The sequence below is a fragment of the Seriola lalandi genome, unplaced genomic scaffold (genome assembly GCF_002814215.2).
Source record: "Seriola lalandi dorsalis isolate HSWRI2012SDOR001 ecotype SW California unplaced genomic scaffold, Sedor1 jcf7180002052086, whole genome shotgun sequence".
Lineage (NCBI taxonomy): Eukaryota > Metazoa > Chordata > Actinopteri > Carangiformes > Carangidae > Seriola > Seriola lalandi.
The window spans coordinates 541,071-613,159 of record NW_019522639.1 but is presented as its reverse complement, the minus strand read 5'-3'; the positions used below and the strand labels follow the sequence as shown (position 1 = coordinate 613,159).

The following is a 72,089-nucleotide window of genomic DNA, read 5'->3' as shown; positions in this document are numbered from 1 at the left end:
TTCATTAATTTTACCATTTCTCTGTTCCCCCCTGTTATGTAACTGGGAAATTGCACTGCAGCCTCGAATCCAGCATGAGAGAGAACTGACGAGAGAATGTGAGAGGGTCAGAGAGGATGAAAAAAAAAAAAAAGACCTGGAGTCTGATTTAACTTTCCCTGGTAATTTGTCTCAGATTAACATTGTAATTTCCAGGCTACAAATTAAAGCCATCCATTAGCCATTAAGTTTAAAGACTAATAGACCAATAAACCTCTGGATGTCTGGAGGACATGATAAATCCACTTTAAAGTTTATTTATACTATCCTGTGTTGGTCAGTGAGGTTTACAGCAACATGTAATGATTTCCTTCGACAGTGGATTAACAGAGTCTTAAGTCCTGAGGTTAGAAGGCTTTAGTGCATCAATCGTAGCAGTCACCTTTGTTCATGCAGCAATGGTGAATGGAGTAATTTCACCAGATTACAGGAGACATTGAGGTGTGATTCTTGAGAAATCTGCACCACGGGGTGCAGTGCATCTGAAACCGCTGAGAGGCAGTGGGAAAACGGGCAGCTTGAAATGTTCAGGTTGGTGTAGCTCAGAGCTAATGTGATCTCTCTGAGGAATGAGACAGCGGGAGGTGTGCAGTCATATGGTGCTGGACAGATCAGCTTAATTGGAGAAAGTGAGACAGACTGTTGCAGAGCTCACGAAGCAGCCCCTGGCTTCCTTTAGTAAGGAACACGGAGCGCAACTGTGAGTCTGGCCTGAACTGGCAGTTCAGATGTCTACAATTCCTGTACATCAATTTCCTTACTGGCCTGGTCAGCTGTCTGAAAGTTGTGTGCACTAAACCCAACATAAAAAACAGAGTAAACATCAGTGCAGTCATGTGCAGCAATATTCAGGGGAAATCTTCCAAATTTCAAAACATGCTTGTACTTTGTAGCGATATAGAATCAGAAATTGTTTGTTCTTTCAATACAATAATACAGTTCTACTCAATTGATCGGCATCCAAATGGCGCCGCTACTGACAGCTATGGTGCCAGTTTATTTTCATTGACTGCACAACAATACCTATAGCAAACAGTGACTCTGGTTGCCCAAGGTATTCAAGAAGAGCGAGCTATCTGCTGATAACTGCCGCCGTTTGAAAAACACTAAGTTGGCATTGTCTGACCTGGGTTGGGATTGTGGACAGGGAGTGGGCAATGGTAAAACAAATGAATTCATTTTGAACCATACAGATAGAGCAGACTGCTTGTCAAGGAAAGCAACAACCAATGATAAATTCTTAAAGTTTCAGGGCCAGAAACCTAAATCCTGCAACGCACAGCATCTTTCCATCAGATGCCGAATTGACAATTGCAAGAAATTGCTGACGGAGCATGATGCAGCGGGAGTGTGGGCAAGACTCTGGTTGTCACTGCCTATGTCAAACCCTCCGCCCCCTTCCACCAGACAAGCTACCGCACCGGCAATTTTCCTCCCCTAAGACTCAGCATGACCAGTGGAAATCTCAGCATGACCAACAGGGAGCTGAGGCAGAACAAAGACTCCAGAACTATGTGCGAGTGCAACAAAGGTCAGTTCATACAAAGCATAGAATACCAGAAGTAATCTGACTGCATGGTCAGATGTTATTATGCAAAGGCAGCGCAGTGTCTGATCTGAGGAGTGATACTGATCTATAACTTTGCTTCCTTACTCGCATAAAACCGTAGTCACTATTCCCCTGATCCATTTAGCTTTTCAAATGATGGTGCTGTGCTCTCTGAGGCAAGGTAAGCAGTAAGCCAGATCTCTGTTTAATGAATCAAGTGGAAACTCACTATCTGATCAACAGTGCCAGGTAAGACGGCACAACCAAAGTGGAGTGGTGTGCAACAGTATTTGTTTGCAATACACAACACATGCAGAAAAAAGAAGAAATCCACCCACCAGCACATGATGTATGATGTCGCTGCACCATATGCATAATATGTGATATAATCTGCTATTGATGGTGCAGAAATGAAAAGAAAAATTCAATCACACTCAGACTTTTTCCCAGTTGGAAGCCTTTTAGTGATGGAGCAGCCGCTGTGTGTGGTGTATGCACAGAGGATGACTGCCAAGTGTTGAATAGGGCACCAGGAGTGCGCAACTCACTCTCCAGTGATAGCCGCTTAATTAAATAACATAACGACATTGAATTAGAGCGGGATATGTTTATGCGTCCAGGATGAGCAGAACGCACGAGCGTCTGTAGGCGAAAGGAAACAAAGAACATACTGTGCACCACAAAGCACCTGAACTTCAAATGTCATCTGGCAGCAGTTTCATTGCTTCATTAATACACTACCACAGAGTCCATTCCGAAGCTGATTACCTGACATGCATAATGCAAAAGATTGAGATCATATGGCTATCTTTGCTGACAACAAAGAACTGCAGCAGCTGAACCATATAACACATTATATCAGGAGGTGATAAATTATTTGCAATACACTACACACACTACACAACAGCGTCTTAATATGTCAGGTCTGAAACTGGCATCTCAGTTCTGTGCAACTCTGCCTCCATCTCCAGCCTATCTACAAAACCTATATAACACTGTCAATCAATAATTCAGTCAGCACAGCACTGCTCCTTACATACAAATAAAACAGTATAAATTACAGTTGAAGATTGACGCCCACAGTCCACAGTACAAATGGTGTGTTATAATACCGAAAGGCGTGAACAATATTTAAGGCTTATGGCTGCTATCTTAATTTAGAGATGATTCTTAAGCAAAGAAATAATAAAACAGAAAGAAAAGGTAGGTTAATCCCACAAGTGAACATCCTTCCTTTTAATAAGAGTGTACTGTGAACAAAGCAGCTCTAAGTCAGCACAGAAGGATTCATACTCAACATTTAGGATGAGTCAGAAAAGCAATATTTTTTAAATCAATGGACAGTAAGAGAAGTTGACGAGGGACACTTGATCAGTTGGCCCTGGGAAAAGTCAGATCTAGAGCGTGCAGATTTTCTTTTTGTCATTTAAACATCAGGCACTTCACTGGAAACTATAAGTTGTTTGATAATTCTGCAAAAGCAAGTATTAACAGGCTGTATCGTCACTGAGCAGATGCAGCAGCTGAATCCATACACCTGGCATATGTAACGTGACTCAGTAAAGCAAAGAGAAACTACTCTGGTTTTCCAATATTATGTCATATGAAGATGCATTAAAATGGAAGTCAACCTACAGAACATAAGAGGGTCGCCATCTGGCAACCGAGGACAGAGCAGAGATTCAAAAGGCTTGCAGGCTTTAGGGCTAACGGTGAAAAGGTCACTTCGAAATTGCCGTGAACCTCTTTACCATGAATTAGCAGGGATAGAAGAAGCCGGCCCTGAACGAAACGCTTAGCAGAGTGTAGCTTTGAAGCTCAGTGCTTTTGAGTCTGCCAATTATACTTGTGCACAGTGTGGGAATGAAGTGGGTACCTCTGTGGTTTAGGCAGGAAGGAGAGCAGAGCCAACCACACTCACCTTCTCAGTGACAAACAGACAGAGACGGAAAGAGAAAAGGTGAAAATAAGAAAAAGGGCTCTTGGCTGCATCAGAGGAAATAAAAATGCAAACAGGGACTGAGAAGAACTGTCAATAAAGACTGTGGGCGCCTGTATCAAAGACAGATATCGTGCCACAAAGACATGTAATCCTACAGAGCCCAGCAGGTATTAAAGGTAACACATTTAATCATTTGTGCCCACAAATTATCAATCGCTCCCTTGAATAACTTGTGCTCTTGTAAGACTTAATTTACTCCCTGTAATTAATAATTCATGCCCTAAAATTACTAGATTGTGCCTTCAAATTACTCAATTAATTTCCTCAAATTAGTAGCAAGCCAGTTCAATATACTGTAGCAGCAGGAATGGAAGTTACATGTTGTTGTGGTTAGTCCAGTCAGGAAGGAAAAAGCACCCAGACTCTGTATTAGTATATACTGCAGATGCCCTCAAACTACTGGATTGATTTCATTAAATTAGTAGCGTTAAAGTTAAATCACTCATTCTATGTGCCCTTGTTTGCAGCACTATCCTTATATAATTGTGAAGCACTGGATGTTGTTTCAGCACTGTTTGCTCAGTCAGTTTTGGCTACATGGAGCACAAATGGTGATGTGTAATGCACTGAAAAATATACTCAGAAATTTGTCAGATAAATAACAATCTAAATAGAGCACTTTTATATTTTATATAATTCATGTTTGGCACAACACTGTTATCTTTGACCCGAAAAACTGCGGAACAACACACTGTTTCTGCAGATTCATACTCTATAATTCTCAATTTGCAGATACTCATTCCTTTCTACAAACAATGAAGTCTGACAAACAAAGCAATTCTGATCATTTTTCATAACTTTTCAAAAAACATTATCCTAAACTATTCCCAAATAAGAAACCCTACAAATATTAAATTGTAGCCTATTGCATGTACAAATTGCAAGCTTTGAAATCATTTTCATTACTTCAGTCTATGGCCTGTGGTCAATCTCATAATTAATTGTAGCTCTAATAACCATAACTTTGATTTAATGCTACCATTAATGCTACCATACTACTGTACTTTAAAGAGTTGTTGACCGTCATCATCTGCTGCAGAGATATACTTTTACATTGCATCGACAAACAGGAGAGATATTAGATTAAAGTGAGTAAAAGGGGTTGCCAGGGAAACAGTGCTGTAGATTCTCAGTCTAAATCTTTCATCCATCAAAATATTGGCTTAAAAATTAGTCGCCAGCAGCATGTCACGTTCTGCAATGACTCGATCCAAGGTTGGAAATCTGAGCAGAAGCCTTATCATACATAGTCCACTGTCACATGCCTAAAAACTAATACATTAGCAGACTGTGGTGAAACACAAACAACAGGAGTGTGATAGTGCATCAGACAGCTGTTCACTGCAATAACATGTATGGCTGTCTGCACAGAGGATCCCATCAATGACAGTTATCTCGGGATCCTCATTATCAAGATAGACAGGTTGTATACTAAACAAGGCAACAACACACCCAAAACCTGGATCCATCCAGCCATGGCTGTCAGGGTTATCAAAGTCCATCAAGCTCTGACAGAAAATAGCCCATAGCAGTGTTTCAGAGACCTTGGCGACAGCAATGTGAGACTGAGTGACAAGCAAACGTTAATCCTGCTGTTGGCTCAACAGATTTTTGATGAGAATTGTAGAAAGTGTTGGCAGCAGCAGGTGATCAAAATGCACCGCTGCTCAGGCAGCACTCTGGCTAAGTCCCTGATTAATTAGTAAGGTTAGGGTTGAGGCGTGGGAGGCTGTAGTGGGTGAGCTGATGAATGTATGTATGCATGTAAGGATGACCAGATGGGAGTAGGCGGTGGATGATGGGAGTAGGCGGCGGATGATGTGGTGGGGGTGTACGGGCATTTTCTAAAGGATGTCCCTGCACTGGTTTTCCAGTGGTAGTGGTTGGGTGTGTGGTGAGCCATCAATGTAGCAGCCGATCAATGACATAGAGAGAGGCCGCCAGGGACCTGGATCACGGCTGGCAAATGACTACAGTGATTTGGAGCTGGAGTGGGGGAGGTGCATGAGTCAGGGGCAGAGAAAAATCAGTCAATGTAATAAAAGTGCATCAAGAGTTAGGATGAAAAACAAGCACCTGTCAATCCATCAAAAACTGTCTCACAGTCCACTAATAGGATGTCTCTGCAGATTTACCATCCTCACACAACTACAGCAAATTATAGACCTTAAGACACTCAACGACATGTGTGGCTTTTGTTTTATACAGCAATGTAAGACCCAAATGTTCTGGAAAAAGTAGTAGGAGTATGGATGCTTTATCACGTTAATTCTTTCTATCTCTGCACTTTCCAAATCTACACAATCATAAATCATGATAAACACAAACTGCTGAAAACTAACGATCCATCAATCCTACAATTCTGACCTTATTGAGCAGATCTGGCATCAGCCATGATGTGACTAATCAATTTTAAATAAAGTTTCTTTATTAATGCCAATTTAAGATTCAGTGTTTCAGTTATTAATTACATTTACTGTCATGTCAGACAGCTAAATCAGTTTTCAGCGCCACAGCCATCCCTGGCCTCATGTTACCTTACATAATAATGGCTGCAGTCAGTGAGGTGTACAGATTTTAGATTTGGCAAAAAGAGAGTGCTGGTATCAACTGGATACTCTGTAATGGAAGAGCCCTGAACTGAGGTATTGACGGCAATACGGGGAGAGAAACTGTCGTCATTTCTGACATTCAGTTTTTGTCTTTATAATTTCGACAAATTTCTGTATGTTGTCACATCAAAATCAAACTGTTTATGCAGCTCTAGAAGATAATCTAGTCAATCACAGTTGTTGCAAATAGAACTGCAATTTTGCTTCACGGAAACAGAAGTGCAAGGAAACAATAGCAAGAAGTGTGAGTGTGACTTTCAGGTCTGCTTTTCCTAAAAAGTATGACGCCTAGTCTTTGGCTATTGATGTTTTTCCAATGCCTGATCCTACACTATGGATACTGTATGCACTTTTTCAGTGCAGCTAAAGGGATGACAGAAGGTCAGAGAGACCTGAAGTGTAATATAACAGTAAACTCAAGATGCCAACACTGGAGTCAGTTAGACAAGTCAGTTACAGCTACTCGGAAGCTATGATGAACGACTGGACTGAACATAGTTAAAGTGAATAATCACAGGCCATTACGAGTTTGGGCAGCACTGTGTGTAAGGTGTTAAGGGCCAACAGGCCGGCACAAAAAAAACATCTCAGCCTCAATGTAAAACACCTCGCAGATTTCCAGGTTTGCGGAGACGTTAACACTCTCTGGCATTTCCTCTGAAAGCCACTCTGACAGGCCCTGAAGAAGACATTCCCTGCTAGCTTTGCCGTGCTGAGGCCTGCCCCCCTCCTCCCTCTCCACAATGCCGTGACACAGGATTAGCTTTCATTAGAGAAGGCGCTGTAATCAGCTTTAGAGCATAGCAGAGACGGAACAATGGAGGAGGCTGAAAGGATCTGGAAGACAGGGTGCTACGGGTGCATGCTCGGCTGTATGCAAGCTATTCCCACAAATGGAACCTGTGGCACATAACAGCCAGACAGCTTCATAGCAACACTTACCTGCCTATTCCCCAGGGTTAAGTACTACACCTTTAAGCCTGCTTTCATGACAAATACAACATAAATACAACATGCTGTTTTCTTCACTTGTCATTTTAGGGCCGCCACACAACAAACAGACAGTCAGCTAAAGTCTCCAAGCAAGACATAGGTGTCAGCTTGCTGAAAGTAAGGCAACGTATATAAGTGCAGAACATGTATGTTCGAGGTCAACTGGCTGTTGGCTTTATTCTATGAGCTGTCATCAAGTGCAAGATGACGTGACGCTAAATATTTAACTGGTTGGGCAGGGAGCTGAGGAGAAATTGGTGGGTGTGTTTGGATTCCAATCTGGGCAAAAACCTGGCCCTGCACATGCAAAGGACCACCTTTGTGCGAGTCCGCCGCCACTCTCCATCATGCTGTCAACTGGCGCTTGCATTGGGAAGGACTGACAACACAGGTCTATCGAGAACATATGTCCCCACTAACCCTGAAGAGCTCCACCGGCGCCCAGGCAGCCACTTTACAAAGCGTTCTTGTTGGTGGCTTGCTCCATGAGTGTGCAGTGACATGCATATGGGCGGCTGGACATGATACAGATCTGCTGTGTGCAGTTCAGCTGGGGTGGCAGTTGTGACAAAACCAGAGGTTTGACTTCAAAAGCTTTACTACTAAGTTAAACATGCGAAACCCAATACCATAATGATACAATGACAGACAAGTAAAAATATAACACAGCATGCTTCAACTATTACACTGGACAACTTTGTAGCAACTTTTGCAGAAGTGCTTTAAAATGTTGGTTGCTCAGACAACGTCAGATCTGTAAGCAAATTACTTCTATATTTTGCACCTGAAATAATTTTTTTCAATGTTGCTACAGTCAACTGTTAATAGCCATATTGTAGCTTTTCCTTTTCTTTTTAAGTATTTCAATTCATAAAACCTCTAAGGAGAACAATTCAGCTTGCAGAACACATGCAATGCAAGACCACATAGCATTACCTTGAATATTGTGAATATGGCAGGCTGATTAGGGGATCCCGCAACCTATTTGGATATAATATCATCTAATACGTTACAATATGGTATGTAAATCAATAGAAATATGTTGTTTCGTTCCAGAAACTCCGACTGACTTCAGTGTTTTCTGTACTCATTCACAGCTTGCCTCTGAGATAATATGCCTCAACAGGCGTGATCGCACCTCCCAAGGAGGGCTCGTTGGCAGCTGAGATGTTGGCATTTCTAGAATGCAATTACTAGACGCGTACAGAGGGGATGAGGCCAGTCTGTATTTGCACCCACACTTGGTAAACGGAGCATACCAGACCTGAGGCTGACCCAAATAAAACACAGACTGAACTGTAGATAACATTCCTCATCATTAATTAACCCCCATCCCCTTCCCATACTACTCTGCACTGAGAAGGTTACCTGCTCAACTTGAAAGTGAATACCACACAGCCACTATCGCAATCATCTGTGGAGTGGGGTAAACCCTCCCAATCATACAAGAATAGCCTCATCACATATGTGAAATGGCATTCCTCCATGCCATGTCAAAAGGACAAGGCAGGGTCAGAAATGGCAAGCAAACTTTAATATATTTTCTGGATAAATAAATACATAAATAGAGCTAAAATATTTCATCCCAAAAAGTACTGAAGGATTCTGATTGAAGTATAAAAAGACACATCTAATATTGTAACAAGCATCTTTCGGGTATCAAGTGTTTGTGTCCAAGAGATCCATGGTTGAGTTTTCATTTCTGGCAGACTGACTGTGATTTTTCAGAGGACAGGTGGTGAGGCAATGGGATGGCGCAGCCAGCCACCTCCTCCTCCCTCTTGCCAAGACAACAAGGCCCCTAAGAGTCCCCTTCCTTTGCCATTGCTTCCTTTTTCCCCCTGCCCACGCCCACCTCTCAAGCCCATCTCTGTATCTAGGCCACGGCTGCGCGGGTGTGGTGGGTTCTCCTGCCAGCAGGGGTACCTGACTGCCAAGAAAGAAAAGCAAAAAAACTGCACGGGCTGGGATAGGAGGGAGGGAGGGCAAGAAAAGAATTACTTCTCTATAGACCAAAGGAATTCTGAGTCAGCAAGGGATATAACTCTACACCAACCACACACACACACACACACACACACACACACACACACACACACACACACACACACACACACATCTTGTCTCGCCATTCCCAGCCCCCCCGAAGGAGCTCTATATATCAGGAGGAGCCCCTGAAGTAGCTGCTATTATGCAACCCTTCTGAGCTAAAAGTGACTGTAAAGTAAATCATCCTTCTCTGCTGCCAGCCTGACCTCTATATTGCACAGAAAGCACTTTCAAAATTCACTAGCGGAGTATTATGCTGAAGGCACCATCTGTGCAGGCTTTACTAGCCGCCGTGAGATTAAAGGCAGTTAAAGCATCACATTCAAAAGCCATCTCTGCAGTCAGTGTCCAGTCAAAGGGGGAGCCTAGGGCTACAACCACACTAACATGTTATAGTTTTAAAGTGCATCACTTTTGCTACGTTTAGGTCTGTCATCCATACTACGCCAGAGTTTTTAAGCCCCTAAAACAGAGACTTCTGCTGCTTTGAAAACTCCAGCGTCGCATTTTAGTCTAGACAGGCAGAAACAGAGACTTTTGGAAACCATGATGCAAAACACCCACGTTCACTTCCTGATTACGTCTCATCAGTCATATCGTATCCTTCCTTGATTTGTCACGCTCCTGTCAAGTGACACCTGTGAGGGAGAAACGGCATCAAACTGAATGGTCATGTGATATGTGTTTTCAGGAGTGTTAATATGGACAGAGATTATTTGTGATACAGAGCCAAAATGCTCGTCTGAACGGAGTTCGTTTTAAATTGAAAAGATATTAGTGTGGCTGTAGCCTGTGTAAGGACCAGAGCCTTTACTAAACTCTAGGTGCTACTGGGTAGTGTGGGTCAAGCAGTAGCAGGCTGCCTAGGTCATGCCCCTGATCCTCAAGTGCCAAACCGGCCTGCTCCAGGGGTCATGTGTCCTTGAGGATCAGGTCAGTGAGTAAAATCAGGACTCAGAAAGGGACACTTGACAGCTTGACTGACTGAAGGGAGTCTGGACTCCCAGACTCTTCTCGTGCACTTCCTCAGCTGTATTTTTTCACATTTTCAAACCAGATACAGTGGGTAAGTTTTTCTCAAATTCTCTACTTTGGGAAACTTTCATAAACATTTCCACTCGGTATGTTCCTCAGCAGAGCATTCCTGCAACATAAAGGTTCGATAATTGCAATGCTTTGACACCAGCAGCAAATACACAGGACTGAAGAAATTTTTAAAGGAACCATTTTCTTCACCTAAGGCACACAAAGACGCACAAAATCAAACACTGCCATATACCCTGGCAGTGGTTACAAAGAGCATTAAAGTTAGCTGGCCGTCAAACACACACTATATTTACTTTCAGCAGCAGTACTGCACAGCCTAATACTGTGGAACTGCATAGCTCTGCACTGTATACACCATCTGTTAGGTTGAAAAGAAGTCCCTGCCCTCTTAACTGCCAGCTACAAAACAGACAGTCCTCAAAGAATGTTTAATGCAGCTTACAGCCATTGTCTGACAACGTTACTGTCATGCAGCTTTTGAGAAAATAACCATGGATCTTGCCTGGTGGAGGAAAAAGCTAAATTGCTGCTGGAGTGCTGGCTTAAAATCACTTGGAGATACACTATCTGCCGGCCGACCGGCTGATTTGTACCTCGATTTGGCCGTCCCCAAGGCTTGCCACATTCCTCCAGGGGGATCGGATTACGGTCTATACAGGGAGATGGGCCTGAAGCATTATGGGGGTTTTGGTCTTACAACATGGGCCTGACACAGTTGAGCAGCAGCGTGAGCAAGCGAATGTGCAAAAGAGAATGAAAGAAGGACTGAATGAACGGCAGATGGTGGCCTAGTGGAAGCATTGTAGTTATGGTTGAAAGCAGGGATGGCACAACCACAGTGAAAAAATTAAGAAAGGAAAAAGACAAGAAATATGCTGTTGGAGGGTGGCTGGAATACATGACAAAGAGACAGAAAATAGTTGAGCCAGTGAAAAACAAAAAATCGGTCTCGTACAGTATGTCTCACTTTTTTTACAGGACAGAAAAAAATACAGTGCTGTCTGACATAACTGTTGAGTTTTGCTAGAAAAGCTGTCAGAGACATTGTACTCTTTAGTATTCTTGAGACTGTGTGTCACAGACATGGACATACCCAAACTTGTGTTCACAGCAGTAACTGTGCACCAGTGGGCTTCTGTGTCACTCAACAACCTTGCCAGTTTCTGTGAGAGCTGAGCCACCATTAAAGGCTTGCATGATATAGCAAAACAACGAACAAGCTGCCAAAGAACATGACAGACAGCTAGTGAGCATGTGTGTGTAGGACTGGGGTGTGACAACGGCATTAATTACCAACAATGGATCACATCTCGGCCTCAGGAGTTCACACAGAGTCGAGATTATCTTGTTGAAACAACATGTCTCCCACGGTTTTGTGATTCCGTTTTCAGTAAGTTTAACACAAACAAAAACTAAAACCAGGAATGGGAGGCTCCTACTACTTCCTTCAGTTTGACACTCTTTAGAGTCCTCACCGCACAAATATGAAAACACGTATGCATGTATGAACATGCACAACAATGACAGCTGACTAGTGCATCAGCCACAGTCTACTGAGAAACAGGATCTCTCTGCATGCAATCAATAAAGCAAAATGCAACCATTCATAAGCAGCAGGCCCACTTGACAGCAAAAAGATACAGAGGTTCATATGCCCTCCCTCTACTCCTAATGGTCCGATAGGGAGCGGTGCGGCATTAAAGCTTAAATGATTGGTCATCGTAATGTATGGCTCCCCGGCGGTGTTTGGACAGACACAAAATCAATCTGACCAATGGGACACACTAACCTCTCCACAATCTGGCTAACGGAGGCACACTGTGAGCTCAGACTGACGAGATATCAGCTTGCACTATGATCACGCTCGTCTAGGCCTGGCAACGGTGAAGGCCAACTCCAAGTCGGCTTTACTTCCAGGGGGTCATGACTGTCTGTTCTGCATTGTGTTGCTGGCAAGCTACAGTCTATTGTGGACATACTCTAGTGAAAATTAAATCTAACTTTAAACAAGATAAATTGACCTTGAAATTACTAGCAGAATATTCCCACAGAAAATTGATTGCTAAGAGCCAGCAGCTAGTAATGAAATTTCACCTAATGGTCCTTTTTGAGTTGACCCTGGAGCACAATTCAACCGACAAAAACAGCAAGGGCAGGGTAACAAATACATGCCACCACTACAGTATGTCTACCCCCTACCCCCCTACTAACACACACACATCTCACTCACGACTCTGGATCTGGTCAGCCTCTGCAGAGTGTGTTTTGAGTAAGTGGGCCAGGCAGCGGTCCTCCTCCCTCTCCTCTCCACGTGGGCGGGAGTGACTGAGTGGCCTGCCATCATTAGCTGTGGGGTAAACTTAACCCCTCTTTGCCTGGTTGTCTCATTGGACATTTTTGGAGACTCATAAGCAGTTTATATCCACTGGCCAAAATAAAACAGCAGTAAACAATAAATTCATATAAAATCAGCTTATAAGCTTGATAGCTTTCAAGTATTCATTTTTAAATGAAGTTCTGACATCAAAATGAATGAAAAACAAAGAATAAATAATAAATATGTGGATGAGAAGCATGTCAGCCATCATCAGGACATACTGTCATGTCCTGTCACACAAATGCCAATCTCACAAAACAACATCCTGTCAGGTCAATTATAGAACAAGCTGACATCCAATGAAAGGTTTTTTTTCCCTATGGCAGAGTAAGATAAGCAGACACCACCACATGGAATAAGAGGGTTAATTTTCAGCCAGGTGGTCTATAATTAACGCGTGCGAATCAGTGTAAATAAACCTTGGGGCCTCGCCTCACCTCCAGCTGTATTTGTATAGCTGGAGTTTCTCTCTCGTCCACACTGGGTACTTCAGCTAGTTAGCTAACAACACCTGAAAGAAAGGAAAAGTCCCCCAGGGGTTGTGATTTCACGCTGCAGACTCAACAGTGAATGAACAGAGGAAAAACAACACGGCATATAACGCGCTTATTTACCCATCTGTAATTAGGGCTTTATCTCCATTAAGCAAATTTTTGTTCATTTGCTTAATGGAGCTGAGAAATAAAATAAAAAAGTCCTTACTTTAAAAAGCTCCATGCAAACCCTGAGTCTTTGCTTTGCACCAGAGACTGAAAATTTATTTATGTGTTTATTTTCTAAATGTCCTAAAAGAACTAAATCACTTTACCCAACACAGCCATAATAAAAAAAGTAAAAGTGGCTCAATTATTATTCTTGTCCCCACTATTAGTCAAGGCTTTAATGAAGTTTATCCATAACACATGATTAAGAGTATTGATTGGTCTGTTAATTAAAAGGAACTGTGTATACGACAGTCTCTCTTTTTTCATCTGATAAAACCTGTGCAGCAGTAGATTCATTTCTCCAGCTGCAGCTGAAATGATGAAGTGGTAAATAAAAAGGTGAGGGAGTGGGGGTAAATACTACACCACACTGTTTCATAGCGCAGCAAACAACTGGTACACATGACATTCAATATGCGCCCCACACATTCTTCACTTCCAGGGTCCCCTAGTTCATAGTGAACAGTGCTGAAAATGCCCTGAAATATGTCAAACTGCAAGTTAAGGCCTGAAGTCTGTCACTGGCCAGGAACCAGTGGGCAACTTGTGTGAATGCACAGTGCTGATGCCATGTTGGCTGATGCCGTTCCTGGTGCCTATGCTTCAGTGATTGGCCAAACCAAAGTCCCTCCAAAATAAAACTGCAGTGGAATGCAGCGCTACACCCTGAAGACAGATCGGAGAAATCCTGTTGTGCACTTGATTTGCTTTATCAAACAAACCCTGGGGGGGGGGGGAATACAAGTCTACAGTCATGACTGGACCACATAGAGAAGATTAGGCCTCACTAACTGTCATGCCCAGGATTCGCTACAATAGATGCAATAGTTTAAAAGCCCATTTGCATTCTGGAGTCATTCGGTAAACCTCAGTCACTATCCCTGTTTGAGGTGTGCTAATATAAAAAGCTACAGTGAGAACATCATAACAACAAGTTTTAATGTCAGATAAAGTTGTTGTATATAGGTTGTATATTGCTTGTATTTTTTGCATGTTCCCTAACATACATGCCCATGTGCTGGAGATGAAATTAGCATATTCATCAGTTCTTCATAGGAAGCAAGCTGCATTTGCATCAGCTGCAATGTGTGTGTGTGTGTGTGTGTGTGTATGTGTCAACAAGTACCCATGCCTACATGATAGCACAGAAGAGGCAATCTTGACTAGACTGTTACCATTACCACATCCCCCCCTCCTCCCCTCCAAACATGCACTGAGTGGATGAGCCGACCCAAGATTTACAACACCCCTCCCCCTGCACTGACTTTTCTCTGCTTACTAATCTACCATTTACAGGCAGCCCGCAGATGGCTTTACTCCTTTCACCCATATTTAAGTACAAACGACCGCCTGGCACAACACAGGAGTGCGCGTCTGTGTTTGCATCTGTCACACAGCAGCATGCAGAGGCTTGTCCCACTTCATGAAGACAAGTCTCCCATTTAGCATGCAGGTATGTTTTGACTACAAGGAACCTCCCCCTTCTAATAAAGGCAAGTACAACAGGGTGTGAGGAAAACTGAGGCCAAAATACTGCCGGTTCACACAGAGGAGGTTTGTCCTAGATAAACACATTACTGTGGAGATCTTTAATTCTGAGACACAAAACATTATTCAGTGTTACTAAAATGGTTTCTGATTGGGATCGTGGCAGTCGAGGTCGCTGTATGTGCAAACCTGTGGGCTGGGGTTAAATAAATATTCAGGTAAATCGAAATGTAAAGAGACTGCAATACTTTTGCTAATGACAAAGGGGTGCAAGGATTCATTTTTTACATTGAAGCATTTATGAGAAATTATGCAGATTCAACTGCATCAATCTGCTAGAGGAAAAAAAAGAATTAATCGTTGTGACTTCAGCAATCATACATATGAAATAAATCAACACAAAGTCACAAACAGCATGTGCCTGTGACAACATCAGCCTAATTAATGCAACTGAGCAATCAGCTGGCATATCTGGTATTTATTAGCTGTCATTTCCTTGTTGCCTTTGCCTGCTCCTGATGATGGTTTTGAAGTAAAAAGAAAAACTGCCATTATATCTTTTACAAAATTTATTTCCATGGACGTATGCCCTTGCATCGTAGTCAAAACTGTGGGATCCAGTGAAATAATACAGCCTATCTGAAGAGGTAGTCTGTCTAAAACCTGCTTTCATGCCCACATGCTCATCCATGGCTCCCCTCAGCCACTTTCATTCGCTTTCACTCACCAACCTGCCTACTCCCACACACACTACCTCCCCTGACAAGTATTAAGAAGTTGATATCTGTACTGTCACTACCACTGCTAATGTTACTATTACCGCATTATTAGTCCTGTTGAGACTGAAGTGAGATGGTTTGAATCAACTTCATAAAAGTATTTAGTAATTGGTAGAAAATTAATTTGTTCACTTTTTTTATTTAGATCAAACTACATGAAGATACATATAAAAGGTGTGTTTCAGCACAACACAGTTTTAAGGGGAAAACTGTTGGAGCCTTGTGGACTGTTAACCAATTTGTGGCTAAATGAGACATGTTTTCTCTTGCAGTATAATATGAGTCTTTTTAATTTCGCTTGTTTTACTGTGCATATTTGTTTAACAGATTCAAAATTTTAGCTCAGAGTTTTTAAATCAGACTGTAATTTACAAAGTGAAATCATGTAAAACAAAAAAAAACCCCACACACAAATCACTCCTGACTCAAATAATAATCTGAGTTGTTAATTGAATTGAGTCTCTGTTAAGCCAGTGATTCACAGCCCTTGACAAAGCATTTGCTCTCCATTTTGCTGAACAGCATTAAGCAACAACCTGGGCCCATGACAGATGGTTTTCCATCTCTGAATTCTGAGGAAAATCTGCTTTCTCAATTAACTAAAGTTGACCCATGTTGTAGCTAATGTGCATGTATGTGCATGAGGGTGTACATAAGTACACTCTTAATGTCCCCCCACAAAGTCCCATTTCTTCACTGCCTGTCTATGCTCTGCCCTCTGAGTGGGAGCTGAGGAAAGAAAGCAGATTTACTACTCTACCGGCCTCTAATATAACCCAGCAATCCAGTTGCTCCCAGTTCAGTAGGTGAGCCTCTCCTCCCCCCACACTCACCATACTGGGTCCGCAATGTGTAGCTACATGTGTTGTAGACACTGTATTGATTGATTTGTGACTGTGCTGCAACCAGATCCAAAGAGGGATCTAATGACACACGACTCTAGTCTCTGCTCCAAATGGCTTTTGTTAGCCTCTGTAGCTCTCAAAAGCACCATGTGTTGGTGTCTGCCAGACATGAAATGAGAAATGCTGAGGATTTGTTTATATGGAGGCTGATTTTTACCAAATGCAATCGTGCAACATTATGATCTCTGGCTCATGGATGCCACTGTGGGTAGAGGCAATCAAGAGTGGAATTTTTTTCTGTTTAGTTCTTTGCAAAATGGTATTTTGGTGGTTGAAGATGTGGTGCATGTAAGGCACCTTATGAAGAGCCATAACAGTATGAAGCCACAGAAAAACGCCTGCCATCAACATATAGACTACAAAACTACTGACTCAAATGTATCAACACTGTGAGTTCAAAGGCCTGCAAATCCCCCAACTGTACTCATAGGTTTAGCAACAATCTATAAATGCCAAGGTAGGTAAACAGTTTTTCTCCCCAATTGCTTTATCAAGACCCAACATCCATTTGTTCACATGAATTAGCAAGGGCAGCAGCTAATGCATGGAGTCAGATTACAACCTCTGAGCAGAGCCGCCTTTATCCCCCTATATGGAGCTTAATCTGTCCAAATCCACCGCTTTGCTGTGCCCTAAATCCACAACAGAGCCTAATTCCTCTTTAATTAGAGGTAAAGGTGCACATACTCAGGTTCAGAATACCACAGACTGTGTATCTGAGCATCACAACACAGATAGCTCAGGTTTTCCTTATTATGTCATGATGAAATACATTGTTATCAAAAACCACCATAACAAGTCACAAGTCACAGAAGACTAGCCAAGCAGCTGCAGGACAGGCTTTGATCGCTTGTTTGGTTATCTTCTTGTCACTCATCATTTGTGCTGTACATGACATTTCGAGGTTGACCTGTGTGAGTGGATGACTCCGCCCCCCACCCCGAGACTCATCTTCACCTGTAGTGTAACTGCATATTTAAAACAAGGACCCCATTTATTTCAACCCTAATAATGATAAACGAAAGTGGCTGTACTCAGTGCCTCACTTTTCCATCTGCAGAGTAAGTAAGAAATGCTGAGTATCTGCAAGGAATGGATCAAATTCTCACTCAACTCTTCCAGAGATCAATTCTATCCATTAGAAGAAAAACACCCTCATTGACTGAATAAATAGCTTTGTTCAGTATTTTCATATCCTCAGAAAAATGTTAACATTTTGAGGCAGCTGGCCAATGTACATCACAGCCACCCAAGAAAACTGTAAACCTAAATGCATAAAGACAGTTTGACGTCATCTAGTTTGCCACTATCTATCCCACAGAGCGGCAAACCTACATCACTATTCACTCTTTATTAGAATTGACTGTCTAGCAGAAGAAGAAATTACAGTATGTGCCAAAAACAAACTCAGGATGAAGTTATTGACAATTTGATTTCCGCAGTTTTACTAACACCAAGGGACTTCTGACTTCAGAAAGATATGGCAGACTTTTTCTACTGAAATTTAGTTTAGTTTTTTAAATCACAAATTACAGACCCTGCAGACTGCCGAAGGAACTAAAATCTCAAAAGGCCTCAGCAGTTACTTTGAGTCACTTGACTTTCCCATTGCAATCTTATTCCCAGGCAAATAAAGCTAATGACAAAGTTTATAAATGCCATAGAGGAAAATAAATATTACTCTGAATGACATCATCTTGACGAAAAAGGGTAATTTTATATCTGTGTATTACACGATGTTTACACCTGATAAGACAAAAAAACCACGATGGCACACATGTCGGCTTGTGAACATGAAGCTGAACCATATGCAGGTGATCACACGTAAGGCGAAGATCAAGTATGTGGCATTACTTAATGTTCTGTTCTATAAATGACTCGGCTATCCAGCTGGGATCAGTGGCTGGCATTGCGCCGCTGTCACCACCACCATGTCTCCAACCCACGCATGTCTGAGCATTGGGGCCTCTCCTAAAAAGTCAAATGTCAGATGTTATCCATCCCTACTCAAAGAGAAGGACCCAGCACACCATCGGGGGTTAGGAGGCCCTGCTTCTCACATGGTGATGGAAAAACACCATTACTGAGCTCGTTTTGCTTTGGAGAGCAGTGGTTGTCATGAGTGCACCATAACAACCATATTACTAACAATTTATTTTATATTTAACTGAGCGTAGCACTAGTATTAACTATCATACAACATAACTGTAGAAGAAGATTTTGTTTCCAGTCAATATACTGTTTAGTGGCTATATTTATATATTCAAAACTCTGCAGTATACAAACCAATAAATGTGACAAAATCATGGCTAATCTGAGCTACAAAATCATTAGCTCATGAGTCGATTAGTCTGTCAACAGAAAATGAATTAGCAACTCGCTGGTTGAGTAAAAAAAATAAAAAATAAATAAATTCTACAGATTTTAGGTTCTGTAAAGTAAATATTTTCTGGTTTCCTTCATGGGCTGTGGGAAATTTTTATATCAATTAGATCAATGAGATCAATCGACAGTTTAATGGAAATAATGAAAATAGCCATGAGCTACAGCAAAATGGCTAATAATTGTAGCAAAAACCCATGACCTCAAACTCTAACAAAATAATCAGGATTATCATGAGTCACAACATAATCCTTATTTAACTGCTACTTAACCAGGTAAGCCTTTAAAAACTTAATGTAAAACATCTGCAATGGTCAATAACATCAACATCAAACAACTATCAATTGACCAACATACAGGTGATGGAGGTCATTACATTTAATGGTTATTGATCAGAAACTCATACGTTTCAGTTCATTTATGACATGACGAAAATTATGCAACTTTTCGTGCCTCAGCAGATTAAACTCTTATGAGTGATTAATATGGGGCAGTGGCTTGCAGGAGCATTATGATAATGCATTTTGAAAACAGGTGGATGCAAAGTGCTTATGATAAGTTGGCCTGACACCTTGTAGCAGGGCAAACTAGGCAGCTGAAAACAAATTACTTCACACATATAGCCAGCAGTGCTTTGTACACAGCCAGCGTCTGTGTTGCCATAATACTGATGCATTACCAAAACACAGACTTCTCCAAACTTGATTAATGAATAATAAGTTAAATAACTTTGTTGATCTCAGCATCAGGTTTAGAAGCGAGCCCCAGAAACTGGCCTCTCAGATTCCCTGGCAGCCTGACTAAAGACTAATCAATACATTTTAACCTGATTAAGACCATAGCAGGCCTTCACCGAGCAGAGCAGGGAGGGACTGAAAGTACAGTATTGAGATGTGCAATGCGGTGGCATCTCCTCAGCGTAAAACAGCCATGTGCCAAATGGAAAAGTAGCTTCAGATCCATATAACATGACCGACCAAGTCTCTCCATGATATTGTGAGATCTCTTCAAAACCCATACTTGTCATATCTATTTTTCATTACCCTTCAAGTTAGTGGAGACTGTAGGGGGATGATCTCTTGAAATATTCATTACAAAAGCACCCAAGACATGCTGTGACTCTCTTTCAACACTCAACCCCATTTTCTGAGCAAAATGTAGCCATATAGCCACAACACAACTGGTTAGCTCTGTACTTGTGGTGGAAAATAAATTGTGAGAAATCATTTTTATTAAACATTTTTCCATTTCAAATGGCAGTAGCTGAGCCTAAGAAAGCAATGAAGTGGAACTATATTTGCGATACAGCTTAGCGAGGCAGAGATCAGGCTTGCCTTTAATACAGTGTATAGTCAATGATTCCAGTCATGGTCTTTTGAACACTGCAGCGTTGCCTTTCCTGCTTCCTAAACAAAATCCTAATGTTTAATGGTCACCGATGATCTAATCATTTCAACCGGTTGAACCCTAGCAACTAAGCCTGAATAAAATTACTCAACAATTCCCTCCTGTGCTTGTGCACACTGTGATCACTGCACATGCCTGTTGTGATGTAGTGGAGCTGGAGAGGATAATGGTTGCAACTAGTGCTGGATCAAAATCAGCCAGCACAAATAAACCACATTCTGTCATTTTACTTCTTATCCTACTTTGCATTTGTCTTCCAACATGAGAGATTTCACTAAAGTACTCATATTCAAAAACAGAAATAGGCTTAATACCGCAACCTAAGTGCAGAACTGCCTTTGTAAGTCAACATAAGATGTCAACTGGGCAGGCTACATTGCCCCTATTCCGTGTTCATGGGTAGGTCGACTCGATTATGATCTTTATTGCATTCTTATGGTAGACTGCAAAGGTGGAATGTCAGACCTGTAAACACAGAAAACACTGAGAACCAGCCCATATGCCATGAACACTAAAAGCACACGATGAACACCCCCAAATATGAGATTACAAAACATAGGCGACATCAAGTAGTATTATGCAATGCTGAAAAAAATAGAAGCCTTAGGAAAACCATGCTTGGTGATGCATGCAAAATGAGGGAAATTCGCCCTTGGGTTGAATGCAACGGTTGTGCAATATCTGCATGCATACTGTAAAAGCTGTGCACTGTATATATGAATCGAAATGACCATGCATCTGTCACACTGCTGGGTGTATTCGTAGCTAAGGAAGAGAGTGTATACAGACAAGCGGCTATATCATGCCTCGCAGGCGGAATGTGACACATTTCTAGCTAAATTCTCGCTCTGGTTCACAAACTGGAGTTACCCTCACTTCCTAGTTTACTGCTGCTGTCATAGCTCGGCTAACACCCTTCTTCCTCCATAGCCAGCAAACAATTTTCGACTACATTTGCTGCTGCTGCTGCTGCTGCTGCTGCTGCTGCTGCTGCTGCTGCTGCTGCTGCTGCTGCTGCTGTTGTTGCTGCTGCTGCTGCTACTGCTGCTACTGCTGCTGTGGCTTGCTGCTACGACCGTGAATTCTTCAAGTCTGCTTCTGCTGGTGAGAGCTGTGGTAGCGTCTCATTTTAGTGTGCCATGAAAAATTACACTTACATTTCACCACCCTGTCCGTCGTAGATAACTTCGGTTCATCATTCGGCTTGTTTTCGGACATTTCCAGTGTGATATAATATTGAGATATAGCAGAAATGAGACTGAAAACGCTCCCTGCGTTGCTCTTGCCGAACAACTCTTGAGTCTATCCGAGAAAATAGACCGCAGTGATCTCACTCGGTCCTATCAGCGGCCAAAAATACTTGCAACAGGGTTACAATTTCACTGCTGGTGCTGTATGAGCTGCTCTGTCTGATTTACTGTTACTCTGTATCAAGTTGTGTGAGCGCAGTGTGCAGTCAAACATGCTAACCCTAAGAACCCGCCCCCCAGATCACACCTATTGGTTGAGAGCGGCAGGCTGCCACTTTGACTGTACGATCCCCTTTATCAAAGGAGTGTTCTTGTGTCAGTTAGGACTGGTGTGAATAATTGTATGAATTACTTATAATAAACTAATAATACATCTGTAGCTGGGTATGCACACCAAAAAAAAAATTAACAGATATTAAAAAAAAACACAAAGAATATATGATATATATATATATATAGTATATATATTGTTATACTATATATATATATATTGAATCTAGCACAAAAATGATCGCTGCACACAATTAGCTTTGACTGAAAATACATTTGGACCAAGGAATAACACTCCACACTGAGAGTGTATAGCCTATTATCTGCCAAAAAATGTATTATAACAATAATATAAAGATTTGAAAAAAAAATTAATTAAACAAAAGATAAATATGTTAATGGAAAGTCTTAATCTAATTTCTTTATTTATATGGACAGTGCACCCTAATCAGCATTTCTGTAAATGTGCCAGTATTAGCTAGCTGGCTAATTTTCAACTGCATTCCTTTGGCAAGATGTTCTAAAACCAATTAAAGTGAACAGTCTTCCTTACTATGAGATAAACGATTAAAATGATTAGATAGTAAGACAACAATTATGAGATAAATTGTCAATATTTTCGATAGAAGGCTACGAAGTAAATTTTGAGTTGGAAAATCTAAATTATAAGAGTAAATCAAAATTACTAGAAAAAAGTAAGAATTATTAATATATCAAAAGTATGATCAAAATTGGAAAAGTCCAAATTATGAGATATCAAGTCATAATTATGAGATAAAAAGTAAAAAATTATGAGATCAATCTAAATTACAACATAAGATGTCATAAATCTGACTAATCGTGAGTATTGTTATTTTATCATAACTAACCTCTTTCTTTATTTGACCTGCAGAAATTAATTTCCATATGCCAGGGCCAAACTAATGTGATCTGCATTATTTTTAATTCCCCTCACTTTATAGTGAACAGCAGTAACAGTGAAAATATATATCTCCAATTCTAACTAAAGGCCACATTTCCATGAAATCTGTTTTGGGTGTTCGTAGTTCCCTCAGGATGAATCCTGATAGTTTTAGTGACCTCTTGACCTGACCTCATTTTGCATTTTCCAAGAGCTCTCCTCTAGCGCCACCCTCAGGCCAGCATTGCACACATGATCTTACACAATTTAACAGGCATATCTCCATATAATTTGCAGAGAATATTCATGCTCCCATGGAGATAAACCAGTTCACTTCCAATGGTCAATGTCCTTTCCTCCAGCACCACCCTCAGGGCAAGATTTGTAGTTTCAGTCTTTTTTGTTTACACCGGAGATCCCATTATCAGTGTTTCATTTGAGGTCATGGTTAACCTGCCACTTTATTTGTTTCCATGTCACTAGTTATGGAAAAGTAGCTGGTTTTGATCACTTTACTGTCTGCTATAGAGGACTTGGTTTGTTCCTTGGAACTCACAGTGGATCCAGGAGAGGATTTCATGTCCTGTCTTTGTGGTTAGATCAGAGTAGTCATACAGTAAATGTGAGTGTGTGAAAGTGTGTGGATCTGCATGCATGGGAACAGCCTGATCTGTCGCTGGTGAGTCACCAGGTACACGACACTGACAATTTGCATGAAGGAGACCACAGCTGTCACCCACTCATTTTCTCCACAGTTGTGTATTTCGGTTACCCCACTGCTGCTGAAAGGAAATTAATGAATAAATGGTGGCAAACTGCTATTGGTGAGACATTAGTGTGGTATGAGTCAGTTGTTTGGCAGGTGGAGGCAGTTAATGAAGCCCTGAGTTTTATATTTCTGTCAATGTGTGTGTGTGTGTGTGTCTGATCATCTCATAGCTTTCTCATCTCTGCCTATAGTGGAGACATTCACACCACATCATTAGTTTCTTGCTCCAGCCACAGGTTCCAGTCCTCTGCTTTGCACTGGCTGCTCTGTAGACTTAATTAAACTCTGGACAAATCTGTGACTCAAATTTTTCACTTTCCATTCACCTCTTGTCTGCTTGACAGTGACCTTTGTGTTGCTGTTGCTGTTTGGTTTTGTTTGTTTGCTTGCTTACACATAGATCAAGTGTCTTATTTATGGGACATTATAAGCATGGCTATGAGAGTAATACTTCCTATACTGCAGCTTTGGTAGATTTTATTCCATAAAAATATATATAATATGAGAAAATATGGAAACACTCAAAAACATCTCTCAAAGTGAATTTTTCAAACTGGAAAACCTTATAATTATCCACACAGTGACTTTGTTCATCTTACTGTGCCACCCTCTTTGCTGAGTAAACATTATCTAGACATCAGCTTTTTATAACTTCATGTTTTATGACGACGTGTTTATAACTACCAACTATAGTGATATATTGCCAGCAAACTAAACTTGGATGACAAACTTTTGATGTCGAAACCACATTGTCAGTTTTGTAAAATTTCCGTCTAAATTATTTGGAATATCTGCCATTAAACTAGTGTTATAGTAAAGTTTTTTTTCTTTCTCTGAATAATAAAAAGCTCATATTCAATCTTGTTCCTTGTCACCAGGACAGAGAGCAGGCTTTCTGTTCCATTAAAAAAACGGTCTCATTTCTTTATTCATTTCGGTGTAGCAGGAAACGCCCTCTTATCTGAGCTCCTCCTGACAAAAGCAGGGCTGTTTTCTATGTCACTCTGAAGTACGACCTGCAGATAAACAGCACTGTAACCATGAGCCAGACAGGTAAGCTGTCTGTTTGCTTTACTTATTCTGCAATTTATTATTACATACATTTTTAAAGGGATAGTGAAAGTGATTAATTGCTTTAATATACCAGTTTTGATTATTTATGATGGCTTGCAATGCTGAGAGCAATATTTTGTGGATAATATTAGTGCAATATATTTAGAAATGTCAAGGTTTCCTTTAATTTCATGTTTTGCTTGTTTTTGTATTAATGTATTTTAATTATTTTTGTAATTTATTTAATGATAAAACACAACTCAACATCTGGCAGTCATTTCTCTTCATCTTCTACATACAGAATGTTACATTTTAATGTGCTGCACTGACAATGACATTATATTAATTTCCACTGTGTGGGTCAGTTGCAGAAAAGTCCATAAACTTTTTATACTAAATAGGTGTTAAACAGCCGACATATGTTCAAACGAAATAGAGGGAATGTGAGGTTTTTTCCATAGAATACTAAAAACTGCAAACACAGATCTTTATTGTGCATGTTTTGCAAATTTTTGAACAAAATATGCCTTTTTCTTGTAGCTGAGGAGCTGCTAATCATCTATGAGACTGAGGCAGAGCAATGGGCAACCTACCTGAAGACAGTCTTCACTGGCCCCATCTCAGAGGCCGGGATCTGCTGCTATGACATCGCTACAGTGTCCAGCCGGCGGGACGACTTCCTCAGGCTGGCCCAGTATAACTGCAAGCTCCTAATCCTTTCCAAAGGCATGCTGGAGGGTCTTTGCCAGATGTGGCGCTTCTTCCTGGCCCGTGTGTTGAGTCCAGCAGCTAATGTGGTGGTGCTGCTGTGTGGGGTGGAGAGTCTGACCCCACTTCTGGAGAGGGTGCCCCTAAACGGCGACGAATGCCTGGTGATCTCCAGTGAACAGGATGCTCACGTGTACTTGTCAACTGTGACTGATATTGTGAAAAAAGGTATGGCAATGGCTCCAAAGTGTTTGTTTGATCATCCACCACCCATTCGTATAATTTTGTCTTGAGCCCCATGTGAGATTATTTGAGCCTTAGATATGATTTAGTACTGACTGTACTATAGAAACGAAGGTAAAAGGCAAAATAAATCCTGTCATGCATTATCCCACCTTTAATTAAATTGAAATTTAAATTAGTATGTATTTACTGGGGACCTGCTCCGATGCACACAAAGACCCCTGGAGCTCTCCAACCTTATTTCAGGAACCAGTGAGGCATGAAATTCCACCTTAGTTTCCATGCTACTTTAATATTTGATATTTCTGGACTTACATTCAATGTTTTTAAATCTGAGAAGTGTTATTCCTAACCAAACACTGCTCAGTATCATTTTCATCTTGTTTATAACATGAATTAAACATATAGACAGAAACAATGTATAACACTATAAAACCCATTGTAAGAAATTATGAATATTGAATTGTGAATTGAGTGTCAAGCAACTTGCATCAATCAATCATTGAGGAGTTGGATGACAGTGACTGACTGATAGCTCAGCTTTGAATCAGTCTCCGCCTATTTAACACAATTGACAAGCCCTCTAATAGATGAAGAATAAAACAGACTGATATTTAGACACAGTGTGCATCCCAGGCATGAAAACCCAGAGCACAATCACCCTCTTCAATAAACCCTTCCTTCAGGAAAAATTTCACATGGCATTAGTGTTCCTCTGCCATAAATGTGAGGGGTAAGAATGCTCATTATCTGTGTGAACGTCTGAGCAGCAGCTTGGAAACCTGTTTACTGACTGTTTACGTGAGAATTGTGGGTGCTGAAGATTGACATCCAGTATTTTTTAGCAGCAGCTGCAGAGAAATCTTTGGTAGCACTGTGCATCTCTGACATATCCTCATCTGCCATGCCAATTATCATCTGCCTCCTTCCCTGTTTTTCCTAATTGCACTATTTGTATAAAATCATAAAGCGGAGGAGGGGGCTTGTATTTAAACAGGTTTGTGCGCAGGAGGAACATCTGATGCAAATAGCTAGTCTTTCCTCTTTGGCCGCCTCTGATTACTGATCGTGAGCCATGCAAATTCAAGTGCACTCTGCATCACTTCATTGCACTGATACAGTGAAGTGGCTCAGGCCTGGATCCCACGAACAGTTATATTTTAACCCAGAAGTGCCTTCCTTCACTGTTCAAACATAATGATGATGTTTGTTTGTTAGCACATGCAGCAGACATGTACGTAGGTGTTTGATGAGTTTGAGTGTACAACACAGGAAAAGAAAGTAGGCCTACCGGCTTCTATGATAACTGCCATGAAAACTAAATCAACCCTGAGCTACTGCTCCTGTAAATGAAAATTACAAGAGATTATACATTTCTCTTTCTAATTGAATCACTGAAAATGCCAGTAACAACAAAAAAATAAGACACAAATTCTGCACAGTCATGCTAGAGCCTCTGAGGCTACAGCAGTGTTTTGAGCTACAGCATTCTTTATCTTTGCCACCATTCTACTTCAGTGTGTTTGCATGCTAAAATTTGCTAATTAGCATTAAAGACTGATGAGTATTGCAAGTGTTTAGTCATGAGGATGACCAAGTGATTACAGTTTAGTTTCATCCTGACAGAGACTTAAATGGTTGTACCAAATTTCACTCAAAAACATAAATGAGAACCTCAAGGTGGCATGAGAGAAAAGGTCAGCAGGATTCATCCTCTGGGGCCCATGAATGCCTGTAGGAATTTTCTACGCAATGCATCTAATAGTTTGTGATGGATCAACATTGCTATCACTGATGCCATGCCGCTAGCATTACTGAAAATGCATCTAGTTAGCTTATGCTATCTGAAAACCATTTTGTAGACATAACTGGTGCACAATTCGGTATATTCAATGTCTCATCTTTTATAGGCGGATCAACCACAGCAGCAAATGTCAACCCCCTGACATGTAATCTATCAGGATCAGAGCAAAAGGCGGAACAAATGCAGTCAACTGGAGCTCACAGTGTCAGATGCAGAGCTGTAGTCGTTCCTTCCAGAGTTCCCTGCGGGGTGAGACATTCATCTAGTCAGTCAGTAGTAAGCCATTTCGTTTTTCCATAAAGCACCACGTACATTGGCCACACTGCTGTTCACTGTACTGTCTCTTTGGCAGACCTCTATGGACGTGTTCATTCTTTTGAAAAATGAGGCTTCTGGCAGCGACGCTGAGGTTGAGTTTACTGCTGAAAATCAAATGCTAAGACTGAAGCCTGTCCATTGGAATGACCAAATCCTGTGTGTCAAAGCACCAGGTGAGCATGTATGATTAAAGAAATACTAATCAAGATGATATTGTCTCTAAAAACCCCCAAAAAATCTGTTTTGTTTCAGCCTGTTTCTGTATTTTTTCTACTGCAGATTTTCCAGCAGGCAACGTAAGAGTGACCGTATATAGTGATGGAGCGCCGCTGAGCATGGCACAGCTGCAGTACTACAGCAGCATGGAGGAGATCTCCTGCCTTCTGTCGAGGGTAGCAGACCCTGTAGATTTCATGTGTCAGGTACAGCTGTTAAATGGCTGTTTGACTTTCACGTCAATGAACATCCACTTTTTATTTCTGGTACCTTATCTTGAGTTTTATGATTGAAGGGGAATCCCACCATGTTTATACTTAAGGGTCAGTGGTTACTAGTTACGGGGAGTTCAACAGTTCAACAAAGTGAAAACAGTTCAATGATGTTTTCTGTGGATCTGTAGGGGTTTGACATGTCTGAGAAAATAAATATATTGATTTTGTCATCAGGGTTATTTAGGTTTGGGCTTTGAGACTACAATTGTTTTACACAAAGACAACATTACAAAGTGGGGTTGTAAAGTTTTAAAGATGTGGGCATTTACAAGGGAGGGAGTGTCTATCAAGAAGATGCTATTGATTGCATTATGGGAAATGTGGGATCCATTGTTTTTGGAGCTTGACTTCTACTAGGGATCAAAGTCAAAATGTCTTCCGCTGCACTGATTTGGAGTCCCCCAGGTTTATTAAATTGCAATACTACATTTCTTGATTAACCCTTTAGTAGTTCATTAGGTATGAAATTGTCTGAGGTTCTTCTACAATTTAGTATTGCACTCCCTTAAAGTCAAAATTGGAACATCAGAGATGGAATCATCCTGATTTTTAGTTTCTAATATTAGAGTATTGAGTTAATGGGGCTATTTGTAAGTGACGTGTTCTGTGTCGCCGAATGTGGTTTCTTGCCCGGAGCGGCTGGTGGTGATTGTTGGCCATCGTGTTTACAATACAAGAGGATAATACTCCCTCTGAGCAGCGCTACTTCTTCAGGGCAGACTGGAGGCTACAGTGAGTCAGTATTGGAAAATGACGAGACAGGCCTGGGCTAATTAATTAGCATGCTAACTTCAGTAGAAGAAAAGATGTAATAGAGACAAGAATTAACACTGAAGTTGCTTTCCACCACTGGAGACAGCTCTTGGTGCGTAAAGGAATGAAAATTTGATGCTGCACTCGCAACATTGCTCCTAGACTGGTAAGTTAGCAACTGTTAATGCTAACGCTGGCTATTTAGCAATAGCAAAATTTACAAATAGTTCCTTTAAGCTCCTGAAACACTGGGTCCTGCTGATGATGTCATCCAGGTTATTTTTCTAAACTTCAGACAGCTCCCTCTAGAGTCACAGAAAACATTAGACAGCTGCTTGCACGGGCTGAGCTGTACTGAACTGAACTTCATGCATGAAATCAGCTGAGTGCCCCTTTAATGAATGCATTTGTCCATGGGAGAAGTTGCATATTTGCAATTGTCAGGACCGTGTTGTAACTTTTCAAAAATAGCGCAGATACATTCTATTATACATGCAGATTAATGTTTCTAAACATTTTTTTTTTTGTTGATGGGAATTAAGCTGTAACAGTGAAAGTGAATGGAACATTACACAGTATTCAATTGTTTGAGGGGAACAAGCACAAACTTTAAACTTATAACACTTTTGAATATATTCAAATAATTCTAGTCAATCATTGCTTTAACAATGTAGGAAACCTATTTGAATATTGCTGTTCTACTTGCTTGCTCCTCAGAAAAAGTAACTCTTGTGAGGCACTTTGAATGTGTTATGCTGCGTAGTGACTCATTGTTATGTAACTCAGTTACAGAAATTAGTCAATCGCCGCCCCAGAACACTGCTTATAATTGATCCACTTCAAGCCATTAGAAAGACACAGAAAAACAGAAGATAAATTGAATCAACAATTTCTGCTGATGTTTTTGTGCGCAACTGTGTACTGTCTCCTTTCTGAAATTGAAGAGACGGCAGATTCAGCCTTCTTTCAGTCATGAACACTTGATTTGATTAGGTCTCTTTTGCTGAAGAGGCAAACTTGAGCAATGCCAAAAGAAGAATTTGCCAAGAGAATTTCAAACTAAAAGTCTGGACTGGCCAGGCAGGACTTTGATGTGTGTGTTGTTATATTCAAACTGACATTTTTATTGTGTTGTTTTATTTTGTTTGTTCATCAAATTCAAATCTGTTAGTAATCTGCTTGTGTGTGTGGTGAGAAAGGGGTTTATTCATTTTTCTTTGCAGTCTTGTCTTAACAAATTAGACATGTGGCCTACCTGCGAACTGTCTGTCTCTCTGGTTTTCAGGCTCTTCAGGTTTCCTCTGTGGACAAGTTGGATGAGAAGTTGTCCTCCATGCTGCTGGAGGGAATGCCCACTGGAGGCTTTCAGGCACTGCAGTGTGAGAACACACCTGACAGAGGTACAGCACTGTTGGATCGCTTACTCTGGACTTTACAATGAAAAACATCTGCTGACTTGTCACAATGAGGGCAAAACCAAACCTGGTGCAACTTTCTTTAAATTCTATTTAGACTTATGCAAAGATACTGCCATAAACTATATGCTGACTTCATTTTTTTATCTCTAATTTGTTGTACTGGACAGGAAATCTGTAAAACATTTAATGGTGGTTTGAATGGATGCAAGGTATATCCAAAAACAATATTTGTACTTCTATTGGTGTTTTTTTAATGTGGCAGTAACATGTCATTGTTACATGTTGGAACAGGTGAAGATTAATGGAAATGTTGCCTTGTTTTAAATACAACCCATTGTAGTATTTAGTATTTATTCACAACAGAATGTGCATTTAATTCATTCCTTTCCCTCTCACCATGTATTTATGCAACAACGTGGACTGAGCATACTGCTAACAACTGGAATGCATTCCTGTTGCATGATGCACATTATCTGCTATGAAAAAAAATGCCTTCCATTATTTCTTGTCTCATTATGTGGCAGATTGATGGCTTCATCGGCTACTGAGATTGATCCTTAACTCTGCTAAAAAGGGCACAGGGAAATGTTTCCATGACAAACAGGTCAATAAGTGCCTCCAAGCTGTCTTTCTTCGACTCTCCTGGATGTGTTAAATTGCTTACATTGCATCGGGTCACCTTTATGTTATCACCTGGAAAAGGAGTGATATAATTGATGTAATCTTTCCTGTCAAGAAATATTATGTGTACAAATACGCACCTGCTCATTTTCAGGCCTAACGGGACTTTGTTTGTTCTGACAGTTTCTGAAAATCCCTTGTCCTGCCTAATCACATGTTTATATCAGAGATCCACCCTGCGGATGTACCATCACTCCTCCACTTTGCTGCCCAGTATGGATTCAAGAGTGTGTCCAGCCTGCTACTGCAGTGTCCAGGTGCTGAGCGAGCACTGCACACAGCCAATCGGCACGGTCAGACTCCCACAGAGATTGCCAAGAGTCACGGCCACACAGAGCTTCACACCCTATTGAAGGAAACACTGGTAAATACTTTCTCTTCAGGTATTTGTAAATCCCATCTCCCATTCTTTTTCTTTTCTTTTTCTTTTTGACTCTCGATCATTTTCACCATCCTCCAGTTGGAGCTCATCCTCGTATCATGCCAGATGATATTGTTTTCAATCTTCCATACAGTGAAGACATTTCTCAAAAATAGTTTTCAGTTACCTGCTGACATCTGAAGAAAACAACATAATTCACCTTAGGACTTGAGAGGTCTTGAGATTTCACAGCCAGGGGATGCGGTGCAGCACTCAGGAATGCTCTTACTAACACCAACAAAGCATCAGGACTATGAGTGAGTGGTGCTTTATCAATAATGAACAGAATGGAGAGGATAGTAACAAGCATGGAGAGTAACCTGTGTGTCAGGAGCAACTTCATTCCCTCCAAACCAATGTCTTTACATCCAGCTCATGGCTCAGTTAGTGGATGGATGATAACTCTCCCTTCTCTGACCCTGAATATGTTTGGCCTGCGAGGTTCCTAATGGAACACCCCCACAGAGACTAGAAAGGCTGTGTTTGTTCATGCATGCACAATGGCTCACAGTGCAGGTCGTCTGCATACATTCAGGCAATTAATGCAGCCACTAATGTTGAAATTTCCTTGCGTAACGGCAGCCATTTTCTCATGTTAATATGGAGAGTCTCTTCCTGCTCAACCTCCCATTTCACTGGGTAGATACAGTAACACAAGAGCAGCATGTTTTCCACTCACTTGCTAATGAGTGGCAATCCAAATTTAATATATCCCATGCATGCATGCACACCCCTTTATCTGATAAACCTGGAGGACACTAGCATCATAATGTTCTTTCCAATGCTAATTTCATTATACAGTGAGGACATTATCATTAAAAAAAAAACATGATGCACCAAGTGGTATAGCCGAGTTTGAAAATCACATCATTACTGTTGTGTTCTGGAAAACAGAACACTGATTATACCTGAGATATATATATATATATATATATATACACACACACACAGTGTTCTGTCACTGGACCTCATATTTTCAGATATTTCAGCTCTCATATATCTTTATATATTTTATAAGCTAATCATATATTTTGTATAAACAATCTTATTCTGCTGTAAAAGGTAGTAGAAGTACAAAATATTATATAATGGAAATACTCAAGTACAAGTTCCACAAAATTGTACTTAGATACAGAACTTCAGTAAATTTACTTTGTTATTTTTCAACACTGGACCAAGAAAGGCTGCAGTTGAATTTTTTTAATGTAATTTCTCACAATTGTGAACACAAACAAAACTCCATTCAGCTTCACAGTATTCAAGTGAAAGCAGAAAATTCAGATAGATAAATAAAACCTGGACCATTAAAACCCAAACTGTCAAGTAAGCAATTATTATCATTATTTTGTAATTTGAGTGAACTGATCCTTTAAAGCTCTTATCAGCTGTTGAATTCCTCAGTTTGTAACAGACAACAGCATAATGCTCATTCATTCATATGAAAATGTCTGCTCTCATTGCTTGTTCTTCCCTTATAATACTGACAACTTTGAACTTTCTCTGCTGCCTCAGATCAACCTATAGAGAATTCTCTCTCGAGGGAAATTTAGACACTCCAACAGCTGTTGCAAATGTATTTATCCTCCTAGCAACACTGCTAATTGAGAGTGACTGCAGATGGAGCAAGGTTTGATCAGATTGCTCCAGTGAGTCGAAGTGCTCCCTGTGAACCTTCAGAGAGTCGGCTGAGCTGACAGGGAGCAGTGGAGTCAAACAGAGGTCTCCCCATAGGGACTTCAGTGAGCCTATAGATGTAACATAACAGACACATTTGACATGTGCACACAATTGGCATTTCTTTGCAGTTATCCTGGAGGGTAATTAAAATTCATCGTGACAGCTGAAAACTATATACATACTGCGCTTGTGTGTAAGAGGAAATGTGTATACGAGTCATCATTACAGGGTGCGGTTTTGTTCTTGCTCCCCTTTTGCATGACAGTTTCATTAACTCATCTGCAGTGTTTCCCCCACCTCCAATTAATCAACCCATGATGCATCAGTGATTTGGGCGTCAGTAGCAGCACTCTGTCAATAAATCCTAGATAGATCGGTCCCTTGCTTCATACACAGGCTGAATCACTCACAGGGCCTGCGTCAGATCCACCATTCTGCCCTGGCACCACACTTCTTTGTTAATTAGCTGTGAACTGCTCCAGAGGGGAAAGCTGAATTATTCAGAAAGAGCATAACTAGAATACAAATATAGAAAATACTCAGCTGTTATCTACAATGTTTATGTCTTCAGACTGCAATATTGTGCTTGCTCACAGTAATTACTAACACAAACACACATTGTCCTTATTTAATATTTTAGTACTGGGTCACTAATTTGGCTGAGTGTCACTTGGCATTTAGATGGACTCCTCTCTCCCACCAAGATGTTCTCAAATGTAGAGCAGAGCTCAATAAATACAAATTAGCTTGCAACTGTATGGCCCATCAGAGACTACAAAGAGCTATTTATGTGTTGCATGCTGTGTTTGTGTACAGCACACTCTTGTCCAAATACAGGGGAGCCAACTTAGGTGACATACTATCCTCTTGTCCAGAGATTTGTTGATTCCCCTGATCATGTTTTGCATGTTTGTTTGGTTAGTAACTGTGCCATCATTATCGGCAGACTCCGGAGATTTGTTTATCATTTGAATGTTACGGTCATGCTCGCACTGAAAATGCAACTCTTGGCACTGTGCAGATTGTATGTTGCATGTGAATAGCAGAACTGCTGAAAATGTTTACATTTAACCAAACACTTAGCCCAGTTTTTAGGCACGTTAGCAAAGTTGCTGCAGGGATGTCAGCGTACCGACTACAGCGAGGCCCTGACATCTCATCTGGGGTCACCAGCTGAGCAAATGTTTCATTTATTTCCAGTGAAATATCTCAACATCTAGTTGCTGGATTGTCACAAAATATATATATACAGGTGTTCATGGTACCTAGATGACGAATCCTACTGACTTTGGGTCAGTGGGATTTGGTGATCCCTTGACTTTTCCTCTCGTACCACCAGGAGTTTGAGATTTGTGGTTCAGTAGTACTAGCAAATGTTAGCATGCTACCATGCTAATCTATCAGTCAACATGTTAAACATTATACCTGCTAAACATCAGCATGTCAGCATTTCCACTGTGAGCACCATCGTGTTTAAGTACATTTAGTAGTAGTAGGACTAGTACTTCGTACACGAACGTCTCTGTGCTTCACTGAAGCTTAGTTGCTTTGGATTAAAGCGTCTGCTAAATTAGTGAATGTAAATGTACATCCTCACAGATCATGGCTGCAGTCTAATATAATACATGTTCAGTGTTAAAAGATAACACTTTGCTGAGTAAATATAGTTGTAAGTGTGAAATATTTCTTTGCCTGCTGAGCTGACCAAGTCTTATTTTCCCATCCCAAAAAGTAAGTTGGACAGATTTTAACTGCACAACACTTAAGTGATGGGTTCGTGTTACACTCTGCAATCCGCCGTGTATCCTGAAACCACTGGTTGGTGCTAAGAGCTGAGACTAGCCAGCCAGTGAATTGATCATCTCAGCTGCTGAAAACAGATTTACACTCCTTATCCCGTACTAGATTCACTGGAGATTTGTTCTCCCTCTAACAAAATCATGCCTGCTGTTTTGTCTGAAGCCCTGCTGCTTGGATTGCAGCGGTGAGACTGAAATGTTTCTGGAATGCCCGGGGCTCCTGTAGTTTCAGACATCTGTAAAATGATTTAGCATTTGCGGTTAGTAAATAAATACCCTTTCCTTATCCAGAAACTACCTCTGAAAATACCACACTGTGCTTTAGCACAGCATCCAACTATTATAATTCCATGTTCAAGCTGCGGCGGTGATTAACCCATCCCTTCTACCTGTTGGGCCTGTTATGAACCTCTTCTGTTAAGTAATGCATTCATGGCAGCCAGTAAGTAATTTACAGTATTAGGAACAGTGTAATATTGTAATTGAGTCATGAGTGGCTGTGTTGCTTGGAAACTGCACAGAACGTGGCAGGTTGTATGGGGGATATTTTGATCGAAGTGAGCTCTCTCTCATATGTTCTGCAAAGGTTTATAATGTTGATTGGGATTTTTCATACTGAATTCATAATATATCCTCTTAAATTCATATTGGAATCTAATGTAATCCCAAAGCATTATCATCTGGATTGTGAAAGTGTCTTCCATTGCTAGAATCTGTTTGGATGTAGCAGCTACAATACAGCTCAGCAGCTGTATGTGTTCATACATTGTAAACAAAAAAAAAACTTTATTTGTTATAAACGCATACATGTACTCATATAAACTCATAATGTTTAATACATTATTTTTATTTTACTTTTTTGCTTTTTCCTTTTGTGTTTTTCTGTTAGAATAAATACTTTTACAGAGTAGCTTTAACTGTATGTCATTTCACAATTAATGACAACTCTTTAGTTCTTCAAATCTTCATTAGTAGTAGAAATGTGGCAGCAAATTAATATCTGTATTTCATTCTAATTATAGATGCAGTCTAAATATCAAGCCAAGGGTCTTGAATTGCTCACTAAATGATATGTTTGGACTGAAAGGGGAAGATTGTCTGATTTCATAATTACCCTGATCATACCCCTGTCTGTCCCTCAGCATGCTATTAGCAAATAGGCCGACTCGGCAGCAGCTTTGCTGTCAGAGGGAAAACTGCTTCTTTTTTTTTTAGCCAGCAGGCAGGGTTACAGCTCACCTCTCTAATTCCTGTTATAGCCCTGAAATTGCTTTTCCACAAGTGAAGTCCTAACACATGTGGTGAGAAACCTCATTTAATAATCTGGAGGTTTGTCACACCTGACATGAGAACACTGAATATTAAAAGGTATCAGCCTATAGTGTGAAAGAGCTTAGAGTGGATAGTAGACAGTCACCTCTGCTTTTATGTTTCATTTTTAAACCTTAGAAAAGAGGATACAGGTGAGGAAATGAGCCGACCGGACGGACACAGTGAGCCCACAGAGAGATCCACATTCTTACCTAAATTACAAACCTGCATTATATCAAGATTTGTCGAATGCATAAATACAGATATAAAAAATATTCTGTTATGTTATTATGTTATATTGCAAATGCTCAGCTTCAGCAAAACAGATTAGACATTGCTTTCCTCGAATTCTAAATTGCCTCTATTGAGCTGTTTGTGATTTGGATGAGGCATAAAACACATCTCCTCATGCTCTGTTGTTGCAGAATATGCTCAACCCCGATGAGGACAATGGTGATGCCAGTGTGTACGAAGTGATGTGCACTGCAGGTGAGTGTGGGGCTGATGGGAAGTGGAAGGAGGACAAAGGAAAGCCGGATGTATAATGGAATTGTTTTTTTTGTTTTTTTTCCAGTTTATCATTATGCCGGATTGCTTGTTCATTTCCTACCACTGAATATTTTCCCTGTGCTGACGGGCACACCCTGCAGTGTTGCTTCCGATTAGCTGTGAAATAACAGTAGCAAAAACAGCATGCAGAACTTCATCATGACATTCAAGCAGTAAACACTTTGTGCATTAGGGAATCCTTCCACCACAGACGTACAGCAGGAGCAACAAGGAGGGGATGAAGGGGAGGAGGTGGAGGATCTCTATGCTCCACTGGGGGTGAATGATGAATATGACACCATCCTGAACTCAACAAAAGCAGTGTTTATTGCCAATCGCCCACCAGCACCCACACCTCGGCCTGAGAGCACCCAGGTGAAGGAAGACAAAACCCCTTACATTGCTCAAGGTAACTTATGATTCTTTTGTTCCCCCCTTTTCTTCCAAATTACAGATATAATAGAGCTGATTTGGAGTAAAAACAACACTGAGCTATGCACAGTATGTGAAGGGGAGTTTGGGACATGATGTGGGAGGGAGGAAGTGCCTGGAATGTGCATTGCCGTTGTCAGTGGAGTACTGCTGAATAGAGTGAAGAGGCTTCTTTCTTTTTTTTTTTTTTTTTTTTGTGATGCAGTTTGTTTTGATTCCATAAACCACAAGAACATAGTCGCTCCCCACTGCAAAACAAACAAAAGCGAGAACAGAGAAAGAGCCATTTGCCTGCATCAAGAGCCGACAGTCCCTAACTGTTCAATTTCAGCACTGTGAATATTTCATGAAGATGAAACATCCAAAAGTGACTGGTATTATTAAGCCTTATGAATCATTAAAACGGCTCTGACTTCTCCTTTTCATCTCACAAATGCAAACATGAACACATGCATCCACAATTAATTGTTATTCCCACAGACAATATTACTCCAGTCCCTCACTAACTATCACTTGTGCATTCAAAACACACACAAAAAAAAAAAAGATTATAATTGCACAAGAGCCCCATTATGCAGCTTTTTATTGAGCTTGTTTGTATCCAGTGAGCCAGCTCTCTTCCCAATGGGACTTACAAAGCAAAAAAGGAATTGAGTGCACCACTGAACTCTCTGCATCTCAACCATCCCCTCAGTAACACAGAGGGAACTACTGGGCTGCCATCTGCAACCAATCTTGGCCAGACCATGGCCAAGTCAGCCAAAATAAGTCATTACACATGTTTTCCATCGTCCTTGTCCCCAGAGTGCACGAGAGAAAGGAGAGGGATTTTGAGGTTTCCATCTATTGAGACAGTGGAGCTTCAAACCACACAAGGATCACATTTTGCTCCTCATTCCCACTGCCGCAGTGAAAGATGTGAGAGGAGAGATGAGGCTTGGTGGAGGATTAGGCGAGGAGCCAGTTATTGGAGAACACTGCACAAGTGGAAATAATGAGGAGTTTTCTTTTGTTAGCGGCAATGTCCTCAGCTCAATGAGACTGAAATACTGGAATGTGAATGAAATTCAGTCTTACAGGGAGGAATTACTGGGCATGTAAACTACATGGAGTGCAATGCACACACTCTAAGGCAAGGTAAAGTAATAGCTACAGTCATGTGACAGATCCACAGCAGTGCTCCACACAATTTCATTCTGAATTCAGCCATAAAGGCAGATTTGTGTTATGAACCAGGTAGAGAAAAGAAGCTGTGTTTGAACATGAAGTGGAAAAGAGAGATGCTGTCATGGAGGAAGTAGTCAAAGGCAGGATTATCTTGCAGGGTGTGGATGTTGAATTTTAATCCAGCGTTGGTCACACAGCCGCAGCTCCACTGCCTCTGACAGCTAAAGAGTGTAGCCTTTCATTCTGAATGCTCACTACCAAACCAAAAGCGTCATTCAGGGCGTCTAATTCGATCCACAGCTGAATCTGTGTGAGTCTTTCTCTGAGAGGAACCGAGATCTTAGCTCTGGGGAAAATCACACTAAAAACCTGCTATTTCAGATATTCAGATTCCATTATATTTATAAATTCTGTGTGAGTAGTGGTAGGTTTTTATCTATTGGCTATTCACACTTAGCTTTGTACACTCCACTGAGGTTAATGCTTTTAGATTTAGAGTATGGCTCCATCTAGTGGAGAACTACTTGAAGTACAGGAGCACAGACCATTTTTAGAAATCTGTAGCATCAACTCAGCCTTGTAATGTTTTCAGTGAAGATAAACTCACGAAATTTGTCAAAAAGTTGTACATTTATTTTAAATAAATGAATATTCTATGTTATATTATTATATATAATAGTTGCTGTACGCCGTGCTGTGTTTACAGTGTTCCAGAAGAAGAAGACACCACAGGGTGAGGCTGATCTCTATTCACTGCCCACTAAACAAGGTGAGACTGAGGTAGTATCCTGACATTTAGTCCCCCAAAATGGATGAAGCTTCAAAATCAGTCATAACCCTGACCTGTAAACACACAAGTCTTTCCAACTCCACATCTCCAGGTTTTCTGTTATACACCTGCAGTGTATGAGAGTCAAATCAAACCTGGAATTTTTGCTTCAAGCAGATCCAAGTGGAAATATTGTCCATTTAAATAAATTAGTAGTTTGGAATTAATGTGCAGGTGTACACTTTTCATCAACAGCTTTTTACCTGAATGTTATGTGCATATAATTATTTTATTTTTTTTGCAGTACTCATAAAATCCACAGAGATTACCCTATTGATATCATACTAAGCCTTTTAAAGATACTTTTGCCATTTATACCTACAATAAACACCTTCATTATATAGGGTACAGAAGGTAAGCAGGTGGGAGATAGAGTGACCTGTAACAAAGGCCCCAGTTGCAAACGAACTTGGGACATTGCTGTAATATTGTGTTAACCTTAATCACTTGCTCACCATGCTCTTAGTTTCCATCTGAATATTAATGCCCAGGTGTTTTAATCATCACTCTCAGCTCTAGTTGAATCTGGTTTTATCATCCACTCACAAAAACACAGTTGCAGTCATCGGTTTTGGAGCATGTGTCAAAATTAACAAACTGTGAGATACACTTTGCCCCCCACCACTGCACACTATAGTCTGCTTGCACTGTCTCCGAAGATGCGCTTGAATTTCCCCTTTCTGAACAGGAACAGTATTATCACTTTGAGATCTGCCCATTGGAATTTTACTGAGCCCATGATTTTTGCTGACTGATTCCTTGTTGAAATTACCTGCTGGATGATATCAATTAATACTGATAATGTAATTGTAATGTTTTGTTAAATCAATTAAGATTGTAGTGATCACCACAGAGAAATGAGTCATTAAAGCAGCAAAGGAATGGGCACACAAATAGTAAAAAAAAAAAAAATGATGAAAAAGAGCAGGTAGACACATGTGGGAGCAAATATTAAAATATTAAAATAAAAAAATAAAGAAAACCATGTGAAAGAGAGGAAGAGCTGCTATGCTGAGCACCTACACAGATACAAAGCCATTTGTCTGCTTTGCTGTACTGTTGATGACACTGAGTGACAGGTCCATAGATCATCAGAGTCACCCAGTAAATGACTTACCATCCGCACTAGTATTACAGATGTGACAGGAAAAAACACATTACCAGCCAATCTCCTCTGTGAACGCCATCTGGAATGGCTTTATACTCTGTCTTTTCTAATTTCTGTCTCATCGTTTAATTCGTGGTACTATATATGAAATCCAGCTTGTTAACTTGTTTGATGATTTTTTTTTTTGCTGCCTGGATCTAAAAATGTCAAATTTTCTGGTTGCTCAAAGCGGCAGATGTTTTTATAGACTTGTTGCTCTTTGCAGCACGCGGGCGAGAAGACAGCATCTCTTCCACCTATGACACCTTCGTGCCAAACCAGATAGACGGGCTTCAGCAGCTCATTGAGCTCCAGCAGAGGGTGAAGGCAGGTTCGCTCACTGTGGATGAAGCCCTGGAGCGTTTCAGTGACTGGCAGAGGGTTCAGAAGGGCATGGATGCCATCCAGCAAGTAGGACTATCACACACTGTGATCACACTCACACACACACACACACTAGACTTGGAATGGATAAGCATGCAGGACCAAACCCTCATAAAACTATTACCATCTGTTGCTCATGCTATGCCAACCTCCAAAACAATCCCACAACAGAGAACAATCTCACAATAGAGCATGCGGATATAGGAAGCCATTTACCTCAGAGTAAAGAAAATGACTTTTCATTATACTTTTGTCTGACTCAACAGAGAGCAGAGACAGTGATGAAGAGTCAATGTTTGTGTTGCCTTGCCTGCAAATCAGGCCGGCGGCACACATTACATTCACACTAAGGGAAAATGTGGTTGCAGTTGTGGCGCTACAAGCTTCTGTTTAGCAGCCAGAAAGAAAAGAAAAAAACAACATATTAATATTGGGATTAACAGAGGTCTTTTTGGCAGCTATGACTAAAAGGTGATTTACTTGATCCTTGTTTTAAAAAAAAAAAAAGCTCAAACTTTAGTTCTACTCAGGGTAACAGGGGACAGGTGTGCAGGCTGTTGATTATCAGGTGACTCTGGAGAGCTGAGGACACCTGCTGGAGAGGGCAGGAACGACAGGAGATATTAGAATTAGACAGGTATGGCAAATGCCTGAAAAAGTGACAGTAGCTACGCTTTCTTACATGACTGTTAGTTTGCACTGCATCCTGGGCCAACAGTCATACCAGGCCTTTTTTCACAGACAACATTTTAACATTTCACAGTATGAAAAGCACAAATGAATGATGCCTGAATTCCATTGAGCTGCTTCACTTTCAGGTTTCTGGTGTTGTGCATGCTGACTCACTGTTAATAGTTATTGGGGCACTTGAATAGAACTAAGAATGTAACACCTTTGATTTTCCTACAGTGATGATCAAATTGTGAATCAGTGGTATATCTTATTTTGTTCTAAATTAAAAAAAGTACAAATACAACAATGTAAAAATACATCATCATTAGACATAGTCTTGTATTCAGGCTTCTTCTACTAAGTAAAAAGTATTTAAGCATTATCACCAAAATGTACTTAAAATATAAAAGGTAAAAGTATTCCTGCCTGTGATTGATATATTACTGTGTATGATATTATTAGGTTTTCAATACTGATGCATCAGTGTGTTAGCAGTCAGGCCCCTCCAAAAGGTCACAAGATAAATTCTGCTACACAAATTGGTATTGCTCTTGTGGACCTTTTCTCTTATCATTGCATTTATTTTTTTGTGCATTTTTGATCCTTTTAACTCTTTGGATCAGGATTTATTTATTTTATTAACACGTCACAAGCCAAAAACTACTGGTTTAATCTGTAGCAATGTGATACATAACCTAAACTTGCTTTTATAAAAATAAAACCTGAATCTGAAAATTACTTAGAAACTATTGCTGCCAGACAAAAGAAGCGTAGAAAGAAGAGATAAGAGTAAAAACTACAATATTTTCTTCTAAAATGTAGTGGAGTATTAGTATAAAGTTGTATATAATGGAACTCAAAATTGCATTAAGTAAATGTACTTAGTCACTTTTCATCGCTGATCTCATATTTATTAGTATAATGACTAAAACTTACCTTCCCTCTTTTATTCTGCTCTGGTTGTTTAAAGTATGCATGTATTTGAACATTATTTGCAGACAGTCAGCTTTCTACTAGACCTCCATGAAGACATCAAAAGATTTACTACCCAGCTGCACAGCCGATCTAATTGTTCTCTCAGCATGTGCAAATATAAAACAGATCATTTATGGAAATCTCATGTGTAAGCAATCGGATGCTCGTATGTTGGTCTAATATTAAAACACTGATGTTTGGCTCTGCAGGAGAAGTTGAGTCAGCTGAGAGCAAGTATCATCAACAACAGAGAGGACGATGACAGTGTCTATGGTAAATACTCCTCCATCCTGGATATGTGGGCTAAGCTTTGCTGTCATCACAGAGAGGCTCCACAGAGCTCAGATTTCCTGGAACTTTAACATAAAAATAAATACTATGCAGTGCAGCAGAAGTTAAACAGAAACAAGCAGCCACCTTACAAATGACTGTATTAAACTGCGTACTGTAAATGGCTTAGAAAGTCTTCTCTCTCCCCAGATAAAATCAACATCGTTCATCACACGCCAAGTGAGTCTTTAAAAACTCATCTCAGTGTGCACAGAGAAAACCTGTGCTTGCATGCCTTTGTAGTCTCTGCAGTCCCAGTTGCACTGGTGGGAAATTAATCCTCAGGGAAGTGTTATTTAATCAAATCCCCAGTGCCGTGTTTTGATGAGTGAGTTTCACTTGCACTAAATGGGAGTCTTTTATTTTCCTTTACTTTACATTTCTCTGTTCGGCTGTGCATATTAGATCATTTCCCCCCAGGTGTTGCCGTGAATGAGAGTCGGAGAGGAAGCCAACCAGTGGAGTCTGATTTTTACAGCAAGCCACTCAAAGGACAGCACGTAAGTTTACTTCACTTGCCAAAGGAAAGCTTGGAAGAAGTTAGCGTGAATGACTTAGTGCAAAGTTTGGTTGGAATAGACATACACACACTGAAGTTATGGACAAATGACAAATATCCCTCTGAATTATTTTGCAGTCAAATTTCTTTTGGAGAGCTGACAAACGGTGAAGGTAAGACTGAAGGCAATTGATGAATTTGAAGTTTTGTTAACAGAATATGAAGTCAGCTTTCTGTTTATAAATTCTACAGAAATAAACTTATTATTTTTAGGTTCATTAAAGCTCTTTAATTGTGTCACATCTTCTATATTTACAGGCTCCATCACTCCCCCAAAGATTCAGTTCTTCCAGTGATTATACGGGTTTAATCTGTTGATAAATGTAGGCTTTTCAATTGTTTTGTATTTTAAAGTAAAAAGACAGATTTTTGATATACTGCCTCCTGCTTTTTCAGCTCTAACCTTCTCATTTAAATGATTATGGAAGTAAATTCTGGTTTAAGGAAAGAATCTGATAAAGTACAAAATGTGTAACCTCACCTGTGTCAGTATCATTGTCATTAAAGTTTTCCATATCAACAAATACTTGAGAATAAACTACCAAAATTATTTCTTACTTCTTATTTTTTACTATGCACTGAACTTAACTTGTAAATCATATTGTTGATGAAACTTTCACTTGGTAAAAGTAAATCACCATCTGAAAACGATGAGTGGAATAAACACTGTGTTTTTTTAATGACAAGATGTTTGACTTTCATGAGGCTGTGTTCCAGGGAAAGTCTTGGCCTGAAAAACCTCTTCCCATCCTTGCCTCTAGAGGGCGATGCACCTCTAAATATATCCATCACACTTCACTGTTTGAGTCAACCAAAGACATCTGGGGAGCACAGAAGCACCTGCTGACCTCCTAATGGCTGGGAGGAAAGCTATGGAAAACATGTATCCATACATGTTCATGAATGTGAATGGCGAGTAAAAAAACTCATGCGGCAGGTGAGAGCATCAATGGAGAGGCTCTCACTGTGCCGAGTTACAAACAGGAAACGTGTCTAATCTTGGTTTGCATCAGCCAAGACATGTCAAAATGAATCTTTAAAGAAGGCACAATAGAAACTGTTAAAATATTACAACTCAGCTCAGCAGGATGAATAGAAAATGTCCACAGCGGGGTGCTGTAATAGCAAGTGAGAGTAAAATTAAAGGTCAAAGGCTTTATTTTCCTGGGAAACTTTTTCTGTTGAGCTGCCAGAGTTCAGGCATCTCTTTGTGAAAGAAACGCTTTACAATAATTCATTGACCAAAGCTTAAAGAGGCCTCTTTAAATCACATCCGTTGAATTTCTGAATAATAAACATTTACTGTATAGGCTTGTTAAAAATCAGAATTTGCTGCGATTTACAGAACCATTCAGGGACTGGCACAAATGCACACACTCCTTTCTCACACACACACAGATACCAGTTTGTTGGTAGAGCCCAGCCTGTGCCTGAATGAATGAATAAGAGCTGCATGGGGAATTCAGTGAATGCATGGCTAAATCCAAGCTCAGTCTTGAAACCCAGGCAGAGGCTGAGCTGTGTGCCAACAAAGCAGCTGGGTACACGCCGGGCACATTTTTCTGTTCAATCATGCTCTTTGTGAATAATATGTATTAATGCCGTCCCTACTTAGACCTGCCAGTTAGCCTTTGGAGATGATCCGGCTTCAGGACCCCATGGCATTTGAGGCATATGGTTGCCTGTCACCTGCTGAGTATATTTCAGTCCGTGCGTCAGGCATGGCCACCGAGATAGGCCTTGATTCATCATGTATGCAAATATCTGAGTGCCGCCACAAGAAATGATTTCCCTGTCACATGGAGACAGATAGAGAACTTCAGTCACATGCGTCGCCCACAACAAACATGCTTCTATATGTGGGCAGCACTACATCAAAGACAAGGGATCAAACATTCACTGTTTTTCCAAACTCCATGCTGTGTATTCACTGTGACAAAAAAGACAAGAAACAATGATATATCTCAGATGTAAATGATCCAAACTCTAGTTATGATGTAACTTGGTTGACCAAACTGACACTTCATGTTCTGTGATAGGTTTTGCATGTCTACATCCAACAGTGAAAAGTAACAAAGTGTATTTATTCAGTTACTATATTTGGGCACAATTTTGAAATTGCAACATTGTGATACCTAATACTTTTATACTTACATTGAGTTTAACAACCAAGAATTTTACAACAAATGACTATGTGTAATGTGAAAAGTTTATTGTACTTTATACTTACGCATCCATACTTATATGGAAAAGTCAATTTGCTATTAACTTTGATCAACTTTTGATTTGAATTTTGTTTATATCACACAAACTTCTAGCTATTTGTAAGTTTTGCTATTGTTACATAGCCAACATTAGCATTAATGGCTGTTAACCAGTCTAGAAGAAACATTGCAAGTTCAGCATCTAACTTCATTCCTTTACTCACCAAGAACTGTCTCCAGCAGCAGAAAGCAATACCAATGTTAACTCTTGTCTCTGTCACATCTTTCCTTCTACTGAAGTTAGCATGCTAACCAGCTAGCCTCAGCCCATCTCATCACTTTCTGATAGCGACTCAGTGTCGTCTCCAGTCTATTCTGAAGACTGAAGCACTACTCAAAGGGAGTATTATACCTTCTTGTCTTGTAAATGCAACATTGGCTGAAGTTCTTGTCAATGTACAATAAGAAAACACGCTTGGCAGCAGAGAAAACATACAAATACCTCCTTTAAAGCAGTATCAATTGATTTTTTTGGCCACTAGAAGGCAGTGAAATAAGCTGTAAACAAAATATTGGCATGTCATATCACCTTGTATTAGCCTAGAAAGTAGATATAATGAGCATGTGGGCAAACAGTTGCCAAATTACACATTCAGAAATCATGAAGAAACCTTGTCATTCATTTGAAGTTGTTTTCTGTCCACCTGATGAATGTAAGTCCAATATTCACTCTCCCTTTAGCTATGATCGGTCTGCCTCCTACTTGGTGCTGGGCAGGTAGCATGCAGTGTAATTATCAGAGCTTTTTTTGCTTCAAACAGCTGTGTCTGTAAACGAAGTCAACGGGAGAGGTGAGACGAAGCTCAAAGTTGGGGTCAGAAAAAGAAAAAACAAATGAGCTTAAAGAAAAGTTTCATAGAGCTAAGGGGAAAAGTTGGGTGATCATTTTTAGTGGGTTTGTCACTACGTGGGGCCACCTTCAATTTACACATATAGTTATTTAACAGACTTTAATATAAAAGATGATGGTTGCAGCTTTAAGTTTGCCTTCAGCGGTGACAAGAAGACAAAGTTTTATGTATTCATTACTATGCAGCATAAATTGAAAATTCTATAAAAATCCTGACAAACTTCCCAATTGGATTTCCTCTTCCTCTCTATTCCAACATCAGGCTTGGTCAGATGGCGGAGAGACAGGATTATACAGTCAATGCATCAATAATATTGTTATGACACAGCTCTTAACTGCTGATGGCCTCTACCAATTGAAACATGAAAAGCCAAGCCGTGGCCTCAGTCATCTGCTGAATCCTCCCTGAATCCCAGCGACACCGCTGGTTCCACACTGCTGCAGAAACACTCGAGAGTACAAACACTGGGATAACTTATCAGGGATAACTACTCTACTGAAGGGGCATGCATAAACACAACCATTCAGAACTTCTCCATTATACACCTTGGTATGTATGCAACACACACAGGGAGGCAAAAGTACACGTACACACCTCCCCTCCTTGCTCGGTCCTCTCTCTGGCCCCAGGATTAGGGCAGAGGATTGTGCACAGCTGCTCTCCAACATCCCTGATAAAAATCAGGCAATTTCACAGTCAGTGGCATTCTTTCATCCCCTAATCCACACCCCACATACAGTATAGATGAACCTCACCGCGATGAGAACAAGCTGCTCTGAGCTGAACCCGGTCAATGTGGACACCTTCGATAGGCTATAGACATTGAGACATTGACCGTCCAAACTGTAGGGTGCAGGAGAAAGAAAGAAGTGTCTGGTCCAATGCTGCATATTGACATTCACTTCCTCATTAGCCACCAATTAGATGTGTCCGACCTACAGGCATCAGCCTTGCAACCATATCTTAAAGCTATTAAAGAATAAAATAAGAAAATTGTGTGTTTCAGTTGACAATAGTGTCTGAGATTTAACTAATTTAACTAATTTAACAAAGATTTTTTCAAATCACTATCACCAATTGTTGCTGCTTCAAATGATTTTAAACCACTTTAAGTGGTTGATAATAGCTGATAAGAGCTAATTTCCTAGTGCACTTATATAAACAGCCCACCCCTAGTAACAGGCTTGACAGGAGTAGCCATCATTTACATAGATGTTATTTAATGCATTTCCTTATTCATTGCATGCCATTATTCTTTATAGTTTTTTCCCTTCTCAAGTCAGACCCTTTACCCATTTTGTCTGACCCCAACCCCCATTTGCAGAGCGATTCTTCACTGAAGTTCAAACAGGGGACAAAAAGGTACTTCACAGCAAAAAGAAAACGAAAAAAAAAGTATGAATCAAAAGGCAAGGAAATGGAATTCACTGTACAAACGTCGAGGGAATTTCAATGTCCGCTGAGGCACAGTAGAGCTCTGTTCAGTCCTCGCAGGCTGTGGGGTGAAAAGAGCAGCAGCCACAGCAGGGTACATCTATTCTGACAAGTCCTCACACACACTGAAAAGCCCGAGCAAGGTTTGTTTGTTTAAAAGGCAATAGAGCCAGCTGAAGGATGCTGAAGCTTTAACACGATAACAGGATAATTTTATGGTTTTGCTTTTGGATGATTTGACGGAAAATAAATAAAATGGAATGTTTCCTGTTGCCTATTTAAGCATTAACACTTCAGGAAACTTCATTATAGTTTTTGATTTTATAAAAAACACAGAGTTGTGTCAAAACAAACACATATTAAAAACACAAACTTTTTTAGAGACTCAAATTCCACTGGAAATAAAGGTGATTGGACCAGACTTTAGATGTGAATGAGTATTCTGGCGAGATAGGAGCAAGCCTGTGTTCACATCCTGGGAGTAAAATGTTATAGCATGAGAAAACCACTGCTTTCTGTTGATGAATGACTTGAGAGCACAGAGTTGCCATCTTCTCCCTTCTTTTAATTCTGATTTATTCAGAGAGTTTGGAAGCTTCTCTCAAAGAGGGCAGCACCTTGACAATATTTCCAACACAAATTCCTTTTTGCACACATTACTTTGAAATGGTTGATGGATATAGATAATATTAACAATGTGATTCTTTTTCTTTATCTCTGGAGTGAAATTCTGGTTTCCCTTAAGCTCCTCCGCAAAGGTCAAAGGTCACTGTTGGATTCAAAACTGCACCCATGGGACTAGTAGAGAACTGGTCTTACTCGAAGACACCTCGTGAAAATGCTTTCTATTACCAGGGTTTAGAAATAATCAGATTACATTAGTATTATGTTACTGATGATAAAATATCCAGCCTACTGCGTATGAATTATATTAAATAAGACCATGCATGTAGTATAGATTTATTGCATACAAGAAATAAATTATTAAAAAGTTTTAAGAATTAAAATTAAGCCTCATTTGGTATTTACTTTTGTGGAGCCCCCTGTAATTTACTGCATTTCTCTGTGAATTATGTCTCTATGGTGTCGCCATATTTTTTAGCAGAGCAGAGGAATATTTCTCTAACTTTGTGTTGGGTGCCTGTGTAAGAAACTGTTGTTGACTGCTATCAGTTAATTGCATATAATGCATCTATATTGTCTGAGGCACGGAGCCCCAAGCCCACTGGTTTCTACTAGATGTGTAATTCTTTGAAAGGGCCTGCCAAGGACCCTTGTCCGTGGCAGGCCCCAGGCACCAGAGAAAGCTGACAAATATATAATGTCATTAAAAAGTTGTGTCCTAAACTGTAATTTTTAGCAAACGATTAAATAGTGCTTGTGTTGGGGACTATTTTCAGCCGCGGATTAATACACATAAACAAATATTCTGAATATTTACTTCAGCAGGGAGATGTATGTATGACTGAGTCAAAATAAACTACAGTGCCCATGTTCATCATAATGAAGAAACCCAGTCCAACAGTGTGGTTCACTGATGGGTGTTTAATAGTTTTTGAACAATGGATCTCTATATTACAGAAGAATAACACGGACGACACTTTATTTTCATTTTAGACTTTTCATGGGATTTGTTGACAGTAACAATATAGAGTATCACCAGATTCATGATTAAATGTGTATATTGCATTACATTCCCCAAATTATCTGTAAGATTAAACAAATGATAATACAGTTGCTCCCAAAAAGCCTCAGGGTTGTTCATTTCATGTCATTAGAATAGTATTTTTGTATATGAAAAAACAGGCACTGTTGGGAAGTGATCATTTTGTCCTGTTGAGCTCCAACAAAGACTGGGAAAAAAATGACTAACCACGCCTATTATTCTTCAATATTTGCTCAGACCACAAGCAAGTAAATGATTTACACCCATAATGTAGATGTTGTGCTGTCAAGTATTATCACTTCATGTATCAAGAGATCAAACTGATACTAGAACTATGTCTCTACATGATAATTTGAACAACAAAGACAACAGTGAAAGCAAAAGTGGTGCCACAGGTGTTGTTTATTCATTCACGTTGGGTCTTGAACACCAGAGACAGCTGCAGTGCTTTCAGATCACCTTCCATCTATCGCCTCTTTAATGATGGAGAAACAGCAGCTACATCCTGATTGATGTTGTGGAAGGCCAGCAGCACCAGGACTGATCCTCTCACCTCTCCCCGGAGCACGCCTCAGCCTGGCATCTGCTAAAGGGCACAGGTACACCGTCCTGTGCCCTTGTCCCGCCCCCGCCTATTTGATCGGGGGCCAAGAGTGACCCCATGGAGCTTGCCAAGGACCCCTGTCTGTGGGCCCCAGGCACCAGACTCAGGGGCCCACACTGACTCCTCTGCTTTTTGAGGCTTTGGGAAGATTAATAGGCCTCCTCTGTAGAGCGCCTTTGTGAGGCAGCGCCCAGGCGTGTTCAAGCTGTTGGGTTTGCAGGAGACGAAAGGAGCAGCGGCTAATTCCTCTGCAGGTCAGTTTGTCTGTAGCTACTCTGCATTTTCAATGACTCGGAAAGGTCACATCCACACTGGATAAGCCAGTGCGGGAGCCCCACAAACAGCACCAAGTTAAGAAACACACCCTGAGATCAGAACTGTTAACATTTCTGCTTGGTCTGATAGAGATAAGTAGAAATAAGAATTCTACGTCAGGAAACAGCAGAAATAAAATTCATCTTTATCAATCCTGCAGTCGTGACCCAAAGCTCCTTTCTGCACATATTAACCCAATGGATGATCCTGCAACCGCAGCTGAGCAATCAAACACACATCCACACAATGCTGTTTACCAGCAGTTTAGTTTGGATTATGGATTAATGGTCAAATGAATGACAACAAACATGCAAATGTACATATCATATTTGCACAGCCGTTTTCAGCAGGGGGTGCTAATCATACGCAAATACATGGGTCACCATGGTGAGTTGTGAGCATCACCGCAGCTTTGTCTGTCTCACACAAACTCGAGCCCTGCAGATTTCAGTCAGGAGGTTTTTCTCCTCACATATTCCCTCACACACCTGCTGCAAATACCAAAACCCAAGCCAAGAATTTTCTTGAATGTACGTCAAACTTTGAATTTAACAGCAGGAGAAAATGTTTTTTAAACTAAAAGTTTCTGGATTTTATGCAAAGGCTTTTGGCCTGAAACCATTTTAATGATTTTTCTTCTCACTTGGTTGCAGGTGAGGGCCTTTGATTCTCGTCAAGTCACACCTCCAATAGTGCAGCCACCAATAACAGCCTCTCTCACCCTCTTCCTCTCTCGCACCCACACACACATACATACACACACACACACTTCTGGCTGGTCCAGGTGCCAGGGTGTGAAGGGATCAGCCAATCCCAGCACTCGTCTGAAGCTGGATGGTGGCCATCATGTTATTAAAAGCTACGGGTGAGCTTTGCTGCTCGCCTCTCCTCTGCACTCCAAACACTTTATGAAAAAATACCTCATGAAACAAAACAGTGTTGGGTAGTGGGTAAGCTTCCCACAGGGAAAGAATAAATTTGAGTTTTCTGTTAGTTGTTTAATAAGCCAATGCACTGAATCATTCTTACCATGGATGAGCTGATAAGGAATCAATTTATGGGTCATCATTAAATGATTGATGTCTCCATCTCACTGCTCTCTGTGTCCAATGATAATCTTTAGTGATATTATTTCCATAAACATCATTATCAGATTGAGGCATACTATCTCCTCACTCAGGACTACTGGGAGAGCTGAAGTGCCTTTGATGAGATGAGATCACATTTTAGAGGGGGCTGCCTGCTCTCTGCCTGTAGCCAAAAACAGCCTAATTGTGTTTTGTCCCATATGTGAATTATTATTAACGACGATTCATTTACTACACTTCCTTTGCCAATTTCCTAAATTAAAAAAATACCATGTTGAGATTTACAGCGCACCCCCCCATTTTCAGCACCGGCTTCCAGCGTCACCATGGCAACTTCCAATCAGCAAGGATGCTAGAGCCTGCCGGCCGTGTGTTTGGCGCGAGGCTCTGAGAGGCGCAGGTGGAGCACATATGGAACAATGGCCTAGTGAAAAAAAAAAAAGAAACACCCTTCCCGCCTGTGTGCCAGCAGTGCCCATTTTAATCCCACCGTTACCTTCTAGTGCTCTCTGATGGAGACGTTCTGCTGCAATCACAGCCTAAGACTGCTGCTGGGCCCATGCCAGACTTCACTTGACAAAGCCAGACCCAGTGCGCTTTTGTAAAACAATGTCTCCAAGAGTCGTGGATGCACCATCTCTTGATCATTCAGTGTAATTGTTCCTTGCTGTTCTTCACTGAAACATCGCTGACCTTGGCTGATCTTGATGAAGAGAGATTTTTCTTCCAGATTCCAGTCCCATGAAGCTTGGTCATGTTTTTTGGAAGTTAATCTGCAGTGTAATAAATGTTTTACTGTATGTCAGTACATTTATGGCCATACATACATTGAGGCTGGCTGTTAATGACTTTTGTGCCTCATATGGCTAGTAATTGGGGTAGTAATGTTATGGAAATCACTAGCATGTGCAGTAAATAAATCAATCATCCAAGGGGCCTTATCTATCACTGCACATTTAAGCAGTCAGCTCCTATGTAGGTTAATTAAAGCACAATGGCCGAGGAGAGGACCTGGCACCCGTCCTGCTTATGTTTAAGCCTTCTCTAGGCCCGCTGGGCTGGAGCTTGCTACAGCCAGATGAAATTTGCCCATTTTATCCACCCCCATCCCCAGCTGAATACATAAATCATCTGTAAGGGTCTCAGCTTCGACCCTAAATTCCATGAACAATGACGTTTGTCCACAAATACCACACATAATTGCTGGATACTCTTCAAAGCAGAAATCGTGTTTCTTTGCACTTATCTAGGGGCATATAGCGCAGATTTTTGTGAGTCACTTCATCTGGTTTTGGAACAAATCAATTAAGATGTTGTGCAACATCCAGCATGGTTATTGGATAAAGTGTGCCACCACTGATTTGCTTTTATGTTTGGTCTGAGCTGTGAGATAAGAATGAATGGCATCTGTGTGTAGGGGGAGGTTGGTTGGGTAACATAGACATGTCAAAGTTCAAACAAAGGTATATTTCAAATCAAAGCTCAAAGTAACACTTTTTTCAGCAACAAGTAGTGAAGGGGATTACAATTTCAGATTTAGTATTTACCTTACATTTACTTACCCCAGGTAATCCTTCATAATTTCAATATTTTGGGGGTTTTATGGATGATTGATCTGAATTTCACCTCTGTGCTTTCAGACAACAGACTGCTGCAAGAGGCATTAGCTTGGTGCAGGGGCTTGAGGTCTGGAGAAAAAAAGCGGGAAATACACTTCCTTGTAGCTAAAAATTTGTCTCATTTAAGCAACAACTTTTTAGTAATCTGCTGGCTATCCCCAAGCAGCTATATCTACATGCAGCTGGTGAGTCTGTAGTCAAGAATTACGCTAATTAAGCTAACGTTTGCTGTTGACGGTCAGTAAATACCTTCGGCCTTCTTCTTAAACCACATTGTCTTGTTTTTTTTTTTTATTTCTTTATGTGTTAAATAGAGACAATGTGATGCGTAGGTCTTTAAAGGCACCTTTGACGGAGCTAATGTAACAAATGAATTTTGTCAAGTAGTAAAGTGATTTAATAACTTTTTTTAAAGACTTTTGGTTGACTGGGTATACTCCATATCAAACTGCTAACAACTGGTCCCGTGAGTGTAATTGTAGTCAAAAGCAGGTTTGTCACCTCTTCCCTGACCCACTGGATCAACTGATTCTTTACGATCTGAAATTCATGTCATATCTCCTCTCATTTTATATTTAAGACAGTTAAATCATACTGTATGTTGTTTCTATGAAGACAAAATTACAAAAGGCTTCATGTCAACACTAGCATCATCCCAATCTCCTCTCTCACCCTGGGAGGATCAGAGCAGAGGCACCGGGCTGATACAACTCCTCGTGGCCCTCGGCTGTCACTGATAACAACTGTATCTCATTATCCTCCTTGTGGGGGCCACGAAGGTAGCGGCGACAGTAAACACCATCCTCCTATCCTTCCACAATGGGCTGTTCGCCGACAAAAGGCACTCTCGAAAGCTTGAACCCGAGCCAACAGCTCTATTCATGTTGCCATGAACAGCAGATGTCTCGGTGAGCCTATGGAAGGTTACAGATCTATGTCGCTCATACAGACAACTGCAACACAAGTCGGCGTCTTGAGGCATCTGCAGTGTGAGGAGTAGAGGCATTTTAATTTTTGGTATTGATATGGGTTTTTCAGTTTGTTTAATTAGTGAGTAGGAGTTGGAAGAGACAGTTTAAGACAGTAAAAACCTGGGCCTTGGTAAGAAAATCAATATGCCTTTCAGTCTATAATATCTGTCTGTGGCTGACTTGCAGACCTTTGGAGGGGTATTCAGTACATTCACATCACTAATTATTCTTTTTATAGCCTCCCATTGATTTCTTTAGCACATTACTCACTCTTTATTCAAAGACAAATTGTAAAATCACCACAGACTATTTACTTAATATTGCGATTCTCTTTCTGTGTGTAACTTTACTGTTGTTTTCTCTGCACATACAACATCCTCTGCTGCTCTTCCTAAAAAATTTTTTTTACCCCATTAATGTTTTTTTGGAGGCAGTTTCCCCCATGTTGTTCGTTTGAGCTATACCAAGAAAATAACCATATACTTAACCAATTACAAAGTAACTAGAGAGCATCTTGCAATGCAATCACACCAGCTGCAACGCACGTCAACATTATGACGTTCTGACCCATGAGTACTCAGCAGTCATTACTACATTATTACATGGGCACTCAGTGGTCATGGGTCAGACCACATCCATCGAACCCAGCCTTCACTTCGAACACGTAAATATTTTGATCCCAACTACACACCTGTAAAGTTTTTGTGACTTAATCTTGCACGGGGATTGACGCTACCATGGTGCCAAAATCTATCCACAGACAGACCACATTTTGCCATGAGGACACACACACACACACACACACACACATATACAAGCTGAAAACAATGCCAGCCCCACTGTCACAGCTTGTAATAAAGAGACTAACTGATAATGGAAATGATCATTCAATTAAATTAAAGTCTTAAAATCTGTTATTCAGTATCCATTAATTTTCTTTACTTGCTTATTTCTGTTGAGGGTCACATGGGGTTGAGTGCATCCTGGGTGACAGTCAGGGAAACAGTTTCACCAGTACACATGCTGTGTATTCATCCAAACAAACGATGATTCCAGTTTCCAGTTCACCTAACCTGGATGTGTTTTGACTGTTCATAGCACCTGAAGAAACCTGCGCGCACAGAGAGAACAAGCAAAACTACACGCTACAATGATTCTTGCGTCAGTAACCAACTGAGACATGAACAAAAACCAGGATTATCTACCGGTCATATCAGAAGCTAAACTACAATAACAGTAGCATTAGTGTTTGGTGATGTGAGTGACAGCGTTATCATCCTCCATGTAGTGTGGATGAGAACATTAATAACTGTATAATAACACTGTTGAGGAAAATTCATATCAAGAGGTAGCAATTTATGAAATTCAGAGAAGAATAGCATCATGATCAGCACACAGTTAAACACCTTCGTCAACAGCTCGAGCCATTATTAAGAGAGTGGACAAATCAATCACTACTGAGTGTGGTACCCCTGCTTTCATTAGAAAATCATATAGATTAAATGTTAATCATAGCTAACTCTATACCAGTGGGCTTCTGCCAAGATGACAGATGGACCATTAATGAGAATAATGAGCGAATCTTAGTCTATACACGGATATGGAGATGCAACAACAAGAATAACACCACACTTGGCTTTCAAAAAACTGTTATTTAGACAGAAATAGAGGAGGATAATCAGTATGCACAAGCAGAATTGCTGTTTTCCCAAAGTCAAAGAGTATGTGTTAAAAATGTGTGAGATCACTACAATGTGGATGCACACGTGTTTTAAGATGTTTTCATAGTGGGCGCTGCCACAAGAGACTGAGGGAAATTGGTGGTAACACCTGTCACACACATTCAGCATCAGATATTAGCATCCGTCTCTTTAACTGGTCTGTGAACGATGAATAATTACTCTTGTTTAAAAATCTGCCTATTAGCACTAACCAGGTTATATTGGACATCTGTCTCAGAGAGCTGACTGATATAATTGGCTGCCATCATATTGTGCTGCACTATAGCGAAGAACACTGGCATGACAGGCGTTGAGAAGCGATGCTGCTGTTACACTCTGGCTTGGTGACGTAGCTCCCACATGTCAGTTTCACCAGTGAGTCAAATTAAATTGTACGAGATGAAAGTTGCGGAGAAAACAGAACACATATGTCCATGCGTGGCGCTCAGTGGCATGTTATTGGCACTGTGTTTTCATCAGGTCTGATAACATATGTTTAGAACTCAGGAGGCTTTGGGCAGGAGGGAATTGTGTGGTGTTTGAAGTCAACTGCCGCATTAAGCAGAGAAGCAGCACAGTAGTGTGGAGATGCTCTCTTGTTCAAAGGGATGGAAGGAACCGCTCCGGGGAGCGTCCAACATCAAGAGCTGACCCCGGCACTGTTTCCCGCTACCTTCTGCCATGCGTCCCGCCGCCGTATGCTGTGATTCCCAAAGACCGGCAGGCCTGTGCCATCTGGCCTCACTTCGGATTCCCCGGACACCTATTGGGAATCCAAACTATGCCACCTCCCCGTCTCTCCCTTCCCTCTGCGCTCTCTCCCTCTGGGTCGTCTCTGCGCCTCCACTTCATCCCTGCTTGAGTGTTGGCTCAAGTGGAAGGGGTCTGCTCTCCAAGTGATCCCAGTTGCCCTTTTCCTCTTTAATCCCCTTCTGATGGGATCCAGTAGGAGCCCTTTAAATTCAGAGGGAAACGGTCGATAGTTTTTAAGATGAAGGAAAATCCCCTGAGGGATATCTACCTAGTTTACTCCGTCTCTGTCGTAGGGTGCTTGGTTCGTTATATTACCTTCAGATTGCTTTTACCTGAACTGCTGCTCTTTAAACACGCCTAAAACTTCACTCCGCCTCAGTCAAAAATCCAAGATTCATACACTTTAACACCTCAGATTAAGAACCTTATGTTAGATATTGGGTTATTGCTATTCAAATCTTTACCAACTTTTCCATTTCAGAGGACTGATTGTGGTGTAAACGTGTTTATAGACACACACAAAGGAAGAAGAGGCTCCAGGAAGAGAGCAGTGGTGGGCTGTACAGTATGTTCTGTAGCACTGCCACAGATTTCACACTCTTTTTGTGTGTCTCTTTCTCTTCCTCTCCTCTGGGCGTCGCCTCAGTGGGGAATTCGATTCCCTAATAACTGGGGAATCAAAGTTGGACAGCACCACTGCTGAGAGTCATAAAGGAAGCAGTGGAGTGGCTGGCCATTCATTCATCCAGGCCCTTTACAACATATACCAGATGGACGCTGCACGTCACTGGGTGACATCTCAAGACAGCCGCGGCCGCCTGCCTGCCCAGCTTGGATAAGATGAAAGTTATGAGGGAGACGGGAGGCAGGTTGCGTCAAACAGAGACAGATCTGATCAACAACTGCACAGAGATGAAATCAAAGTGGTTGAAGCATGTGGCGTGAGGCATCTGGTATTCTAGCAAACAGAAGCTAGCGTAGCTGCCAACGCTTTCGGGGGAGAGTTCCCTCCCCCGCTCAGCGGCCTCAAGCCAGTGGAAATGTAACCGGCTTGTGTTTTAAATCCACAAGAGGTGTGTTGTTTGGCTGTGTTTTACTAATGTTATTTTTTTGGAGGGGAAAGGAATTTTCACAGGGAGTACAGAGACACGAGACAGACGTGTAACGTGTAAAGGTCCTGGGCTGAATTCAAACCAGGAAGTTATGTTTACATGGTACACACATTTTAGACCACAATGCTGCCAGGACGCCCCTCTATGCTAAGTTACTAACACAACAAGTTTAAACAGTAGCTTATTTATTCAAGGTAAATCAGTAGCAAAGGTGACATTAGAAGTCTGGGCCTGTCGGAATGACGCCAACACATCTGCTCAAACCCTGGGCCATTTTCCTCATCTGCAGAGGCAGCCAAGATCTGATAACAGATTTTTTTAAATGCTCTTTTGGTTTGTTTTACATCAGCAAATATTACATTTTCATTAGAGATACTGGATTCTTACAAAAGACAAAATAAGGTATCTCAACAAATCAAAACAGAGTTTATGTAATGTGGGTTTATGTGCTGTGTAACAACATTATAAATGGTGTATCTATGTACATCTGTACGTCAGGTGTTAACAGCCCGTCAAGCCCCCCTGGCATTGATTTTACATTTCATACTACTTCCTGCAAAGAGTGCTGTGAGCATCTGATCCTCTAATCTCAGAATGCCAGCTTTCACTCAATGTCATCTGCCAATGAGCTGCAACCAGGCGCCCATCCTGCCTCTGGCACCAGAACTGCACCCATCCAGCTTGTGTGCTCTAATACCCACCGTTGCTAGGCTACAACGAGAGGAATCAAATTTAGGTGGCTTCCACAGCTGCGCTGTACTGTTGTGCACCGAGGGATATACATGGCAGCGTTCCCAGTATGCACCTGGATGGAATGAAACAGGAAGAAGTGGAGAACTCTAATCTACTAGGCACAGTAGTGGCTGTCTGTCCTGCGTTTGTCCCGAAAGTATGTCCGGAAACAAGAGGAAATCACATTTCACATTATGGATTTTCAGATTTTTTAAAGAAGCCATGCACTACTGACCAGGTAAATGTGTTTTACTGACAGCAGGAAGGTTAGCAGGGGGACTTAAAAGAAGACTATTGAGAAAAGTGGGGTTTTATCTGGAAATTGTCAGCTTCTGGTCTTAATGCAAGCAGTTTCAAAAATGGTGCAACAAGGTGCTTAACTGAGTCATGTATTCAACAGAAACATGTTTTTTTTAGTAAAAGTTGGAGGAATTTTTGATCTAAAACAGTCAGGTTTCCTCTATGGAGTCGTAATACTATTTTCAAGCTTTCACTTATCATACTTTACAAATGCTGTGATTTCAGCCTCTTTTAATCACTTCATTGCATCACTGAACTCTCTTTGCTCAGATCTGTGAAACAACAGAGTTTTGAACATTTGGCTGCAAACAGTCTCTCCAACATGCCAAAACCCATAAAGGGCTTCTCCACAGCTGACTTCCTGCATCTTAGTTACAATGTAATCGGCGAGCCACGCTGCTCAGACATTGTTAATTTCAGAGGGTTCACACAACTATAACAACATCTTAACAATCATGTTTCGAAAGAGTTGTGTGCCAAAGGCTGAATTATTACATCTTGGAAAACATGCCAGGCTAACCTTAACAAGACACTTAAAGCAGGCATCAAAAAGCAGGCGTTAGCTGAAAGACATTAAACATCTTTGTGGAGCGTGGTGAGTTGTATCCATCACACATTATGTTGAAATTTCTGTACAGCTCAAAAACCTGTGCTTAAAGGAACACCTCTACATTTTGAGGAATGGCTTTCTTGATAAGAGTTTGGTGTGAAAATTGCAATGTCTCTTAATAAATTTGAGGCTACAGCCAGCAGCCAGTTAGCCTAGCTTAGCATAAGGCCTGGAAATAGGGGGGAACAGCTCACTACAGCAGCAATATGTTACTTAATGAACTTATCATGTGCTTGTATGTGGATTTTGTTACCATTTGACAGAGCCAGGTTAACTGTTTCCCTCAGATATTTGACATGTGACTGCATCATATCAGAGTGATGGCAATCTTCTGATCTAACTCTCACCAAGGAAGTAAAATAAATGTATGTCTCAAAATGCCCAACAATTTCTTTAACATATAATGGCAAGTAAATGCAAAAGTTGTGACTAATACATAACTGTGGACATGCATCTAAATATAGGAGGTTCAACATAATTTAATTAAACTCTAATGTACCAACTCTGTCTACATACCACAAACTTTGCATAGAATTCTTTGTTAAAGCCACCATCCCTCAAGTTGCTTGTTTGAGAGAGAAAAAATGAAAGTGACTGCAATCAGCGAGAGTGTATTCAATTTAGTCTTTTACTCTGCCTCGGCATATATGGACATGATTGGTAATCCTTTCACGTGTGACTTCAAAGCTGGACTTAACCAGTGGGTGGAGAGCAATCGTTTAACGCAGCCTGTCAATGCAGACTAATAAATGCATAAATACACTTTCATTTGAAAAAGATCCAAGTTTCTGGACTTTGGATCCACCCACTCTTGGATAGATATACACCTCCTGTGCTGCGTTTTCTGCACCCACACACACACACATACACACACAAACACACACACAAACCTCATCTTGGAGCTGCATTGTGGTATCAAACAAAGCACAGTCATTATTTTTGCCATCATCTCCGAAGGATCCAATCGAAGCAACATATCTAAACAATATTTTGTCCCAAAAGTGCTAAATACATCATTTCCTCCCCTCTGGCCCCTCCTTGCCACTGTGAGCCAGAAACAGATGCTGGTGCCACCATGTTGCCAGCTCTCCCAATGGCAGAGTAGATGACAGGAGCTGCCAAAAATTCAGTCTCCTTCAGTGGAAGAGGCTCAAGTGATGTTCAAGTGCATCCTCTCAAGGAATTGCCTCATATGTTAAATGAATGGAATATTAATGTGGACATATATGAAATAATACTTCTACATGTTTGGCATTATCATCAAAAAAGTCCTACTTTGAAAAGAATGTGATTCATTCCCTGCGTTAAGTTTATCCTCACCTCCCTCCTATCCTTGCCTCTCTGCTCCAACCTACTTTTAGGTAGAAGCTGAGTTGTCATGACCAAGGAGGAGGAAGTGAGAGATTATTCAGATACATGTGAGACCTTTCCTCTCATCTGCACCCGTAAGTAGGAGTGGGTTCTTTTTTAGCGTTTTGAATGGGATGGGTGAAATGGGCAGGTGAAGGAGAGCTGGCAGAAGGAAGCAGTGGGCTGATGTTTGCTCTGTTGAAATGTGGCAAAAAGGGAGTTATGGAATCAGTTCCTTGAAATGACTTGAAATTTATTAATGTGCATAACTATTTTTTTCCACACACTAAAGCAAACACCAGGAATAGAAAAACTGCATGTGTAATCAGACATAATTGCCTGAGGAGAACTGATTGGAAGTAACTAAGTAGTTTTACTGAAGTGCTTCACGTTATCTGACTACATCTATTTTCATTTTATGCTACTTTATAGTTACTTTCTGCTACATTTCAGAGCAAAATATTGTACTTTTCACTCCACTAAAATTATGTGACAACTATAGTTGGTAGTTACTTTAAAGATCAAAATTTTACCAAAAAAAAGGCACATGATTTGCTTATAAAACATTATGGATTATTATGGATTAAAATCACCAATAATATTAAAAAAAAAAAAACAAGTTGAAATTAAAATCACTTCATCAGACTGGAGCATAAAAATACATCAATACCATAAGTCTGATACTATAATATTTGCTGTCTAATGAGTACTTTTACTTCTTTCTGATACGAGTACATTTGTACCCCAATACTTTTTAACTTCTACCAAAGAATAATTATTGATGCAGTATCTTTGCATTGTGATATTGATACTTTTACTTCTTCCATCACTGCTGAAGAGTGAAGTGAAGAGTGGCCACACACAGTAGCACTGTGCTCTGGCCAACAAGATGGAGGAGGTGGAGACACTGGAGTGGTTTTCAACTTTAATGAAGCAAATCATAAACGTATGAAGTGTTCATAGTTTTACAAAAAACTGATGTATTTTTTGTAACTTCCTGAATGAAAATCAGGTCACAGGTTGCTCCCTGTTGGTCTTTTAAATTAAACAACACCTCAGCTTTTGTTTCAAACTACTCTAAGGCTGTAATACCAACTTTAAAAAAAAAACAAAATTGAACTAAATCAGAAGAATGAGGCAATCGGAAGAAGAAGAAAATCAAACATGGCTGAATGTTGTGGAGGGCGGAGGCATCTTTAACATACACTAACTGCTGTTGAAAGGCTTATGAAATCAAATAGCTATATATTGCCTGTGGGAACTGGCATATCTGAAGACCTACAAGCTTCTCATTCACACACACACACACACACACACACACACACACACACACACACTCTGTCTCACGCCCCATGTGAACACTCATCTTTAACGAGGGGAGAGCTGAAACCATGCGTGATTGTTTTAGAGAGGCTGCCCTAAAGGCACGTTATCACTCAATGTGGGACTGCTTCTCCCAGTCATACATCCTCTCTTGTTGATTGTGCAGCGCAGCAACAAAGGCATCATTAGTGGGGCTTTGGTCCCCACCAGGCCTGGGCTAATTATGAATGGGGGGCCCGGTAATAATTCAAGGGCCCATCGGTGCAGCTTGAAACTGAAGAGAGAACTTCACAGATTCAGTGGTGGCGTATTCGGCCCATCTGCCTCCATTTCCCAGCCACCTGCCTGAAGATCTGACCCACGTCAGCCACGAGGATGGAGCACCATTACACACAAGAGAGAGGCACAGGAAACATATGGGATTTATACATCGCTTTAATGAATGATTTGCAGTGGTCATTAAAAGCTTTGGACAATTACCTGGTCAGAGCATGATGGCCTGCCTGGTAAACTGTCTAACAATGGTTCATTTTGCATTCTCTTTCCAGGATCTGGGGTTAAATTTTCTCCCTCCTCTCACATGCTGCAGCTAGGAGAATGGTGTCCACTGTTCATGTAGAAGCTTCTCACAAACTCTCACTAACATTCAGCCATATGTGCAATTGAAATTATAAATTTTGGAAAAACAATATGGACAGAATCAAAGGAGAAGCCTGTTATTTTTGTATAAATCTGCACAACTTGAAAATTTTGTTTTTATTTTGTATTGCTCTGATTACTGTAGTAAATGTGTAATTGCTATGGATCCATAGGGAAGCGATCATTGTTTCTGCCAGAAGAGGGCAGTATCCATTTTCTTAATCACATCTCAAGTGATTTCCCCCTTGGCCAAAGCAAGCACAAACATTGCTCCAATTCCAAACCCACAAAAGGGGGAATTTGAAAGTAAACAAATGAGCCCGATGGGATGATCAGCATTCTCAGATTCGCGGCATAAACTCTTTTCCCATGGAGCTTTCTCATAATTTCAACACAAGCCTCAGATTTATCTCTCAGTGGTTGATTCATTTGGTGACGATGAAGCTCTGATTTAAAACGACTCTCGGATTTGACATCTTTTTTTTTTTTTTTTTTTTTTTTTAGAGGAGATTGGGAAAGAGTAAAATGCAACTTATAAAGTAGCTGCAGGGTTGCGAGGAACCACAGTCACTCACATTATTTATAGATGCTGAAGTGTATATTGTATCATTTCACCGTCGGGTCAGACACTGAAGTAAGTTCAACTAATTTGAAATGTGAGCCATTTGGTCAAACTGAAGCCATAAAGTATTCATGAAATCATGATGTGAGGTGTAGCATAAAGTGGGGTGACTAGAATGCAAATCAAGGATATGGTTTTCCTTCCAGATGCTGATGAATAACATGGTCAAGCATACAGTATGTTCAGCGACTCTGGAGCGCTGCTGATGTGAAACCTGATAAAAATCTAAATGTCATTTTCAGGAAGTTATCATCCACTGAATCTCCCAAAATTAACCACAGTGCCATGGAGTTTTGATTATAAGCCATGATGGAAAGCCATCCAGCTCACTTTCAACAATATGCTCCAAATCAAATGTATGTTAAGTATTACCAGTCTGTCCAGGTCAGCCATTAATATGCAAGCTCTAATTTGGGCCTCCACATGTATTAGTCCTTTCTGAATGGAGCAGCTAATTTGAAAATAATCTAGAGTGGCATATAGCTTTTGTCAGCGATGACATCACCCTGTGGATTATTCACGCAGCTTGCAAAGAAAGTTTCCCAACGATGGGTTCACCGCCATTTATAAGTGCTGCCTTGAGGCAATGAGTCCCACTCTTTTGTTTTCTTTTGTTTTCTTTTTTTTTTCAAGTTCAAGTCCGGGATGTTCTGTAACTGCTCCTCTGTGCGTAAATACAACACGATTTTGTTATAAAAATTTAATACCTGAACACACACTATGTTAGGATGTCGTGCTCTGTACAAGACTGGCGGCGACTCAAAAGAGCTGGCCATATTTGTGGCTTATAATGCAGAGCTGCGGTGAGGATTTTCCTCCCGTCTCAGTTCCAGAAGCAGTAAGGGACTGATTGTGAAGAAAAGGAGAGCTGAACACTGAGTCACAAAAACATAGGGCTGGTTTTGATCTGGATTCAATGGCCTGGAATAACTGGCCCCTGAAGAGCTCTTGTGTCAAATGGTATCTGTGACAGGGAACAGAAAAGGGGGATAAACATGTTGCATTTAACATGTGGACATAACACCTCCCCCTCACACCATCTGGAAGAAAACAACCGCATCTACAACTACTGAAGAAGATCTTGTTTTAGCTGCATTTCATAATCTTCAACTTGAAACTGATTCTGATGCAACAACTGGTACTGACGGTTTCTGAATAAGGCTAATTTTTCTGAAGGAATTGTTGCAAAAAGCTGCCGACGCCACAATATGAGCATCAAAATCTTCCCTTTTAACAACGGACATACTATCATACTCGCAGTAAAGACGCATCGACAAGTTGGCTGACTTCCCTCTCCCTTTGAATCGTCTCTGCTTTGTAATGTGAGGGTGTTTGGAGGCAGGTCAAAAGGCCCTTTCAACCCAAGGCCTCACCTACTTCCTAATGAATTCCCAGGGTCCATCAACCTGCAGGCGCTCCCATACAAGCTAACCAATGATTACACCTTGAGGGGGAGAGGGGGCGGGTGGAGGAGGAGGAGGAGAGGCTGGTGAGATAGAGCATCCCCAGTACACACACAAACACACAAACACACACAACCTTGCAGACAACCACCACCACCACTACCATCACCCCCCAGATTGGAGGCAGGTGCAGCAGCAAATCAAGCCTCATTAGCTGCACCTTCTGCTAGCGTATACTGTGGACAGATGGAAGCTCGCCCTCACATGTTACCTCACATCAGATGGCAGTTGGAAGAGGGTGGCTAGGGGGTAACAGGGAGGTACACTTGCCCCCTTCTGCCGGCACTACTTCCTCCGAGTTACAAGATGCCCCAAAGCGCAGACCTAGCACCAGGATGCTCCTTAACCTTAATCCTGCGGGCAACTACTAGTTCCCAGAGAATATCTGACATCAGATCAGTTGTAACTTATTCCCCGTCAGGACTGGACCTGGTTAGAGAGGTGCATTCCTGGCCCAAGGAGGATTCGAGGACCCACAGAGGCCCCTGTGGCTTTGTTTCTGCCGAATACATGTAAAAAGAGCTGGGAGCGTGTATGCATTAGCATGCTCAAGCATATGATATGCTAAGACACACCATGGGGCCACCAGGTAAGTGACAGAGCCTCACCTGCAGGGTATCATATCACCCCCTTGTCCTCATGGCTCTGACATTAGATCCTGAGCAGCTAATTGAGGCAACGGTGCAATTCATTGGTGTTAGGCCCAGTATCAACACCTTCTTCAAGGTAACAGCAGATTTATCCCCATTCCACTAGGGATGTGGGCAAAAAGTGTCAAAGGGAGGTCATGTGCAAATTGATGCTGTCTGTGTGATAAGAAATATTGCACATGTGCTTTTCAACACAGAGAAAGGCTGTCAGAACTGGATGGGCTTAGGATACTGAACGTTCCTGTTGGGCCCCTGGAGGTGTTGTGGGTGTCATTCAGAAACATGTGTAAAGAAAGATGACAGACAGAACCCCACCACGATTTCCTCAAATATCAAGTGAGAGGGTTTCTGCTTAAAGGAGTCCAAAAATAGCTGGACAGACCAAAAGAAAGCATTATCTACAGAAACTTCATCAACTGAGAGTCGAAGGTGGAAGAAGTCACAGGACTGGACACATTGATTGGAAAGTGCAATGCATTAATACCACAGGTAACTTTTTAAGTGCATATCCAGATAATGAGGTCAGGCACAATTTTATGACTCAGATAAGTGGTGTTTTGGCAGCTCATTGTGTACAATGAATCAAAAATATATATTCTCAAATTTAAATGTGGGTTTATATGACTAAATTTACATTGAGGTTTGAAGGGGTGGGGATAGGGAAATTCTTGAAAGGGTGTTGGTGGTGTTGCAGGAAGAATAAGGGCAGTGGTACAATGGGTACTTTGTCTAGACTTGGTAGCTAGCAGAGGGAGGGGTCACTGCGGTGGGAATGGAGCTACAGCATTAATGGATTGAACTTAAGTAGATGGCTTGGAAGTACATGCAATCCTCAGGTTTTGAGGTCTTTCTAGCATGAAAAATACAGCTGGATATTTATTCCTTACAATCCAGAGAACCTTGTATGGCAGAATTTCATATTTAAAACGCTATATATCCTGGAAGATAATCTACCTTATAGCTGCTCTCAATATTTTTATATAAACAATGGATCAAATGAGCATGTCAAATGTAAAAGGTGCCACTCGTCAAAAACTCTGCAGTTCCCCTCAGCTATACAGAGTGTAATGTCTTTCAGCTCATTATGTTGGTTCTGTGTCCCGTGACTTTAATGTTAGTGTTCACTCAAAGAGAAGCTCTCATTAACCCACTGTATGCACCACTCAAAGTTAGTAAAGCCTGGAAATATAGTGGGGCATTCAAATGATGAAAAGCCAAACATTTCCCTTAGAAGTTACTGGTTCCCAAAACTGAGCTACATGGAAAGTGAATATTGAACTTCAAGTCATCAAGTGAAAATAAATATGACTCCAAGTGAATGCTAATTGCTAACATGTTTGCCATATCAATTTGTTAAAGTGATAATATGTCAAATTTGTGTTCACAGCTCATTGTGCTGTCCCTAAATATAAATGAAAACAGGATTCATTTTGAGTAATAAAAGGAATAACAGGAAATATCTAACTGAATTATGTTCCGAATGGATATACATGCCAGGAATAAACAGTTCCAAGCTGTATCTTGCAGTAAAATTCTCAAGGTCGTGTCAGGTTAGCTCTGCGTGGTGCTCACCTCCAATATGCCTGGAAGCCACGTTGTTGGACTGGTCTTAACACGCCCTCCTTCATCTCTTACCAACAGCGATGTTAGCTAGAAGGAAGGAAAGTGAATCTTTCAACTTGAGCTAAAAAAAACCCACATATATTTCATAAATGTAAACCTTATTTTCTAAAGACAATGTCAAGATCTCTGCGAACATTTATGCTTGTGATGTCAAGTCCTTGTGTAAATGAGCTGCATCCATCTTGACATTTTTAACCATATTAATTTCAATCAAGCTGCTGAGGAGGTACTTCTGTTTGGCTGGGAGCTAATGAAGAAAACAGACACACATATGGGACTTCTTTTTTTTTTTTTTCTTTCCTCGTCTCATCCTTCGATCTGCACCCAGATCCATATGCCATATGGGAAAGTGTGGATGAGAAGATCCGAGAGCTCGGTGCATGTTCAGTCTCTTTCCAAATGCAGCTGAAAGAATCAAAAAGTCTCCCTCTCTTGTCTTGTTCGCTCCCCTGGGCACATGAAAGTGAAGGTTACACTTGCAGCCCTTTTAATGATGGTCCTTTTTTTTGAGGGTTTTTTTGTTTCATTTAGAGGAAATCTTCATTGTTAATCCATTGCCTGTTGCCAGGTTTGAACACAAAATGCCATATGTTGTATGCTGACTCGCTACCTTACTTCTAAACCAAGGATTTCAATTTTGTCATTTTTGATGTGCTTCACAACCAGACAGCCTCTTCCAGGTGGGCTGATGGTGTTTGTTAATGTTACAGTTGCAGCACTAATACATTTGAAAACTAAAATGCAACACTGAGAAGGGCTGGGGGACGTGTATGATTGAAACCCCGGGAGATATTGCCTTAATCTTGATGGTAAAAGCCTTTAGAAATGTTTAAAACGAGAGCACTCACACAGTATCAGTCTTACCTCAAACATACAGACATTTCTGAGGAGAAGTCGGACACGGTTTCGAGCTTCAGAGGAGAGTTCTCGCTCAATCATGGCGATGTGCTTCAGCCAAGACGAAGTCTGGAAGCTATTAACAGAGAGTATAGCAGTGCTTCAGCAGAAAGTACAGTAAATGTTAAGCAGGTGAGGGATTCGAAAGCTATAATGATGTGAATTTTTCTCATCAATCTTCTAGCAAAGATTTTGTAAAGTCTGCAACTTTATTTTCAAGCTTGGCACCGTTTAAAACTTCTTTTTAATCTCACACACTGGAATATATCTGTTGACACTCTTTAAATGTTAACTGAAGCATGCTGCAGGAATGATGATCCTTGCCGGGTATGTGCACAGCGGCAGTACCGTATGGCAGTATGTGGCTATGTTTAGGGGGCTTACATGAGGCAGATGTTTATGGATACCATACTTAAGATACCAACACAGCACTGCCTGCATTATATAAATAAAGAGGCCTTTCCCCAACATAAACAATTATTCCAGCCAGTATTTTCACAGGTGGGAGTGCAATATTACTGTGCCAGAGTCTATACATTGCACCATTCATCACATAATTAGATTTCCATGAAGTAGATTGCCTCCTTATTGGCTGTCACTTCGACTCTATGCTGTCAATGAGAGAAGCCCCTCCTGTGGTCTGCTCCATCAGCCCCATCTTTACTTTGCATACCTGCCAACACAGCCATAAAGAAATTACCCTAATCATCACCGCAATTAACATCAATAATTATTGACAGTGCCACAGACGGGAGGGAATGACGGACAAAAGAGTTGTTCTCTTCGTTGAGCGTTTTGATGCCAGTTTCCTGGAAGTGGCATCAGTTTCGCTGCTTAAAAAGTCTGTATAGAGCGAGGTATAGCAGGCAGGTTGACATCATATACTCGCTAATGTAGAGTGCCAACCAGCAACAGCAGGTGACCCCCCCACCCCCACTCCTCCCTCCAGCCTCCCCCAATACACACACACACACACACACACATACACATGCACATGCACAGACACTCCAACACTGCCACCCCCCTGCATCTCCTCTCTGTTTGCCAGAAGTGCACCTGCAGCTTATTATCCAAGCCTTTAGCTTTATAATGTAGCGCAGGTGCTAAAGTGCCACAGCACCATTGTAACACACACACACACCCACGAGTCAACAAACATAACAGGCACCGAAATGGGCATACACACTTACAGATGTGCAATGATTAATTAATACTATGGTAGGTAAATCTGAAACATTGTTCCCTCCCTGTGTTGGGAAACACAGGGAGCACATATGAGAAGAGTCAGATTAAAGGGGAGGACCACTCATTTTAAGAATTTATGAATTTATGTATAATATTTTATTAGCTTCAAATTGGCTGTTGGAATAAGGTGATGTAAAAATTAAGAGATTCAAGTCTCGCATATAATGTCTTAAAAGTAGATATATTTTTGTTTTCTTCATTTGCATGTATATGCAGCAGTGGATATATTATGTACGAACAAAATGGCAGTGTATATTTTTACAAACTCACACATGCACTCTCAGGGAAGTGCTTAAAGAATGACTGATAATTTCACAGTGAAAAATCTGTACAGTAAATTCAGGAAATGGATTGTTTTGACCCTGACTAATGTGTTACAGACCAGGGAAAATAGTGTTCATAATTTTTTTTGAGTAGTGACTTCCTCGTGTTACCTCCAAAGCTGTGTTAGCAATGAGAATATCATACTTAGCAACTTTAAAACATCTTAAAATCACTTTATGCGCACCAGCATATACCGGCATACAAACCCTGTCCCTCTCGGTGCCTCTGTTGACCGAGGAGATGTCTCCTTTCACTCCTATACGTGTTTGTGCACACTACTGATAAACTGGTGATTTGATGTGGTTTAATGTGATATAAAAAAAAAATTTAAAAATGAGGGAAAACACTCACCTATTGTAGCGAGGTGTTGGCTCACAGGCAAACAAAAAAAAGCATTTGCATTTGTTTTAACTGACGGTAAAATTTCAGCAAACAGCCTTCTTCAGGATAGGAACAACACCTGATCAGCATTTACACTAACGAGGTCAGGTGTTACACAGCAAGGCAATCAACTGGAGGCCTATCAAAGACCTGACTATCTGAATATCCGTTCACATTATCAAGAAAACAACAAGCACAAACCAGCAAAAAAAAAAAAAAAAAAAGAAAAAAGGACAAAAGTCAAAACAGCTTTCCATTCCCTCTCTTTCTGTGTGTGTGAAGTGATGTGATAATAAAACGTGGCACAAATATGGAAATCATTTGCTCTCCCTCGCAAAGAGGTCAAAGAGCAGACTCATGTCCAGAGCAGCAGCCCTCGAGCTGGCAGGGATGCATTGTGTTGCTCAAGGACACTTCAGCGGTGTGGATGCTTGAACCAACACAAGGGTGTTATGGATGGTTACACTGTTCTCTGTGACATTTACCTAAAAAAAAAAATAAACAAAGTGAAAAAAATATATATTTTTTCCTTCTTGTGAACTGGGCCTGGGCATATGCACATTATGGTGCTAAACTAACAAAGCTAGTAACTCCATTCATTGTCCGGCAACATTTTTACAACAGGTGACAAGTCTTTTCATTTCTAGCAGTTTCTTGATATTATATATGCTCAAGGAAATAGAAACGTACAGCGATTTAAAAAAAAAAAACCACAGGAAGCTACAGACGGGCTGAGACACTGACCACAGGCACCCCGATCCAGACTCAGGGACAGACCTTGTGGTGACATCTGCTTTTACTCAGGGAGAGCATTCAGCACTTAATAAAGCATGTAATCACACTGTTGTAACTTGGGAGCAGACAAAGCAATGCAGGTGCACACGGAACGCTTCATACACCGACTTTTCCTTTTTCAGAGATGTCTGTTTCTGCTTATCTGATTTTAGTTTATCAGCTATTTTACATTAAGACACAAATGAAGACAAACAGCTACTTAAAGCCTTTATGATAGAGTACAGGCTTTTTACAGCACAAGCAAGAAGGCCATTTAAAAGCAAAAATACTACTAAAAAGGTGTTGGTCTCTTCTCCTACATACACCTGCATGCAATTTTCTACATCCTAGTGGACAGGAAAAAGGAGGGAGTTATAATTTTTAATCCATTGTAATTTAGGAGGGTGAAAGTTGCATGTCACAACTAACAAAAGGAGGTTTTGCGGGCGTCATGACAGCTGGGTTGCAGTTCTTTATTGTTCTCGCCCAACAGGATATGTTGATGAGGCGACATTGCCACATTGCTGAAATATTTTGCCATCCAAAGATTAAAAAAAATAAATAAATCTCCCAGGTTGTCTCTCAGGTTTTGCACAGAACAAATTTTTAATGCTGCACCAGCTTTGCAGTGCACAGACAGGCTAAACTGAAACTCACTTTGAGTGTGTTCTCTGCATCTCTTCTCATATTTCAGCTAAACTGCCTCCTCGCCAGGGCCAAGGAATGCATCAAGCGCCATAAATCAGGGGCTTGATAGGAACTTGGCGGCTGGACAACAGTGCAGAGAGCTGTGTTATGTAGCTACAGTACAGTAAAGATGTTTTAAGGTGAACATTACCATCTTGGAGGAAGAGAAAAACGAGGGGGAGGATACTTTGATTCAGGGGAGTTTTGTCCAAATGACAGAGCAATGAAAGCCCTTCTCACCTCCTTCAGCCCTGTGCATTCCTTTACTTGTGAATCACTATGATCACCGGGAGGAATACAGGCCTCAAACCCCAGTCTGGCGCTGCCTTTACATTTATTTATACTGTACAGTTTGGACTCAGGAAGGAGGTCATTTATGGTGAAAAGTGTGCGCAGGTGGGTTTGCTTGAGTTCTATATTGTGCCTCTTTCTCATCATGGCGAGAAAGAGGGAAAGAGTTCATGTAAAGGAGGCAGCCGGTGCTGTGTGTGCCAGGTTTGTTTGTCACATCTCCGCCTGTCTGCGCCTTATGCAAATGGGCAGGGGGCTGGGAGGGACGGCTCCATGGGAAACTGCTGGTGCTAATCCAGCATGTTGAACAGGGGAGGAGAGGAGTACTTTTCAATAAAGCACCCCCACCCCTCTGTCAAGTCATACACACACACACACACACTCACACACACAAACACACACGTACACATGCGCACACACATGAACGGCGGGTTCTCATCCTATGTGCGTGCGGACAAACATCACAGGGAAAACACAAAGACACACACATGAGTTCGCTCGCTCTCTCTCTCTCTCCCACACACACACACACACAC

At 40.9% G+C, this 72,089-nt stretch overlaps 2 protein-coding genes across 5 annotated transcripts in view; one reads left to right on the top strand and one right to left on the bottom strand.

Moving 5' to 3' along the window:
- Window positions 1-21,754, bottom strand: part of LOC111649908 (protein phosphatase 3 catalytic subunit alpha) — a 62,117-nt gene extending 40,363 nt beyond the window's left edge. For 2 of the 3 annotated variants that reach the window (XM_023399603.2, XM_023399604.2), the window contains exon 1: window positions 21,491-21,752. In XM_023399603.2, the coding sequence (XP_023255371.1) occupies window positions 21,491-21,551 (61 nt within the window). In that variant the 5' untranslated portion in view covers window positions 21,552-21,752. Of the gene's footprint in view, window positions 1-21,490 lie in introns of all 3 variants that reach the window. The other variant, XM_087172135.1, reaches the window with a different exon arrangement.
- Window positions 21,755-23,665: 1,911 nt separating this feature from the next.
- On the top strand, window positions 23,666-43,908 carry LOC111649907 (B-cell scaffold protein with ankyrin repeats). 2 transcript variants are annotated; one of them, XM_087172131.1, is made up of 16 exons: window positions 23,666-24,576; window positions 25,117-25,512; window positions 27,438-27,580; window positions 27,684-27,822; window positions 27,929-28,071; window positions 30,179-30,293; window positions 31,160-31,356; window positions 36,626-36,689; window positions 36,943-37,158; window positions 39,055-39,117; window positions 40,551-40,735; window positions 42,565-42,628; window positions 42,836-42,865; window positions 43,106-43,185; window positions 43,323-43,357; window positions 43,503-43,908. In XM_087172131.1, exons 1-15 carry the CDS (start codon window positions 24,564-24,566, stop codon window positions 43,353-43,355), a joined length of 1,881 nt encoding a protein of 626 aa, XP_087028257.1. In that variant the 5' UTR covers window positions 23,666-24,563; the 3' UTR covers window positions 43,356-43,357; window positions 43,503-43,908. The 2 variants fall into 2 exon arrangements, with proteins under 2 accessions (XP_087028257.1, XP_023255370.1); XM_023399602.2 differs by having other exon boundaries at window positions 43,091-43,185.
- The last annotated feature ends 28,181 nt before the right edge of the window (window positions 43,909-72,089 follow it).

Bases quoted from the DNA above. Each gene is read 5' to 3' on its own strand.
- LOC111649907 (XM_023399602.2), top strand. The intron at 28,072-30,178 runs GTACAGCTGTTA...TCTGGTTTTCAG, and splicing joins CTGTAGATTTCATGTGTCAG to GCTCTTCAGGTTTCCTCTGT. The intron at 30,294-31,159 runs GTACAGCACTGT...TGTTTATATCAG, and splicing joins TGAGAACACACCTGACAGAG to AGATCCACCCTGCGGATGTA.